This window comes from Topomyia yanbarensis, chromosome 1 (assembly GCF_030247195.1).
Source record: "Topomyia yanbarensis strain Yona2022 chromosome 1, ASM3024719v1, whole genome shotgun sequence".
Lineage (NCBI taxonomy): Eukaryota > Metazoa > Arthropoda > Insecta > Diptera > Culicidae > Topomyia > Topomyia yanbarensis.
In genome coordinates this window covers 128,783,197-128,855,285 of record NC_080670.1, presented here as the reverse complement: position 1 = coordinate 128,855,285, position 72,089 = coordinate 128,783,197, and the positions used below count along the sequence as shown (strand labels likewise).

The 72,089-nt window shown below is 38.4% G+C and overlaps 3 protein-coding genes and 1 long non-coding RNA gene across 4 annotated transcripts; all 4 read left to right on the top strand.

Moving 5' to 3' along the window:
- The first annotated feature begins 6,754 nt into the window (after positions 1-6,754).
- LOC131686754 (uncharacterized) lies at positions 6,755-11,258 on the top strand. Its single transcript, XM_058970754.1, has 6 exons — positions 6,755-6,835; positions 7,030-7,497; positions 7,563-7,770; positions 7,832-8,180; positions 8,242-9,397; positions 9,457-11,258. Exons 5-6 carry the CDS (start codon positions 8,714-8,716, stop codon positions 10,531-10,533), a joined length of 1,761 nt encoding a protein of 586 aa, XP_058826737.1. The 5' UTR covers positions 6,755-6,835; positions 7,030-7,497; positions 7,563-7,770; positions 7,832-8,180; positions 8,242-8,713; the 3' UTR covers positions 10,534-11,258.
- Positions 11,259-30,432: 19,174 nt separating this feature from the next.
- On the top strand, positions 30,433-31,974 carry LOC131675919 (uncharacterized). The gene has a single exon (XM_058955048.1). The coding sequence runs from the start codon at positions 30,433-30,435 to the stop codon at positions 31,972-31,974; it is 1,542 nt and encodes a 513-aa protein (XP_058811031.1).
- A 121-nt stretch (positions 31,975-32,095) lies between these two features.
- Positions 32,096-34,066, top strand: LOC131675918 (uncharacterized). The gene has a single exon (XM_058955047.1). It carries the CDS (start codon positions 32,096-32,098, stop codon positions 34,064-34,066), a length of 1,971 nt encoding a protein of 656 aa, XP_058811030.1.
- A 25,714-nt stretch (positions 34,067-59,780) lies between these two features.
- On the top strand, positions 59,781-69,035 carry LOC131686707 (uncharacterized). The gene is made up of 3 exons (XR_009305174.1): positions 59,781-59,841; positions 60,197-60,611; positions 68,647-69,035. It is a non-coding gene; the product is annotated as an uncharacterized LOC131686707 (long non-coding RNA).
- The last annotated feature ends 3,054 nt before the right edge of the window (positions 69,036-72,089 follow it).

Here is a 72,089-nt window from a genome sequence, read left to right as displayed (position 1 = left end):
ATGATAATTTCGATCGCATCGCATCTGTCCGCTCAGTATGCCTCCCATTGCAGTCAGCCGCTGGACGCAACAGTTATGACGCAGTCATTCCCTCCGTATCGCAGCTTGTTCCCCTTCCTGACAACAGTACATCCTGCTCTCCCCGCGCTATTTGCAGTGATAGTGATCATCGAGCCCGCAGTCCTGAAACTTGGAATGCAGCATGACACCTCTCACATGACACTGATGGTTTGCGGATTTACTATCAGAACGCGAGAGGGCTTAAGACGAAAATTGATGACGTGTATTTAGCTGCTGTGGACGGTGACTACGATGTTTGCGTCTTCACCGAAACATGGCTCGATGCGCGTATAACATCAGTGCAGCTTTTCGGCGATGCTTACACCGTATACCGTGCGGACTGAAATAGTTGCAACAGTATTCGCGGACGTGGAGGAGGAGTTTTGATTGCTGTTTCCACCGCATTTGCTTCATGTGAGATTGATGTAGGTAGTTTAACCAGTGTTGAGGCTGTTTGGGTTAGAATTACAACTCCATCGAGGAACTTTTATATTTTCTATATTCCTCCTGAAAAGCGACTCGACTGCAATATCATGCAACTTCACATGCATGCTGTGAATAACGCTTCTTCACAAGCTGGCGCAGATGGCGTGATGATTGTCCTTGGTGATTTCAATCAGCCAGGGCTCATTTGCGTGCCGTCACAACACGGATACGCTTACCCAGACTCGATTGCTTCGACAACCATCATCGCCAGTCGTTTGCTACTGGACGGATTTGCTTTCAACGGGCTAAGTCAAGTAAGCATGATTCCTAACCACCAGTCACGCTTTCTGGATCTCGTCTTTGTTAGTGAAACTATTATACCTGTATGTTCCGTCAATGAAGCATCCAGCGTGATTGTTCCAGTTGACAACTTTCATCCCGCGCTTGAAATCTCAATTGGCACTATTCGATCAGTTCAGTATGTAGAAACTCTTTCTGTCGACCGTCTCAACTTTCGCAAAACTGATTTTGTAAAGCTGCGCAGTTCTCTATCGCAAATTGATTGGAGTGTACTACATGCCCAAGTGAGTGTTAATGCTGCAGTTGCCATCTACAAGCGACTACTACTGAACTGTGTTGAGACCTCAGTGCCTAAATGTCAGCCTCCTAGCAAGCCGCCCTGGTCAAACAGCACTCTTCGAAAGCTAAAAGTACTCCAGCAAAACCCTACGTGCGTACACAAATCGACAGTGTCCTCTTTCTAAGCGCATGTTCACTTTAGCCAGTAATGAGTATCGTTGTTACAACAAGCTTCTGTACAAACGCTATATATACCGCATCCAGAATAATCTACGCCGAAACCCGAAGGGCTTTTGGTCATTTGTCAACACGAAGCGAAAAAAACTGGAATTCCATCAAGGATGCTTTACGACGGCGAAGAAGCTACGACAACTGTGGCGAAATGTACGCTGTTTGCCAGATTCTTCTCGAGTGTTTTTTCAACTGACTCGCCAACCGCAAACGAACTCGAAAATGCCTCTCGCGACGTTCCAGCTTGTGCTGTTGATTTGGATGTGTTTACTGTCTCTGAACAAACGGTTATATCTGCAATTCGGAAAACCAAGTCATCTTATGCACCCGGCCTCAGTGCTATACCTTCAACTGTATTGAAAAAATGTTCGGACTTACTTGTAACACCACTTGCATATATTTTTAACCTATCGTTTCAGCAGCAAACGTTTCCTGAGGATTGGAAACGCTCAGTTATGTTCCCGGTATTCAAGAAAGGTGACAAACGCAACATAGCGAACTATCGCGGAATCACTTCGCTAGGAGTCGAATCTAAAGTGTTTGAATCAATTATCAACGAGGCGTTATTTTCTGCTTGTCGAAACTACATTAGTACATCTCAGCACGGATTTTTCCCAGGACGCTCAGTCGAGATGAATCTCGTCTGCTTTACGTCATTTTGCACGGAATAAATGTCTAAGAAATTGAAGGTGGATACTATTTACACTGATCTAAAGGCAGCTTTTGATAGAGTTAATCATGAGATACTGATAACAAAGCTTGATAAGCTAGGGTGTTCTACTAGATTCTGACATTGGCTTCGATCCTACCTTGTGCACCGTGAAATCGTTGTTCAAATTGGCGATATTGTTTCAGAATCCTTTTTCAACACTTCCGGAGTTCCTCAAGGTAGTACGCAAGGTCCACTACTTTTTTCACTGTTCGTGAACGATGCGGTTTTCGTTCTAAGCCGTGGAGGAAAGCTGTTTTTTGCCGACGACTTCAATTTTTTTCTTGTTATACGGAATGAAGCCGATTGCCGTGAGCTACAGCATCTTATTGACACCTTTTATAGCTGGTGTGTAAGAAACATGATGGTCCTTAACGTTGCAAAATGTTTTGTCATCAGCTATTATCGAACGAGAAATATGGTTACCTTCAATAACATATAACATCGCAGGAACTCTACTACAACGCGTTGACCACGTGAAGGATCTAGGAGTCATTCTTGATGATAAGCTAACGTATACTCATTACGTCTCAGCGACCATCGACAGAGCCAATCGTTTACTGGGATTTATTTTCAAAATATCCAACGAATTTCGGGATCCTCTATGCTTCAAGGCTCTTTATTGCTTGTTGGTGCGCCCGCAGTTGGAATTTGCAAACGTCGTTTGGTGCCCGTATCAAGCTACGTGGAGCCTTAGGATCGAAGCAGTCCAGCGTAAATTCATACGATATGCGTTACGTGAATTGCCGTGGAACGATTCATTAAACCTGCCACCGTACGAGGACCGTTGTCGTCTTTTAGGACTTAATACTTTAACACGCAGGAGACATGCAGCGCAAGCTACCTTCGTGTCAAAGATTCTGCTGGCTGAATATGATTCGGAGCTACTAGCGCAAATCAACCTCTACGCGCCTACCCGTTCTCTTCGCCCTCGAGCCCTGCTGCATTCTGAAATGCGCAGCACTAACTACGCTACCAATAGTCCAATTTTAGCAATGAGTCGTCGCTTTAACGAGTTTGCTGAAATTTTTGACTTCGTCATGAACTCTTCGCAGTTTCGTCGTCGTGTATTGTCACTATTTTAATTATGTTTAGTTTACCTTAATTCAGTATAGTTCATTAAGACAAATTGTCAGTTGGACTTTTTTTTATACAAATATAAAATACAAATACAAAATTAAAAAGGAAATGACCTGGGTCACGGAGCTGGTGCCATTATTCACCAATATATATATATATATATATATATATATATATATATATATATATATATATATATATATATATATATATATATATATATATATATATATATATATATATATATATATATATATATATATATATATATATATATATATATATATATATATATATATATATATATATATATATATATATATATATATGTATATATATATATATATATATATATATATATATATATATATATATATATATATATATATATATATATAGCGCTTTTTCCAACAAGCGCCTGCCACCACAACAAGTCGCTGCCGCCGCTAATTTAACTCCTTCTCTAGGACGAACCGTCAACCGAATTTGTGTCGATAATGCTGCCATTCTTTCAGCAAATGCCAAACTGAAAGCATCTTGTTCCCCGGGTCCAGATGGTGTTCCCTCGATTTTTGTCAAAAAGTGCATCAGCGGCCTTCTTGAACCACTTCGGCGAGTCTTCGAGCTATCACTCACTACTGGAACATTCCCTTCCTGCTGGAAAGCAGCGCACATGTTTCCAGTTCATAAAAAGGAAACAAATCGAACATTGACAATTATCGGGGAATCTCGTGTTTAAGTGCTGTATCAAAACTGTTCGAGCTGGTTGTGTTAGATCCTATTTTCTTTCACTGCAAACACTACATTGCAGATGACCAACATGGTTTCATGCCTAAACGACCGACAACGACAAACCTGCTCTCGTTCACAACATATGTAATGGATGGATTCGCTGACGGATTGCAAACCGATGCTATTTATATGGATCTATCTGCGGCCTTCGACAAAATCAACCATGATATCGCAATAGCGAAGCTGGACAAACTCGGCATTCATGAACAACTTCTGCGCTGGTTTCGTTCCTACCTCGATGGAAGGCAACTCCAAATCAGCATTAAGGACTGTCTATCTGCACCATTCTCCGCTACATCCGGCATCCCACAAGGAAGCCATCTCGGTCCAGTAATATTCCTCCTCTACTTTAATGACGTCAATTTCACATTACAAGGACCCCGCCTTTCTTTCGCCGACGACATGAAAATTTTTCAACAAATACGGGATAAAACCGATGCCGAGCTTCTTCAGAGGGAACTGAACAGCTTTAGCACGTGGTGTGATCTAAACAGAATGGTTTTAAACCCGAGCAAATGCTCAATCGTTAAGTTCACGCGGAAACGCCAACCGACTCAGTTTAACTACCATTTCTTCGGCTCGAGCATTCCAAGACAGTCTCACATCAAAGATCTCGGAGTCATCATGGATTCGGCATTAACATTCAAACCACATACGTCATACATCGTGGATAAGGCATCACGACAGCTTGGGTTCATCTTCCGAATAGCGAAAAACTTCAGGGACGTATATTGTCTTAAATCGCTTTACTGCGCGTTGGTCCGCTCAACGTTAGAATATTGTTCAGCTATTTGGAATCCGTACTACCAGAACGGGATTGACAGAATCGAGGCTGTCCTACGCAGGTTCATACGCTTCGCCCTTCGTCATCTCCCATGGCGAAACAGATTTCAGCTGCCGAGCTATGAAAACCGTTGCCAGCTAATACACCTCGATACACTCAGCATCCGGAGGGACTGCTCTCGAGCCCTGTTCGTCTCGGACTTACTCTCTGCCAGAGTGGATTGCCCTACAATCCTCGGACGTCTGGATCTTCAAGCCCGCGTTCGAGCTCTACACAATAACTCTCTTCTGCGAGTTCCGTTCAGGAGAACCAACTATGGTTGCCAGAGCGCTGTTACCGGACTCCAACGAATTTTTAATAGTGTGGCGACGGCCTTTGACTTCAACAGGACGCGGAATGCGATAAAAGTGAAAATGTTGTCAATTTTAAAATGTAATTAGTTTAAGCAACCACCATTGGGGCCAAGGGGCCTGTTGGTGAAGGTAATAAACATAAACATAAACCTCGTTTATATATATATATATATATATATATATATATATATATATATATATATATATATATATATATATATATATATATATATATATATATATATATATATATATATATATATATATATATATATATATATATATATATATATATATATATATATATATATATATATATATATATATATAAGGTAAATCTGAATAGGGAAGTGGTTTTCCATTTAATTTAAAACAAGTTAGTATTAATAATTAACTATTATTTATTTATTTATTTATTAGTACTGGTCTTCGAAGTATTCGTACAGACAGCTCCTTAATTATTACTAATTCTAAGTTTAAAAGTAGTCTTGATTATGTTAAAATCATACAAGTTAGCTACATCATTAAAATTACGACAGCACACATTGAACGGATTGTTCTGAGCAAAAAGTGTACGATACATAGAAGTCCGAAAGAAATCAGTTCGTCTGGTAGGTCTAGGTGGTACGTTGATGCAAACCTGGCTCAGCAACTCTAAGCTATCAACATTGTTTCCGAGAAGATCAAACACAAAGAGCCGTTGCAGCATTATCTTCCGACTTGCAAGCGTCGGTAAACGTAAAAGGTTGCATCGTTGTTCATACGGCGGTAGTCGAACAGGATCATTCCATGGCAGTAATCGCAGAGCGTATCGAACAAAGTGACGCTGAATTCGTTCGACGCGATTGATTTGCACAGCATGATAAGGCGCCCACACAAGCACGCCGTACTCCAGGATGCTACGCACGAGTGCACAAAAGAGCGTTTTTAGGCAATAAATATCGCTGAATTGCTGCGTGTTTCGTTTAATGAACACCAGCACGACATAGGCCTTAGCTGTAGTCATTGCAATGTGCTGCGCGAAATTTAGTTTGTTATCGAGGAGAATGCCTAGGTCCTTTATCGTATTAACTCGGTTGATACTGCTTTCTGCCATTCTATAATCGAATGTCATGACGTGCCTGTTTCGACAGAACACGCAGAAAAATATGACCTTCTTGATTCAAAAAAAAATTATATTGTTTTAAATGCACCACTTTTTGTTGACTCCAACCTGGCGTTGAGTTCAAATAACTAAAAATTTAGCTCTGAAACAACTCAAACCATTTTGCTGATCATCCCTGTCAAAGAACAACAAAATTGTGTTTTATTTTTACCCAATGAATCGTTAAAACTAATCTAACGTGTTTTTGACTGTACTCATTTTTTTATTGTTTACATGTGCCGATAGAACAAACACGGGCGACTTTTTAGGCGATCCGAAAATAATATCAACCAAATTGGATCGATAAGCAATAATTCACCACGGCCGTTCTTACATCACTGCTGTCCTTATTCATAGTAGGCGGGTAGTGCCAAGGATCACATAGCACATCCGATTCCTGCGAAATTGAACAACTCGGAGCAGAACAAACAGCTTTCTACGGAAAGGGTAAGTAAAAACTTGTTTTGTTTGGTACTGGTAATGTTGGTGTAAAATTTCAGCCTTGATTGGATCTTTTTTGACAAATATTTTGTGTTGGATAGGAAATAGATTCACAATGAGTCAGGAAGAAGTCATTGAAGAAATGAAGGTCGAAAACCTAACTGATGCTCAAATCGAACTGTACAGTTTGCTAAGTTCGTTTGGTATGTCCGAAGACAGTGTGAATCAGTTTCTAGGTAAGTATTTGAAGTAGAAAAATCAAAACTAGGCGATATTAAAAAAGTAAACATACTTTTTTCTGTCTTCTGCCTCTATGATAAATTTTCTCAAACGTCCTGTGAACATAACCTCATTACTTGTTTGTGCTAAAATCAAAGCTCTTGCTAATGCAAATTCGGTAGAATAATATTTTATTATTTAATGATTACAGATAACGGATACGATTCACATTCCTTGGAGATTATTGAACGTCCAGAGTTGGAAACTTTGCTGCCGCCTCCTTATTTAGCAGACCGGTCCAAATGTATCACTGGTCTCAACGGCTGGCGAAAGCATAAAGGAAGTTTATGAATGATTGACGAACTGATTTATAATACTAATGTTTATTTTTCAGGGACTTCCTCCAATAACGAAGCCACTGAGTATCATCGACCAGAACATCCCTTCAACAAGCAGAACAAGAGGAGACTATACAGCAAAGTACCTGCTTCTACAATCCGACAAGGGGCGCGCAATCATTCAAACATACAACAAAACAAGACTCCTTTCAAGAGATGCTAAAAAAACAGTAACTCAAATAGTGGTTGACGAATTTCAGGATAAGTTCGGCACATTATCATCATTAGAGTTGTCTCAGCGTTCTCAAGAACTTTTTGAAATCTTTCCTACAGAATCCCAGGTATTATTAACAACCGAATACCTAAACACTTTTGTTTCAATTGTAATCTGTCGTTGCTTAAACAGTTTTCTTGGTATCGACCAACGTTTACCACTGACGCACAAGGGAAACGATTACGCCAGGGAAAATACCCAACCGGTTCACTGTATTACCGAAACAACAACTACAAGGCTAAATACACAAAACCCGGACAAAGTTATCTCGAATCTACTACAGTAAAAGGATTTTCTACAAAGTTGTCAGCGGAGGAGGTTGCATTCACTCCAGCAGCAGGTTTGCTTAAATCTAAATTTCATTTAAAATCACATACTTACGTTAACATTATTACTTTCAGAACAAGAATTTAAAGAGTTGAAGTCATGGTTACGATTGGGATCAGCTGAAGCAAAAGTGGGAGGCTTCAAGTGTTTATCGCTTGAACGAAGCATATCGACGAAATTTTTCAATTGAGGACCTTATAAGAGAATATCCACCACTTCGTAATCCAAAAGGTTATGTGCTTGTTCAAGCGGATTTTTAGTTCAAATATCCAGACGCAACAGATATTTTATTCGCAAAATGGGATGCTTTTCGGCGCGATATCTGTGATATTTTTGAAGCGGACATTGCGGATACTGCAGGACGAGTTCTTTTGAATCATATTCTCAATGACAAGTTGTCTGACAGCACAAAATTGACCGATGGTAATTTTCTACTACATAACTTCTTGCGACAAACAGACCAATTATCATTTGATTTTTTCAGACTGTCGTGATTGCTTAACGATCGTATATTAACAGTTTTTTTTGCTCCCTACAATATCAGTGATTGTACAGACGGATCCAAAAAGATGGAGGCCTTCGTTTGCAGAGTCGAGAGAAGCTTTTATTGTGCACGTAACAGGTCTGGCTGAAATCGACACGAAAGTTGAACGATACATCAACAGATATAAGGACAAGGTGCTTCCTCAGCAACCACTGATAATCGTCGTTGGGCCTGATATTACTCAGCTCACGGAATATCTAGTATACTTCGGAGATACATATTATCGTTTTAACACGTTTCTCAAAGCTCTGGACATCTGCTTTAAAATTTTCAAGGTGTACAATCTATCATTTCCACCAGAAGCATCAGGGCCATGGAATTTGATTGCCCATTCGTTATATTCCTTTAATGTAGATGAAAGTAACATCCATTACACAAAAATTTCTCGTATTCAAACCTACCTTAATTCCAAATGATTTCGTGTATAGTTGAAAAATGTACGTGGAACGGCCAGTCGCCGGACCTGTTATATGGACATCTCAGAAGAATGCCTACGCAATTAGATTGTTTCAAATGTAATGAGGCAGCATGTGATAGAACGTATTCTCTTCTTGCGACATTCCGTTTGCATCACCGAAAGCATTTCATCCAACACCCAGCATCTGATGCAAATAGAAGAAAACAGAATGTACAAGATCCTCAGCAGAATATTCAACTGAACCTAACTGAAACTCAAGAGCAAAAAATAAATGTTAATGATTCTACTACCGATGATATGGTTAAAAGTTACCCAGAAGAAAAATCTACAACGTTTGATGTAGATAACCTTTCAAAGAAAATGAAATTATTAAACCTGGGATTCACACTAAAGTGGCTCAGTAAAGATAATCTGCCACGTAAAATTGCATTTGCGATACATAAAGATGTTGAAACGTATTACATTGAACCCTTTAGAACAGCACTAAAAGCAGCATCAGCAGTTGAACAAATTGGTAACTTAACAGAGCAAATTTTGAACAAGAAATTAACAATTGGTGACGAGTCAGAATATATGTTCATTCAGCGATTAAAACAAGAGGATTTATTCTGTGATCCTACAGTTTTCACCATTAACGATGAGCTGAGAGCTGAAGTTTTTCAAAACACACAACTAATGGTAAATAAGATGAGTAATGAAACGGATGTAAATTTATTTGTAACATTATGTTTGTTTAGGTTCAAGATAAAATCCAAGGAGTTCTAATGCCTCTCAAGTTCCTGCTGAGAAAGTACTTAGAATCACCAGGGTTGTTCGACAGTGTAGTACAGAATCTAGCTCCATCGAAGGACGGTATATATCGATCATTGGTAGACGGTCAAGTTTGGCAACGACGGAAGGAATTATTTGGAGATAAATTACTGATACCACTTAACATATACTTTGAAGATTTTAACACAAGCGATACATCATCGATCCATGCAGCATCGACATCAATCTGTGGAATATATTTCAACATACCATGTATTCCTATCTATTTATTGACTAAACTGAATAATGTTTTAATTGCTGGATTTATAAAGACGGTCGATAGAAAATGCAATGACAATGATAAAACATTTCATAAGCTGATTGATATCCTAATTGAGTTAGAGACCCATGGTTTAGATATTGTTATAGGAAATGTAGAGAAAAAAGTATGTTTTGCTTTAGGTTTTGTTCTCGGTGATAATTTAGGAATTAACGGTATTACAGGATTCGTAGAATCCTTTCGAGCAACATATTTTTGTAGAGTATGTAAACGAACGCGAGAGCAAACAGAAAACGACAGTGTGGAACAGGTCAGCAGCCTTCGAAAAGCTCGGAATTACGAATTCGATCTTTCCCTTAAAAATGTGTCTACAACAGGATTGAAAGAAGAGTGTATATTTAATAGATTATCATATTTTCACGTTTGTGACAATTTTGTGTTCGACGCAATGCATGATATGCTAGAAGGCATGCTTGTGTACAACCTTCAGCATTGTTTGTATTATTTTGTATTCAAAACACTTTTTCTGACCGTTAATGATCTGAATCGCCGTAAAAATATGTTTGTTTATGGAGATTTGAATTCAAGCAATATTCTTAATGATTTTGTAGAGAATAAGATTAAAAAAAGGCATATAAAAATGACTGCTAGTGAAATGAAAACGTTTTGGACATTCCTACCGTTGATAATTGGCTCGATAATACCAAATGATGATCCAGTGTGGAATTTTATAAAAACGACACTTAAACTTATGCATATAATTTTTTTTGATAGATGTATCTGATGAGTTGATTGATGAATTGAAAATGCTAGTTCAATGCCACCATAATCAATATTTATCATTGTTTGAAGATTCCCTCAAACCAAAATTTCACTTTCTTACACACTACGCTACAGCAATAAAGAAATCAGGATCTATTCGCCGTAATTGGGCCATGAGATTTGAAGCTAAGCACCGCGAACCAAAAGGATATAGTAAAGTGAATAACAATAAAAAAAATTTCTGCTATACATTGGCAATTAAAGCTAGTTTAAAATTTGCCTATAATGTTTTGAATAATGATTTTTTCTGCGATAAATTAGAGACAGGTGATTTAATAACTAAAAAGCTTCCCGATGAATATACTTTCTGCTTAAAAAAAAATCCACTATGTGATTGATCCTGAATCAGTGATCTTTGCAAAAAAAATTTCCAAGGAAGGATCCGTTTATTCAAAAGACTGTATTTTCTATATACAACAGAAACATACTATCAATATCTATAAATGCCGAGATATAGTGATTGGTCTTCAAAATATGATGATAATTTTTGGACAAAAATATGAATCAATCAATTATAATGACCAATTACAATCTTATGAATTAAAGTTAAACGATAATTTGACCGTTCTTAATAATTTGTTAGAAGTCCACACCGAACCAGTGAATTTACATTGTTTGGAGAACAAAATGTTTCTGCGGATGCCCAACTATTATGATTGTAATACCGATATTGAAAAATCAATTGTTATTAGGAATATATAGATAATATCAAGGATAATTATTGTAGAAGTACATGAAATTATAGATCAAATTTCTTAGTTTTATTTTCAAAATGAAACGGAATTAAAAATTCAAGCCGAAGAAACGAAACCAAAAGCTTCTTGATTCAGCTTTTATTTGTCGTTGATTCAAATGTATTTTGAGATTTGAATTAACAAAATATTAGCCTTGATTCAACGAGAAACAGATTAGAATGTAATAGCTGTCAAATGTGCTTCAAGAAAAGCTGTGTTTAATTTAACAAAACATTAAGTTGAGTTCACAAATATGCTCGCTAAGATTCGACAAAACAAATGTTTGATTGAAAACTATATTTTTGTTGGTTTCAGATCAAGAAAAAAAATTGTTGTTTCTAGCCTCAACCAGGCTGATATTACAAAATATTTTTCTGCGTGAACGATATCACATTGCACTTCTGCACATTTACTTCCATGCCGTTATGAGTACACCAATTTAGCAGCACATCAATATCGGCTTGAATGGCACAGCAATCGACTGCCGACGCAATTACACGGAAAAATTTCAGATCATCAGCAAACATATACCAAATATTGCGCACTTCCCACCAACCTGGACTCCGCACTTTCAAAGTGCGAGTGATCAAACTGCTACTGAAAACTGCGAGCTGTCAAAACACATGTATTTCAAGTGATAGAGATGGTACTTTGATAGACAGACCAGTCGAGCTACACAGTCTATGAGAAGAATTTAATAGAAAAATAGCAAGTGCGCAGTGCGGTTAGAATCCAGTTTATAGTGCCACAAACAATACAAATATGTTAATATGGAATGCTCTGATGATTTTTCGAGGACACATTTTATAACCCAGGTACACCAATAAAGGTACACTGTCAGAGTGACAGTGTACTTTGATCACATTTTGCTAAAACTGGCAGCGCTGAACATTAAAAACTCTTCACGCTCATTCAGAACTACTCAAAATTTGAGTTCCGAGTACTCAAATTCAAAAATCTAGGCAAACTGTCAAAAAATGAGTTTTGAGTTGAGTGAAATTATCTCATCTCTTGAGTAACCGTTAAGTTTTAAAGTTTTGGGTGAAAAAATTACTTTGAACAATTGACTAAAGTTGGGTGTCGACCGGAACTTAAAAAAAAGACCTTGCTGTGAAGAGGAAGGCGCGGGAACATTCAGGAAAATCAATCGTAAGTTTCGCCAAGTTTTATTTTTACTTTAACCTAATTCCTTTTGATTTTTTTCAGATCCAGCCGTTACTAAGAGATTATGATCTGCATGCTATCTAGGAAGAGGGAACATTCAGGAAAAAAAAAGCTCCCGGAATATATGGACCGAGATCCAGACATCGTGTTAACGCCGGGAGGTACAGGTAAATAACATTTTAAATTACGTTGAATTTTCATATATTTTTATTCTAAATATGGAGTGGTTATTTCTCATATTTTGTTTTTGAGTAAAAAGTACTCAAATATTGACATGTTCAACTCGAACTCAAAACTGAGTAAGCGAGAAAAACTCTCCTTTTGACTATGTGCACTTTTTATGAAATTGAGTGGCTGGCCACTCACTTTTGAGTTATGTTGGATGTTCGTTGCTATAGACATTGTTTATTATTCAGAAAACTGGAAAAGAACCAAAAGCAATATTCGAATTTCTTTAAAAATAGTGAGAGAAACTTAATTATGGTGATTAATGCTGTGATTGCAGCCGCCCAAACATTCATACAACAGCGCAAGTCACAAAAAGCGTGCATGAAACGATCGCCTCGTAGAACCGGGATGTCAGTGCGCAGATTTCCTATTTTCCGCAACTGCAGGTACAAATCTAAAACTACGAAACAATCGCATACCTCAACAGTATACCACCGACCTGCTGAAAACTTGCCTTGTAGATGCCATCGAACTCAACATTCTTTTCGGAACTGCGTATACCATAAGTATTAGCTGACGCAAAAGATATATAGTTGTATACAATGGATAGTTTTTAAGCAGCCCTGAACTGCCTAAAATCGCAAGTCAGATGAAGACAAGTCAGGAAATCTTCCTGTCCGTTGATCGGCTTGTCAGTCGAATGAAACTGCCTCCGCTGGTAGAAAGTTGCGAGGTGATGTGGCCTACCAAACAAGAAATAGATTTGATAATCCCATCGTACGAGGAAGATTTGCTTTCACTAGGCGCGTTGCTGGGAAAGCATTTAGTACTACTAGTCGAAGAAGTCCCGGAGAATAGGATGAAAGTAAGTTCATTATTCGATTTATTATTCAATTGGAATCATTTCTGAACACGTTTTCATCAAGAGCTGCAAACGTCTTTTATTGCCTGCTGTTATGAAACGACGGCCTTTATTCTATCCGAAGAGATCGGCGAGATTCAGCAAGCTATACGAGATGAATATATCTGGAAACAATTGATGGTTCGATCAGATAGCAAATTGACGGTATCTGGTTTGATTACGTATTACAGAAAAAGTCTACTGAAAGAAGATTGGTTCTTCCAATTTGGAGACTTCTCAAGCTTCTGGGGCTTCGTATGGGAGTTAATGGCAGTCGATTTGGTGCAAAACTTCATTGATCGAGTAATTGTAGATTTGATCAAGCAGGTATGCTTCAAATTTATGCGATCTAAATCGATTCAGTTGCTCGTTAAAGGCATGATGATCCTAGAGGAATGTATCTATAAGACACGAAGCTGCTCACTGGTATACTACGAAAGAGTCTACGAAGAACTGCTGGGTAACACGTGGCGTATGTTTGAAACAGACAAAAGAAATCAACAAATATCCATTATTCTAGTGGCCGCTCGGTTCGAATGTGTCAAAGTTATTGAAGTGGATCGAAATCACTTGCTAACGCTTGTTCAGGATTTTAAACAGTGGAGCAAAACTGACGTTTAGATGGATCTACTACTGCGGGCTTTGGAACGTTCGAAAAGCACCAATTACGAGTAGGTTGGGTTTCTTTTGCCATCTCAGAATAGATATATAGAATAGTTTCGGCTGCCAACGTCGGATTGTAATCTAACGGGACGAGATTATATTGTGCGAGAAGAGATTATTCAAAGAAAGGCCACTAAGAATTGAAACTTTTCATTGTTAGTATCGTACTGGTGAACTTTGCTGTCCAAGCATTCCTGATGATCTTCCAGGTATTGCATGTGCATATCCGCCCCCGGAACAAACAGTCGGGGTGAAACGGATAGTTGAATTCTTTGCATACCACTAACCGTATTGTGAGGGATCAAACTTTCCTTCTGCTTCATAGTCTCCACCAGTTCGTAGTGCATCTGGTGTAGGCTAAATCGAAACATAAACAAATGTCATTAAAAAAAATTAAAGGGTTGTGTACAGGACACGACCACGGTGACATTAAAAATGTAGCTTTTTTCAAGAGCGTGCAAATGTATTTTATCTATCACACATGTCGACTCAAGTTCTTGCTCACTCGACTGTTTTTTATGTTACAATTTGCTATATACCCTGCCCATTAAAACATAATTTATTGAAGGTCTTTTAACGGTAATCTATTAATTAATCAAGTATCTCACTAGGTGATTGGCATTATTTGGCTAATCCATCTAGTAAAAATAGGCTGGTCTGTCCAGAAAATATATTTAAAAGAAAAGTTCCATATTTAGAACCGTGACGAGGAAGCCCACGCCCAGCAACGGAAATATACAGATTCTTCATGAAATATGAAATTTCATTTTCCATTTAAATTTTCAATAATGTATTAATGAACTTAAGTAAACAATCTTAAGGGTAAGTATTTCTTGATCGATTAGTGGTGAAAAAAATGAAATTATTTGATAAATTACATTGTTATGCAACGTTCGCACTACCAGTTAAAACGGGTTTTATGCTATCTTGGTGACATTTTCTCTTGTTGCTAATTATTAAAACGTGTTATAACTCTGTAGTGTAAACATTGTATTATTAAACCAATTCTGCAGCGTTTTATGTTATATAGGTGTTTTATGTGGTAATAGGACTGACATAATTATATCTTCAGTACAGCGGTTTGTTGCATAATTTCAAACAGATATATTTTAAAATTTAAATTAGTATACCCAACCGTTCTATTTGTTGTATACTTTAAAACGCAATTAGAACTGTGTTTTAAATACATAGGGCAGGACAGATACTCTGACTGGATAAACTGGGAAAACAATTTTAAGTCCAGTAACGATTAAGACATGGCTTGAATTTGAATCGAAAAAGAACACCCGCCTAAACTGCTGCTGGGACGGTAAGTTCTGTTTTAAAATTTTCCGTTGTGTACAGTACGAAACAAAAGTGTTTGAAATTAGAAAACAAAAAGTTCTGCTAGGAATGTGATTGTTTCCGATGCAATTACACTCAGGTTTTTTTACGCAGGGGATACAGGCCGTGCAAATGAAAACCGCCTAAATTTCAAAAAAACGCGTAAATGAAAACCGCGGAAATTTCAAAATTCGCGTAAAAAATACCGCGTAATAAAACCTGAGTGTACTCCCCTATATAAAATACTACGCTTCTGAACAGTGCAATAACTACAGAAGCACGTTGTCAGATGCCTTACTGATAAAAAACATATAACCAAAATATGAAAACATATGAAAACCAATAGGCTCTTTACCCTAGGCAGCTACAATGCGCCGTAAACATGGATTAACAAGTTACAACGCACACGCGTGCATAAAAATAAATATATTTTATTCAAACGCAACACTCTTAAGCAGCACACACCGTATTGAATCAAATCCAAACCACCCCACCCACCCACTTTGCAAATCATTCTGTGACACCGTGCTGGTACCCGAAAAATCCGCACACGGCCACCGCTGCCGAAAATGCATAGCGTCTACCGCTTATTGTACTGCCCACACGCTGCAGCCATGATCTTACCCGTTCGACATAAGAACAAAAATTGATTCAAACGGGTACGCGTCACCTCTATTTATAAACTAACCGTATATGGTTTAGTCACATAGGTGCGAGTGTGTGCAAATGCCAACGTTGCCGAAAATCGATAGCGCTTATTGCATCGCCCGGAGACGATGTTGTTCGTATGAGACAAGAGCAACAACTGATTTAAACGGGCATGCGTCGCTTCTATTTATGACTTTTCGTCTTTCATTGAGTCACTAAGCTGCCCTCTTTTGACGGCTGTGTCTGAGAAATCTGCCTCACGAATGGTAATTTTCCCGTTTTTCGTGAACTTTTTAATTTTACCAATTTCCAAAAGTCTACTTTTATTGGGGAGATATTAAATTATTACCAATATTTAAGTTAGGTGTTTCTGAATCGGTTGGTGTATGAATGATTAAAATCCATCTAGTAATATCGGAGTTATAAGCGTGCAAACCTTACATAGTTTCGTTACATGGGAGATAGTTTAGATTTTAGAATGACACCTAGCCCCAGATAGTGGAGTAAGACATTTTTAATGTCAAAATAAACTTAAGAACGGCATGCTCTGATCGGATTTATCAAAATGTGTTGCCATTTATTATTACTTTTCAGTGTTTGTTAGTTGTCAAGCAAAGTCTATGCATAGGGTTCATTAAATCTAGTTTTCGGAGAGCCAAAAAATGATTACCCTTTTGCATGGGACCTTGGTGTATTTAATTTGCATTTGCATATACTTAGGAGACTGTATAGCGGAACATAAATCGTTTACGAATAAAATAAACAGTAGCGGGCCCAAATGACTTCCCTGAGGCACACCCGACTCTATCACAAACGGAGATGATCTCGTTTCATCTATGCGCACAAATGCACTACGCTCGGTGAGGTATGACAATATCCACCGTGTCAACCACTCAGGAAGTCCCATTCGCTCAAATTTGACGACGATTAACAAATGAGGCACCCTATCGAACGCTTTTGCAAAATCAACATAAACGGCATCAACCTGCTGACGCTTTCCAAGCGCGCTATTAAGTGACGAAACGTACGCCATAAGATTAGTACTCGTCGAACGTTTTTTTCACAAATCCATGCTGCCACTCGGAAATGATATGGTGAACCTTTGGGTACAGCAAATCGTGAACGAGGCTTTCAAAAATTTTCGGTAAGCAGCTCGAAATTGAAATGGCTCGATAATTTTCAACATCGTGTATGCTACCTGCCTTGTGGATCGGTGTAATAGATACTGTCTTCCAGACACTCGGGAAAATTCCTTCGGACAATGACCTGTTAAAATTTATACTCGCAGGAACAGCCAGCGTTTCAGCACAGCTCTTGAAGAAGATAGGCGGTAAGCCATCCGGACCAGCACACTTAGAACCATCTATAGACTGCAACTTCAGCTCCACATCACGCGGCGAGAAATTGAATAGCGACATATTCAAATCGAACAACGGCAGACCATTCAAATATGCTTCAGACAAAGGTGGTCGGTTATTACTTTGCACACTTTGAAAAAAGGATGAGAATAGATTTGCAGATTCAAGCGGTGACTCGGCTGTAGATGTGTTGTAACTAACACGTTGTGGGATTCCGGACGACTGCTTACGGCTTCTTACAAATGACCAAAATGAATTGGGGTCCTGCTTCAGGTTCTCCTCCGTGCGATGAATATAGCAACGAAAGCAATGCGCAAGCAAAGAGTTATATTCGCTCTCAATGGCATGCAGCTCAGCTTTGTGCTGATCATCTCTCCAGCGAAAGTATCGTTTCCTAACCTTGCGAAGACGGTTCCGTAGATTCTGTAGCTCAGTATTCCACCAATACATATTAGTACAGTTATCTATACATATTAGTACAGATGCACAAAGCTAAAATTTAATGGTCTTGCAACACAAAAATCTATACGCCAAAAATCTCGACTAATAGATTTTTATTTCCAGATATATATTCTGACTATGATCGGAACCCGATTCGATCTAGATTGGGCACTACTGTACTTGGCGAAATGGACAAAATTCTCTTGGTTTCGAGAAAAAGTCTAGCTGCCGTAGATTGCGATTTGACTGTACACAAGCATATACCCAAATCCGAATGTAAGCGTACTAAATCAAATAAGTTCATCATCTGAACGCAAAGTATATAAAAAAAATTCTTAATTATGAACGAGGGCAAAGCTGGCCTAATATATTATTATCCATAAAAGCGCAGAGATTCATACAACAAATAAAATATAATTGTTGACACAGATGGAGGATAAGAACAGCGGCGACACGAGAACAACAAGCGCCCACAGAACGAGCTCAAAAGTGTTAAGCAGAACAGGAAAGGGGGTAGTTTATATTGCAGAAGATCCAGGAACTAACAGTATATGAAGGCGAAGCGTCGCAATGAGTATGGCTCGATGTGCACTGTTCACTAGTCGATATTGTGCATCATTGAATTCAACGGCTACAGCTCGTTCTGACAATAGACCTTTCTCGTCAAAAAATTTTATATGCTTCCTTTTTTATCCCCAATTCGTTACTGCCTATTGCCGCGATGATTTGGTACCTCTAACAATTGAAAAAATCAAAAATAGTGCAAGCTCCTCATTTAACCCCATATTCTGAATACCTATCTTGCCTTGTTTCCCCATATTTTTACACCATTTGGATGAATTTTCTGTGGGGAATACTAAAAGGATGCCAGATCTGCATATATATTAGTAAATCTGCAGATTTTGCATTTTCACTGCAGATCTTTTGCAGATTACAAATATTTAGCAGAACAAAGCCTATGCCAGCCAATTTATACACCAGCCTTCAACATTTTTGATCATTTAAATTATATACATACTACATTTCTACGTCGCATTTATTGAAGATTTTTGTAGCAATCTGCAGACTTTTATATTTTTACTGCAGGCTATTGTTTAAATAGACCTGGCATCACTGATGCTGAAATGATTCATTCATATACCTGTCAAAAATATAGAGCATTTGTATGAAAATGTATAACCTCACTTTTCTGACAGTTTCGGTGTGCTTGTTTACCTAAGACTTGTTTACACGGACTATTAAAATTTACATTACTTGAATACTTTCGATGCTCTTTGAAAGAATATCAGCTCAAGAGGGATGAGGATTGGAACAATGGTAACCTGGTTCATACATTGACCAATCGGCGCTGGATGTAAAACCCGGTGGCATATGCTGAATCGCAAGATCAAGCATTGGGCTATAAAACGATTGCTTTCTGGATGATGGATCCTTATCACATTTGTACACATTTTTTTGTTTGCTCGTGGGTTAATTCCTAACAAGATGATCAGATTGATTATTCATTTTTAGGTGGTGAAGTTTACCTGAACTTTATAGGTAACGAATTCGGTCGATGATAAGCTGTTGAAATGATTTTGATCGTTCAATGCCCATATCGAAGAACGTTTCCATTGGTCAGAATGCCTACCAGCGTATAGACTTTTCTACGGCTCATGTACGTACACGGCACATGACACAAACACTACATCACTAGCTGGTGGAAAATAATAAACAAAGACGGCAAAATCAAATGGGATTGTTTTCAACCAGGAAGCTGCAGAAGTGTTCGTGAGACCGGGCGACAAGAACTCAATGATAGCAGCAAACATGAGGACGACAAGGTTATCGCTTTCGAGTGGAATAATCATTTATTTAGGGTTACCAAATGGACTGAGAGCAAATTAAGGACATCCCTGTCAAATCTATTCGGAATTGGAGCCTGAATCAGTTGTCACTTGAGCCAGAATTCTGAAAAAGTCGGGATTCTGGCTTATGTTCCAGCAGTTGAACTGGGACGTTGAATCTTGATCGAGACAAATTGGAATGGTGTAGTGCCAATATTGAACGAAGGTAACATCTTTGGCTATATCGAGTTATCCAACAAATTTTGGTTACTTCTGAGTAAAAGAACTTTTGGTTGTGATGAGTCGCCGAGAGTATGCATTAACAAAAACAATCGCTGGAAGTATTTGAAATTGACAATTGAAATTGATTCTCTTGGAATAAAGCTGATCTGAATAATTTAATACAGGGTGATTCATCATGACGTTTTTTTGATCTCGCAAAAATTTTAAAAATGGAGTAAATCGCGAAATGTTTATTTGTCAGTCGAAAGAACATTTTTTGCCATTTATTATTTGAAAACAATTTCTTTTAAACGTTGACCATGTTGGCGCTTGAGGTAATCCTTTCGATTGGTCCAATTTTTGTTGATGGATTCGAGTATTTCAAGTGGTATCTGGCTAATTAGTCGAGTAAAGTTGGTTTCCAATGGGAATGTCAATGTTTTCTTCAATGCGTGCTGGATGTGGTCGATTTGTTCGCTAACCATCCAATAACGAGAACTGCAACTTTCACTCTTTTATTGTATGGTGAATAGTGGAATCAGTTGGCCGATTATATCGACCATATTATGGACGGAGTGCACGAAACCCATTTCTCACAGATCGCTGGTTTTCGAAATATAGTTGAATAATTTGAAAATCGTGAGCATACTGTGGTGGCAAACAATACTAAACTACAATAAAATGACATGCCTTGGTAAAACCATCATGTTGAACCACTCTGTATATGCCAAGGTTTGAGACTAAAAATAAGGACATTTGAAGTAAAATAAGGACGCTTTCCAAAAACCTCGAAAATAAGGACATGTCCTTTAAAATAAGGACGGTTGGTAACCCTAATTTATTATTCGTGTTCAAGTTCCATTACAGCTAAAGTTTCGTCGATTATCGCATTGTCGTTGATTTAGCCGGCAAATGCAAAATAGCGCTCGGCACTGACGATAAGGAGTAAGAAGGATTTGATTGGAGTGATAATAATGCAGAGCATTATACATTCTGATAGAATATCAGGAAGAAGAAATTATATGTAAATTTATATTATATCCCGAGTTGCCATCATTTTGGCACCGCAATAAAGCTATCTGCTGTCTTGTTCAAATTGGCACGAAATAACTAGGCAGCGAATGATAAATTTCATAGTCAATTTATTTACTTTTTCGGAAGGATAAGTAATTAGTATGTTGTGAATATATGTGTCACCGGTGCCGTGTGTTATGGTGGTACCGGACGGAACCGTTGGTCAGCAGACCGTCCTTGTCGTACTGGTCATAGATGCGACGTTTTTTCTCATCTGATAGCACTTGACATGCTTCGGAGATCTGTCTTAACGCTCTCTACTTAGAGCAGGATACGCGAAACCCCTGCTAGCTTTCGAAAGAAAATTCCTAGCTGCTGCTACCCTATCAGTCTCTTTCTCGGCTGAGGACTACAATTTCGATCGATTAAATTATGCTATGAAAATTGTACTTCCTGGAATTTCATCTAACAAGGTCAATTCATTGTGAGGAATTTCGCTGCGTTCCAACATTGCCTCTGTAGGTGATGATGTGTGTGGATTCACTTCGGCAGCCAGCTCTTATGTTTTGGATAATTTTGCTATCTTATTCTGCTGAATAAATCATCTGCCTAAAGCACGTATACTACGGTCACTTTAAAAACGCTCTGCCATTTAATCTTGTAGCTCTCGGCAAGTCAGTCCTGGCACTCTGCTGGACTATTCCTGGCACTATACCGCTGACGTCGCACTTATGACGGTGATCAAACTTGGCGAGAGTGGCAGTGGTTTCGTCGGAATTGTTCACTCGACAAGCAGTAAGTGCAAGGACTCTGCTACATATGCCTGAGCCCCTCATTGAAACCTTCGTCCTGCCGGAGTGTTAGCTTCGTCCGTTACCGGAGCGTATTGCTGAACCGAAGCAGTCTGCAACTGGCGCAGCTTCCTTCGAATCGGAATCGCTGAATATTCCCGTTAGCCGAATGTCCAACGTGGCCGAAGACAAACCGATTGCAGCAACACCACCAGCCGTAGCTGACCTTTTAGCCTTTAATCCATGTCCCTGCCATTGGCATAGCGACAGACGAGTGCGGCGCAGGCTGGACCATCAGTTGACTCGGTGCCGGACGGGGCGAAACAGCTGCAACAGGAGCGGACCTAGTATGGGGTGTAAAGGTCATCAATTGCCATAGATCACCAAAATACTCTGCGACTAACATTGTGAACAAAACAAACCAAATGAAATTGATCGCAGCAACGATAAAATAATCTAAATTATACCCAAACATTTGAAACATTTGAAAAGGGTCTAACCAGCCCCCTGTCAAGGACGACGTCTCTGTACAGCCAGCATCACTGCCATGAAAGGCAAAACATTGATTTTGAACCGAATGATTAGAAGCTGTATTTAGATACAAAATGTCGATTTTCTGAATAATATGATATTAAATCATAGTGCCGAACATAATTCTTTGTTTGGGGCTTTATAGCTATAACGCCCCATATATGTCGGTCGCTGTCAAACTCCATATGATGGTATAGGGTTGCCAGGGGGCTGGGTCTAACTGCCAAACGTAAACCTTGAGAAAAAGGCAAAAGAAGTTTTGGTCGAATTCATTATAATTCTATTTAAAAATTTAATACTGTTTTATTTAGTTTGATTGCGCATATTGTTTACATCAGACACTCCCCTTAATTCATTGAGTACGTATTTCACTGCCTTTATAATCCTTTTGGAATCAGTTACAATAATCCTTTATAATCATTTTAAAATAAGCGTATTGCTAGTTAGGACTTCTATATCAGCCGGGCCCTTTTATAATTTGTTATAAAATCATTATCAAAATTCTTCATAATCCATTGTTGCGTTATGTTTATTAACATGGCCAGATAGATAGTTTTTAACTGGGACGTGACGTGTGGATACAAAAAAACCGAATGTCAATTGTAGCCAGGGGGAGCTGTCAAATGCAGCCAAAGGGAACCGTCAAATGCAGTCAGAGGGGTCTGTCAAATGTAGCCAGTCCATTTAAAATATGCGAGTAAGAAAGAGTGGCTATGTAAGACAAGAGATAAAATGAACAGAAAAAAGAAAAAGAAAACATCTATCCACAGGTTCTGTCCCAGGATTTTAAAAGAGAACATGAAAATTCGATTTGTTTGCATTTGGCAGTGGGCCTTTTTCAAATGTTTGGCTAGAAATTCCTTACTTCTACGATAAATCATGTACAAGAAAAGTAAAAATGTTAAATTTAACGGAACAATGTATGATGCCGACATCAAATAAAAAATAACAGCTGAGCGACCTTGTTTAGAAAGTGTTAACATTTGGCAGCGAACCAAACCAAGTTTCTCATACTATGATCGAATCAACAAAAATTCCAAGACCATGTAAACAATCTCTCTGAACTGCCAAAAAAGTGCGGTTAAACATTATCATGCAATGTTCTCTACCGAGAGGTTCACTTTAGTTTGTTTACATAACCAATGAACTTTGTACCGCGACTCACCACTTCATTTGCCGCGTTGCCTGGAACTCAAGCAAAAATATTCAAAACAGTGTTGCCCAAACACACATTTTCAGTCCCACCATTCTTGCAAAGGTGAAAAAAATACTCAACATTCTTGCATTTTTCAAATTTAAAAAAATCATTAAAAAATCACGATAGCTCCAAATCGTCTCATTTCAACGGCAATATTCTTAAAAATGTGTAGTCTTTTGAATAAAAAATGTAGCTTTTTTCAAGAGCGTGCAAATGAATTTTATCTATCACACATATCGACTCACGTTCTTGTTCACTCGCCTGTTTTCATATGTTACAATTTGCTATATACCCTCCCCATCAAAACATAATTTATTGAAGGTCTTTTAACGGTAATCTATTAATTAATCAAGTACCTCACTAGGTGATTGGCATTATTTGGCTGATCCATCTAATAAAAATAGACTGGTCTGTCCAGAAAATATATTCAAAAAAAAGTTCCATATTGAGAGCTGTGATGAGGAAGCCCACGCCCGCCAACGGAAATATACAGATTCTCCATTAAATATGAAATTTCATTTTCCCATTAAATTTTCAATAATGTACTAATGAACTTAAGTAAACAATCTTAAGTTTAAGTATTTCTTGATCGATTAGTGGTAGAAAAAATGAAATTATTTGATAAATTACATTGTTATGCAACGTTCGCACTACCAGTTAAAACGGGTTTTTATGCTATCTTGGTGACATTTTTCTTGTTGCTAATTATTAAAACGTGTTATAACTCTGTAGTGTAAACATTGTATTATTAAACCAATTCTGCATCATGCATCTTCAGTACAGCGGTTTGTTTCATAATTTAAAACAGATTTATTTTAAAATTTAAATTAGTATACTCAACCGTTCTATTTGTTGTATACTTTAAAACGCAATTAGAACTGTGTGTTAAATACATAGGGTAGGACAGATATTCTGACTGGATAAACTGGGAAAACAATTTTAAGTCCAGTAACGCTTAAGACATGCCTTGAATTTGAATCGAAATAGAACACCCGCTTCAACTGCTGCTGGGACGGTAAGTTCTGTTTTAAAATTTTCCGTTGTGTGCAGTACGAAACAAAAGTGTTTGAAATTAGAAAACAAAAAGTTCTGCTGGGAATGTGATTGTTTTCGATGCAATTACACTTAGTTTTTTCACGCAGGGGATACAGGCCGTGTAAATGAAAACCGCGTAAATTTAAAAAAAAACGCGTTAATGAAAACCGCGTAAATTTCAAAATCCGCGTAAAAAAACCTGAGTGTAGTCTCCTATATAAAATACTACGCTGCTGAACAGTGCAATAACTACAGAAGCACGTTGTTAGATGCTTTACTGATAAAAAACATATAATAGAAATATGAAACATGAAAACCAATAGGCTCTTTACCCTATGCAGCTATAAAGCGCCGTAAACATGGATTAACAAGTTACAACGCACACGCATGCATAAAAATATATTTTTTTCAAACGCAACACTCTTAAGCAGCACACACCGTATTGAATTAAATCCAAACCACCCCGCCCACCCACTTGGCAAATCATTCTGTGATACCGTGCTGGTACCCGAAAAATTCGCACACGGCCACCGCTGCCGAAAATGCATAGCGTCTACCGCTTATTGTAGTGCCCAGACACTGCAGCCATGATCTTACCCGTTCGACATAAGAACAAAAACTGATTCAAACGGGTACGCGTCACCTCTATTTATAAACTAACCGTATATGGTTTAGTCACTTAGGTGCGAGTGTGTGCAAATGCCAACGTTACCGAAAATCGATAACGCTTATTGCATCGCCCGGAGACGATGTTGCTCGTTTGGGATAAGAGCAACAACTGATTTAAACGGACATGCGTTGCTTCTATTTATGACTTTTCGTGTTTCATCGAGCAACTAAGCTGCCCTCTCTTGACGGCTGTGTTTGAGAAATCTGCCTCACGAATGGTAATTTTCCCGTTTTCGTGAACTTTTTAATTTTACCAATTTCCAAAAGTCTACTTTTATTGGGGAGATATTAAATTATTACCAATATTTAAGTTAGGTGTTTCTGAATCGGTTGGTGTATGAATGATTAAAATCCATCTAGTAATATCGGAGTTATAAGCGTGCAAACCTTACATAGTTTCGTTACATGAGAGGTAGTTTAGATTTTAGAATGACACCTAGCCCCAGATAGTGGAGTAAGACAATTTTAATGTCAAAATAAGAAAAAAGGGGGTTAGGTCGGACGAGAAAGGTCTATTGGAATGTGCAGTGGTGCATATACCGAAAAGTTTGATGTCGTTTTCGCTTGAAGCAGACATTAACTCAGTTTCGGACCTAACTGCTGTCAAACCGTTTGTTTGAAGCCAGTTTCGAACCTAGGTTATGCGCCATTGAACTGAAAATCGGGTAGGGTTCCAACCTGAAATATATTTCGGGTTCGCTCACACCACCGTTGTTTGGCGAGAACCCAACTCAGTTTCATTAAAAACGTTCGATTGAAGCAACTAACCTGGGTTAGTTTCCAGGTTCTCAATAAAAACGACATAATAAGATTCGCTCCAGACCAGTGTAGCCAAAAGGACAAATCCAGTTTTGTAATGTCAAAGTCAGTTAACTGATTTTTATTCAAGCAAGGCCGCTCTAAAAAACGATAAACTTCATAGATAAAAGCGTCTATTTTTACACCAGTTTTATCCAATTGCTGAGCGAAGTTTTAGCCTTAGCGGATTGAGGTTTTTCGAACCAGGATTTCTCTTTAGGGTATTGAGGATTGTAGATCCGCCTCATTCTGAATTTAGTTGAAACTTTCAGGTGAACCTAGCCGACTAAATGTTCACTTACCAAGTGGACTTTAACGAAGATATTATTAAGTTAGGTATTGACGATTAATGTACTTTTTTATTTCAACGGGTTGATTCTATTTTATTACTGCGAAAGTTAGAAAAAATAAGGTAAATCTGGCCTTATTGAGCATTGTAAAATCAGTTTGGTCCTGTATTTAAAGTATGGCAAATTTGGGCTTAAAACAGTTATAGTTTCGAATAATTCATCGAGTATCTGTTGTGCTGCTTTTATAAACCTTTTATAATTAGTTATAATAAATCCTTTTATAATGAGTGTATAGCTAGTTAGGCTCCTTCATAATTAGATAAATATAAATAAATATAAACTTCTTTCGAAATTTGTTACACGAAATCCCTAAATCATCAATTGAACTGATAGCTCGTTTGAGCACCATAAAATTACAAGTTCTTTTTCGAACAAATTTCTTTCAAATTTTTGATGACTTGCATGCTAAGAAATAATGGAAGTTGCTCGATTTTTCTATTTAATATGTACATTAAATGTATGAATATCAGATCAAATTCAACATTTTAGTTATTGAAAAACTAATATTCGCTTTTCAATCCTAAACAATTTTCTGTTCTGAAATTCAAATGTTTTGCTTCTAAATTCAGTATACCTTTCACTTGATTATTGCATACATGCACTAAAAGTAGATTTTACACAAATCAAATATCAATCATCTAAAACACAACTGCCAAATGTTAAAGGGCTAGGTCATAACGAATATCATTCGAATTAACTCTTCGGTTTTGGTACAGTGTACAGAATCTGTACCAAAAATGCTTCAAAAATCTGTACCTTTCTAGATAAATATATACTGGTGGTCTCACTGCTGGCATCCCATGTAAATGTTCAAGCTCTAGCTTACTAATATCATTGTCGTCATGAGTAAGAACTTTACATGCACGAATAGAAACACCAATTCGAAGATCTGATGATATGATTTCATACTTGTGCGCATCTCTTCTTGTTACAGAAAAAATGGTTCTTTTTGTTTCTCTACACTCGATAACACAAGATAAGAGTAAAATAGAAATGATCATAACTAGGGGCAGATCACTTGTAATGCATTTTTAAAAATCAGCGAAATTAAATGCGTTTCTTTCCATCAAAATGGAAATTCCTAATGCATTTTGCGTTGCGTGCAATGAATTTTACGTTGCGTGTAAGACGTCAAAACCGAGGGGCTGTTCACTCCCCATTTAAAGTGAAGGCCTATTTACACCCTCGGTGAAAATGGTGAAAATGGACGTGAACATATCGACATAGATCTTTCATTAGGGCTTAAATCGCAAATGTAAACAAACAGCGTTTTCGCTATTATGACATTATGCGACAAAAATACTACATGATTGAGGTGAAAATTAGTTAAAATGGTTTTTAATTCGATTTATAATTAAAGAAAACAAAACGGCGAAACATGCATTTTCTACGAGATTTCGACTTAGGCCCTTCTTCTCATATGGAATATAAAGGCTAAACTTACATTTTTAGACAGAACCGGGGCGTATGGTTATTATTCACAAAATTATTCTTTAAACGGCAGTTCTATTATATAAATGATAAGCAATATATACTATGATCATGTCTACTCTATAGTTATTGTACATAAACGTTCGAATATTTCGATATTTTCATGAAATTCGGAGAAAAGATGCAGGCGCCCTTTCATTTGCATTGGGTTTATATGCGCCCATTTGCTGAGCCCTATTAAAAAGTATACTGTCAAGCTCGCCCATTTACCCAGCCCTACCCAGCAAGACAAAGTCAGTTTAGCCCATTTACCGCGCCCTTCTGAAAATTGTGTTCACGGTTTAGCCCTTTCGCAAATGGTGGTTGCTGAAGGGCGAAATCACGACTGAAATGCAAATTGGGCGTAAGCATTTTTTTAGTTTCTACCAATTAAAAGCACATAGGAATTAAATTCTTTGTTATATTGTCATAAGGTTTAACCAAAGATGCTTCAGGGAAAACATGATCATAAAGTAATTTATACCTACAATAAAAACTACATTTAGAAAAGCATCGCCGAATATTGAAACTGATTTTTCTCCATTTGAGTACATTGCGACTTAGGCCCTCATGAAAAATCTGTGTCGAATATGTTGAGTACCTTGTTATGTTCACGGTGAACAATATTGTGAGAAACTGGCGTGGTGAATAGTCATTTCACGTTCACCCTTCAGTTTACACCTCTCAAGGATGTTGGAAACGGTTAAATTGTCAAATTATAGATTGTTCGGAAAACAGAAAACAAAAGGGACTGGTCTGACGAGCGTCAACGACTGTAACGTTTTTTTTTTACTCCGGTCGGATTTTAAAGTTTTTTGCGAGTTTCGGGTGGATCTAAATTGGTCCTTGGCAAAGGAAGTGTGAAGTTCGGATCGGGCTAGAGATTTCGGATGATTGGGCCAGACGGGCCCTTCTGCAGGACATGTTTTGTGTGATTTTCGTTGGGAATACGCGTTGAACAAGATGGCGGCCGTTGCCGCTCTGAAAATTTATTAAATTGGGTTGTGAGCAATTTCGGAACGGAAAGTGTCTGCGCGAGTGTGCGTGAAGGACTAGCGTCGCGAAGTAAAAGATTGGGACGGAGTAAAGTGCAGTGCGGAAAAATCTCGCGCGTTCGGGATAGCGATCTAGACAGAGAAGAACGAAAAATAAAACACATCCAAGATGAAGAAAGGACCGTTCAAAGCAAACAGAATTACACGATCACAAATTCCAATATCAACAGCTACGGGATCCCAACAGAAAAACTCACAGGCGGATCGGAAGGGAACGACAGTGGGAAGCACACAGGAGAAAAACAGCACTACCAAACAAGCGACGGTGCTGTCAGAAGTGGCTTACATCGAGCCGTATGACTATAACCAGGAATCACCAAAACATCCGGTGGAGCTAGGAAAGCTGCTTCTTGCGGCGGGATTCACACGGTACAAAGAAATTACGAAAATAGGAAAATTTCGCTTCAAGCTGGAGCTGGAAACAGGAAGTGACTTCGAAATATTGCAAAGCATAAACTTAAAAGACGGCAACTTACGAGTTTTCTTGCCAACATCGCACAAGGAAACCATATGCTTCGTTCCAAACGTGCCACTGAACTTCGGAGAAGAAGAGCTAAAGAAAAACACCAGAGCTGATGCCACAGTGGTTAAGGTGGAACGGATTAAGAAAAAGGATAAAGAGGATAAACTCATAGAAACGACGAATTTGAAAGTTACGGTTTTGGGAAAAGAAGTACCGAGAGCAATAAAAATTTTCGGATGCAGCTTCAGACCACAGCTTTACATCTTCCCGGTGAAGCAATGCGCAGCCTGCTGGAAATTCGGCCATAAGAAAAACGTGTGTAGATCAAAACCAAAATGTCAGAACTGTGGGGAGGAACACAACACCTCCAGTAGATGCGATAAGAAAGCCCATTGCGCAAATTGCGGAAAACCACATGATGCAGCAAGCAGAAACTGCCCTGAGAGGGAAAAAAGGACGAAAATAGTGAAGATGATGGTGACAAATAGAATCACTTTTGCAGAAGCAGAAAATCTCTTCGACACTTCTAACCGTTTCGAGTTGCTGGATGAAGCAGAAGACTATCCGGACTTACAAGGGGCAGCCGGCAGCCTGAAAAGTGGACGACCCACCACCAGAGCAAATCACCGCCGATGGAAAAAACCGGACCCACGAAAAGAAGCCGAAATGGCATTTGTCGAGGAAACTGAGGAACACAGACGTATAACGAGGCCAAAAGAGGAAAACCGGCCAATACAGACGAATAAACACAAAGCTACTGAGTTCGAGATCTTCATTGCGCAGCTCAGAAAAGACTTTTTAAAGTACTTTCGAGCGCAATCTTGGCTGACCCAAATTGTTGATCTGCGCGACAGGCTACACTCCAAACTACAAGAACCAAGATCAGAGATAGACACGGACCACATACTGATTGAAGTTTCTTCCGAATTAAACAGAATTATAAATGCAGAGCTGGGACGATCCAACGAAATCAAAATAGACAGTACAGAAAACAATGGAGAATAAAACGCTCAGATTACTACAATATAACATTCAAAGGATGCGTCCAGTGGAGAAACGAGAAGAACTATATACAAACTTGGTGACCAACGATATAAGCGTGGCCTTGCTTCAGGAAATCTGGCTTAAGGAACAGGAACAGGTAGTAATAAAAAAGTACAATTTTGTGAGCAAAAGAAGGGAAGGAGGATATGGCGGTGTAGGAATCCTGCTGCGAAAAGGAATACAATATAAGAACTTGAAGCTACCGAACTTTGGGCCATTAGAAGCAGTGGGAGTTGAAATCAACCAATCTGTCGGACACCAAGTTAAAACAATTAACCTACTTTCTGTATATCTACCGCCCGGAAACAACCTAACAGAAACAAAGAAAGCACTTCAAGATATCTTTACATATCTGGAGAGCCTCGTAGGCGAAACCATCGTCGGAGGCGATCTGAATGGGCACCACAGTTCATGGAGTCCTGAATATCCGGAATGCGCACGAGGTAGGTACATAAACACACTTATAGAAGGCTCCAAGTTGATGTTGTTGAACGATGGAACGGCAACGATGATCGGAGCTCCAGGCGGAAGAGAATCAGCAATAGATCTAACGTTGGCAACAACAGGAGTAGCGAGGAAAGCTGCATGGATGGTTCAAGATGAAGAGCTCGGTGGCGCACACCTTTGTATCTGGATTGAACTAGAAACGGATATTCCCATTGTCAATAGACGAATTACGAGGATCAACAAGAGTAAGGTGGTAGAAGAACTAAACAGTATGAGGCCACAGTTCATATACTCGCCGGAAGAGATGGTAGAAATTTTCGATGAAGCGGTTAAAAAGGCGTCCTTTGTGGTGAAAAATAAAAAGGCAAACTATCTAAAAACCTGGTGGACAGACAAAATTGGAAAGTTGTACAGCGAGAAAAGAGTAGCACTACGAGCGTATAACGTGAACAAAAACCAGCAAAATTACATCGTTTTGCAACGATCCAGGGCACAATTCAAAAAGGAAGTACGAAAGGAAAAAAGGAAATATATAGGGGAACTATCGGAGAAAATAGACGAGGCAACCCCGTCTAGACATCTTTGGAATATCGTAAAGGGAATCGATACGTCACTGTCCGGAGAATACAAGACACGAACAGAGATCACACTGGAAAAAGGAACAGAGTTCATGGAGTACTACTTTAAGGACAAGGTTAAGCCAATCCAAAAACCAACAGCTTGCACGGAGTATGAAATCGAGGGATACGAGATGGCGTTAAAGGACGAGGAACTGTTGGGGGTCCTAAAGAGCAGGAAAAATAGCTCGGTGCCGGGAGAAAATAAAATTTCATATGATATGCTCAAGCAGCTAACTCCAGAAATGCAAATGAAAATCTGCGAGATGCTGAGTCGTGTGTTTGTCACTGAGAAGATCGCGGAAAGATGGCGTCGCACGGAGATTCGACCGATCGAGAAAAAAAAATACAGACCCACAATTGCCAAGTGCCAAAAGGCCCATAGCGTTGATGAATGTAGAATTGAAACTTATAAATGCCGTGGTCAAAAACCGCCTCTCGGAAATAGCAGAAATCAAAAATCTCATCCCTAAGCTGTCTTTCGGTTTTCGGAAAAATATGTCGGCGACAACGTGCATCAACTACGTAGTAAATACTGTGCAAGAAGAAAAACAAAACGGAGTAGAATGCTTAACTGCCTTTTTGGACGTTAAAATGGCGTATGATTCTGTAGATACGAACCTGCTCTTACAAATATTAGCTAGGGATGGTATACCGGATAAACTCCTTTCCTGGCTATATCAATATCTGAGGAGTCGGCAAGTTTTCCTAGCCACAGAAGAAGGTACAGTACAAATGGAACTGAGCGAGGGTTTACCACAAGGATGCCCTCTGTCACCAATCCTATTCAACCTGTACACAGCGAACCTGCATGACCTGTCGAACGATGAATGCGAGCTAGTGCAATTTGCGGACGATTTTGCTGTCATCGCAAAGGGAAAAACAATGGAGGAGGCTACAAAAAGACTGAACGAATTCTTGCCGAAGCTAACGCGACGCTTAGAGATGCTCAATCTCAAACTAAGTGTAGCTAAATCTGCTGTCATACCATTCACTAACAAAAACATTGACCACCTCCGTGTCAACGTTCGAGGGGAGCGACTGGAAATTGTGAATACGCACAGATATCTTGGATACACACTGGATAGAAGTTTGAGACACCGAAAACATATCGAAGCGATCCGAAATGCAGCAGGAAAAAAGTTGACCCTACTCAAGCTACTGGGACGGAAAACAGGGAGAGCAAACCCGGAAACGTTGATCAAGGTGGGAAATGCTATAATCAGGAGCAGAATGGAGTATGGGGCATCGGTCTTTGGAAATGCAGCACCAGCGAATATAGGCATATTGCAAACTCTACAGAACTCGTACGTAAGATACGCGATGGGTTACTTACGTACCACCCCGGTGAATGTTCTGTTGGCCGATTCAGGTCAGCTACCGATGCGCCAACGGATTGAGGCATTAACAAAAAAGGAACTCATCAGGAGCATCTTCTTCAAAACCCCGAACCAGAAGTTCATCTGCAGCACCCTATCACGAGAGATATCCAATGGATCATATTTCACACAGGTCGCAGAAAAACACGTTGATCTACTATATCAAGTCCATCCAGCGGAAAAAAATAATCAGTGGCGAAGACGAATGCAGTATTTCGGAATGATCGACATCGGAAAAATAGTACATCGAAGCTTGGGAGAAGGGCAATATAAAAAGGGAAACGTGTCCAGTGACGTGTGGAACAAACTGTTTAAAGAAACAATGGAGAATGACTACAAAGGATATAACAGGATATTCACGGACGCATCCAAGAACTCTTTTGGTGTAGCTATCGCAGTGTATGATGAAAAGGATGGAGAAGTACTGACGGAGAAAATAAACGGCAACTTCACGATCACAAATGCTGAAATATTGGCGATCCAACATGCGGTGGAAATGTGCAAAAACAAGGGATACAGTAAGACGGTAATCCTGACAGACTCCAGAAGTGCCTGCGAAACCCTCACTAAGGATAAAGCCGTAGCCGAAAACTACATAATATGGGAAATCTTCAAAGAGCTGCAGAGCATGCCTAGGTCGTACGTAAGGATTCAGTGGATCCCTAGTCATCAGGAGATCCAAGGGAATGAAATTGCAGATCGAGCAGCGGTGGCACGAACACATGATAAACAATCTTTCTTCAATGGGATAACAATGAGCGACGCTATAATACTGAGCCGAAAGGAAATTTGGGACGAATGGGAGAGAAGGTACAAAGCGGAATCTATGAAGAAAGGGAAATGGCATTTTACGATATGCGAAACGCCATGCAAAACGATCTGGGCAAAACACCTAACACTGAATACCGAGCAAGTAAAAATAATGAACAGAATTAGAAGCGGACACACATTGACAAAAGAAAGGAGAGCACAATGGGGATTAGAGATGGACGATTTATGCAACCTTTGCGAAGAAGTTGAGGACCTAAAACACTTGCTTTACCACTGCTCAAAATACAACAATATAAGAATAAATTACAACATATTGGAATATATGGAGCCCTTGGAGCCAATTCTACGAGAAAAATGTGAAGAAAGCATGAAACAAATAGCAAAGTTCATCAAGGAAACAAAAATAATAGTATAAGAAACAAAGGAAACATAACGTTGAAACCGATGAAAGGAAAAAACTGAAGTATGTTGGCGAGATGGATCAACCATGGTCTTAGCCTGTCGAAAGACAATCCAAAAAAAAAAAGAAAACAAAAAGTTGCTAGTTAACAAAGAGAATAGTGAAAGAGACGCAGAGTGAAAATCAGTCAAAACGGCAACACTCCCTTTACGATGATTTCAACACTAGAATTTGGCAACCGTTTCCAAAGGCAGCACTTTAAATGACTCCTATTATATTTTGAAAACAAACCTTTTGTCGATCGTTGAATTTGTTTATCAAACGATGTGCATTTCGAAACAAAGAGATGAAATAATTCTAAAACTTGTTTTTACTCATACCACAGAGAACAGACGTCCATCTTCAGCATTCAACGTGTGTAAAATCTCTAACGGTTTCGAAGGTAGTTTGGATATCTAAACCAGGTGCGCTACTGTCGTCATGTTTTTTGTGGCTGAGTGCGACAGAATTGACAGCAGTTATTCCTCAACCCAGTCAAACTAGTCCGGAACCGATTCGGACTTCCAGCATGAATTCCAGCTCAAATACGTCAACCGATAGAGTCGGAATCGGTTGTTTTCTTTGAGCTAGATTCCACGCTGAATCCATCCAGGATTTCGAACCGGTTCCGGAATGGATTTGACGGATAGTTGGGATAGGTTGGTGTGGCGGCGCTAGTGTTTTTCGTATATTAATTCAAATGTTTACACACGTTTTTTAAATATTTTTGTTCGATCATGGATGTCTGTTCTCTGTGCTCATACATAGACTCTAGAATGCACCTTACAATCACGATTGCACTAAATTCTGACGAAAATTCAATTTTTTTTTGATAGATTTACAATACTTATCTCCTCCAACTCAGGCATGAGTAATGTTTATTTACATTGCACGATTGGTCTGCTCAATAAGGTATTTTTGGCTTCACACTATTCGTCTCTTTTCCTATTCTCTTTGCTAGTTAATAGCTAAGAGAAGAGAAGACAATCGCGTAGCCAATTTGATCCAGTCCTAACCTCAATATTGAACCAGCTTCTGATTGGTTGTTTTGCCAGTCAAGAGCGTTCATAATATTTTCAAACGGGATGAAAAACAGTGCTGCTGAATTTATTTTCGCTACTTTTCATACACATGAACATTTCCTGCAAATTGAATAAATACCCTGAATGACGATATAACTACGTGTATTGTTAAGAGAGATACAAATAAACTTAAAATTCAACTTTTAAATACAGCTAGTATTGTGAATTTTTGACAGAAGGTCGATATTTGAGCTACAATTATTTTCTGCAATTGTGAAAAAAACATGCAAATGGAATCTGGCAACGATGGATGCTTGTTGTCTTTGGAATTACGACAGGGCCTGGTAGATAAAATTAAGAAGAACAAGAAGCCTGTTGTCGTCTCTTCTCTTAGGTTAATAGTAGGTTTGTTCCAGTACACGGAAGTCACTCCCTGTTGCTCCGGAGCAAAAAATTCTTGCTCCTTTTCACTCCGATTTGCTACCAGAAGAAGAAAAAGAAAAGAAGATAATACAGGAACGATTTTCTCCCTGTTTGCTCCGGAGTACTTCCAGTTTCTCCTGGTACTGGAACAAACCTAGTATGTGCCAATAATATGGACGATTTATACGATATTTGCATAATTGGAACAGCGTTCATAATGCTGTTGCTATTGGCTGAAATAGGAAGACCAAAAGCTCGGTCTATTTGGGTGCATCCTTATTTACAGATGCGGAACAAAAAAGGAAGATATGGAACGTCCTTCAACGATTTGCTTCAAAGTCCTGATTTTTTTGCAGAAAACTTTCACATGAGCTCGTCCTCCTTCGATACTATTTTTGGGCGTGTTGGTAGGAATTTGCAATGTAAGGTAAATATAAGCTTTGTTCCAGTACACGGAAGTTGCTCCGGAGCAAACAGGAGCAAAAATACTTGCTCCGCTTTATACCAGTTTGCTACCAGAAGAAAAAAGAGAAGAGAATACAGAGACGGTTTTCAACCTGTTTGCTCCGCTGCACTTCCAGTTTCTCCTAGTACTGGAACAAACCTATGGTTTCTTCCGATAATTCCGTTGATGTCGATTTGCAAACATTTTCGTGCTAAATTTTGTATAACATGTATTTTAAGATCAAAGTAATCATCTGTCTATTCCTCGGTCGAACAACAAATTTGTAACATAAGTGGCTTTCATTGAAATGCTTTTTGTCGAACTGAGAATTTGACAATTATACTTTTGACTTTACAGGTGAATACGCGACCAATGGATAATATTCCACCGAAAATGAGACTGGTCATTGTGCTAGAGTTTTTGGCTTAAGGAACAATAGGTCGTCATATGGCATCGATATACCGTTTAAGCAAGCCATCGTTCGGAAGAATATTAGAACAAGTTTGCGACGCAATTATCTACGAATTTAGGAATGAATTCATGTCTTTCACAGAAGAAAATTGGCTCAAAATAGCGAATGAGTTCAACTATCGTTGGAATTTTCCGAACTGCTTGGGTGCAATTGACGGCCGTCACATTCCAATTGTTTGCCCACCGAATTCTGGTAGCCTTTTCTTCAATTATAAAAAGTTTTTTTCAATCGTGTTAATGGCTATTGGTGATGCAAACTACAAGTTCACATATGTCAATATAGGTGTTTACGGTAGTGAGGGGGATAGTGGTGTTTTCTCAACAGATAATATCGGTCGTCAGATTTATGCCGATACACTTCCATTAGCCGAATCAACCACCATTCACGAAATGAAAATCCCGTTCTTTTTCGTAGCAGATGATGCCTTTCCGCTTACTACTCGTATTATGAAACCATACGTTCCATCGAAGGGAAAAATGCTTACAACGGAAGAAAAGATTTTCAACTATCGTCTCAGTCGCGCCCGAAGGTGTATAGAAAACGCGTTTGGAATATCTGCTCGTAAATGGCTTTGCTTGAGTCAACCGCTTCGACAACATCCATCACGTGCATCCAAGATTGTATCAACATGTTGTATTCTTCACAACCTATTAATTGAAGATAAAACATACTGCCCAACTGGATTTGCTGATCACTATAACTCATCTGGTGTTTTAATTGAGGGCGACTGGCGACACACTGGCAGCCGTATGTTTGGATTACAAAAATTAAGCGGACGTATACCTGATAAAGCCAAAGAAATACGAAATAGTTTAAAAATATTTGTCAATTCAACAGCGGGTAGTGTACCATGGCAATTTACTGCTATTCGATAGACATTATGCATAGAGCACCATGCTCTTTTACCTAATTAAGTATGATTTGAAGTAGGTTACAGTCAGTACAAAACTCGTTACGAGGTTCTCGGTAGTCAAGTTTCGATTGTTAAAGCATGTACGACGTCATAGTACATATTTTTACTTTGTTCGTTTCATTATATACTTTGCTATATCATTTCAGCCTAGCTGTTATGAGTACAATACTACATCATAGTAATGCTGGGTTCACCGGTTCGTAAGAAGTAAACAAGAAAATATAAAGAAGTCATTTCGTAGATTAATCTGTTAAACTTACATTTTGAACCAATTGCCATATTGCTTCGTACACATCCATCACACCAACATATTTTATGAAAACATATAGCAAAAGTGGGTAGCATAATCTACACCGTTACAGGTGATTACAGTATATAATAACAGGGATTATAAGGTGTTAATTTTTTTTCATCGCATTTATGCGTTTGCTTCATTCGTCATGTTTTGTTATACCGCCAAGTATTCAGCGCAGAATTCTTTTTGATAGTTTTCTCTCTTCGACGTTAATTCTTTATTGCCATACAGGGTAATAGTATCGGTGATTTGCAGAGCGCTAGTTTTGTGACCGTAGGTAGGTTACGGTTCTGTAGTTTCAAGTTAGTACACAAAAACATTTCAATTCTACGGTAAAGCACTACTGTAATTTAACATACCAATAATTATGATTTGAATTATGAAAACTTCAAGAAGTATGATAGCTTTCCAATTGAATTGTACTACCTCACGCCGCAAAAAATTTTTTTTCGTTTCCTTCATATTCCCAACTTTAAACTGAATGATCTTTCAGTTATATGATCATGTTTTCAACAAGCAAACAATGTTTCTGTAGATAAGTGAGAATGTTGTGAACAAATTTTAGAGGGGGTGGAGATAAAATCGTGTATTGTGTATTTTACGACGATTCTCTTTAACCCCGTCAAACGATGGGATCCCGGTGCACAGAGGTTTAAAAGGCAGGGGTCCCTCCAGATGATTTCGTAGTACGGCTCAGATGTGGATCGGCAACACACCACGTTGCGCGTGTGATGTTATGCTGCAGGTCTCGTGTTTGTTGGGTCATTCGACAGAGATTTTTTGTGACGTCTTGGAGTCGCATCAGACCATCGTTGGGGTACGGTAGGAAATTAAGGGCACTTCTGGGAATGATAAGAGAAATGTTAGGGACAGTTAAATTTGGATATTTATGGTTTTTAGGAACGTGTATATGAGGGGCATGTAGATGAGATCGCAGCTGACCAGTACATCTCGAACCGGGACATTGGGTGATCTTCGTCGGGCCCGAAGGGAATCGTATGGTTGAGATCTGGCAGAACAGTACTCGGCGCATGCCCAGACAATATGGTTGATCTCGTAATAACCTTTGCCACAAGCGCAGATGCCGCTATCAGCGAGTGCAATACGCCGGAGATGAGCGTCCAGTGTGTAGTGATTGGACATGAGCCTAGACATCACGCGAATGAGATCACGACCAACATCCATCCCTTTGAACCAAGGCTTCGTCGATACCTTAGGAATTATCGAATGTAGCCACCTTCCTAGTTCACCATTGCTCCATGAAGTTTACCAACTTTCGGAGGTTCTTTGGTGGGTAATACCGAAAAATTTGCTGATGCTAATTGGTCTTTCATATGTGCCACCTTGTAAAGCGACCGCCTTAGCTAAAGAGTCCGCTTCTTCATTACGTGGAATAGAGCAATGCGAGAGAACTAAGGTAATCTTGTACGATCTTACAGACAAAGCACGAAGGCACTTCCAGATTTTTCCCCAGAAAATATGGAATATGCTTTCTAGGTTTCATTGAACGGAGAGCCTGGATTGAGCTGAGGCTATCCGAGACAATAAAGTAATGATCGGTGGGCAAATTATCAATGATCCCAAGGGTATACTGAATAGCAGCAAGTTCTGCGACGTAAACTGAAGCAGGATCATTGAGTTTGTATGAGGCGGTGAGGTTTTGATTGAATACACCGAAGCCAGTGGAGCCGTCGAGGCTGGACCCGTCGGTGTAAAACATCTTCTTGCAGTCGACTTCTCGAAATTTACTATGAAAGATGCTTGGAACCACTTGCGGACGTATGTGATGCGGGATTCCTAGAATTTCGTCCTTCATGGATGTGTCGAAGAATAGAGTTGAATCAGAAGCATGGGGGAGATTGACACGGTTGAGATAATATGAAGAAGGGTTGATATTTTGTGCCATGTAATCGAAGTACAAGTACATAAATCGAGTTTGAGAATTGAGCTCGACAAGCCTTTCGAAATTTGCAATTACTAATGGGCTCAAGATATCGCATCGGATGACCAATTGATATGAGAGGTCCCAAAATCGATTTTTCATCGGAAAGACGCCCGACAGCACTTCTAGACTCATCGTATATGTCAAGTGTATGCAACGTAAGGCAATACGCAAACAATTCGTTGGATTGGCTCTATTTTGACGAAATGAATGTTCGCAGCAAAGCGGAAACAGAAACTCCCGTACTCTATCACTATCACCGACAATATCGTTGTTTGGTACAGCCTGATTATGTCTCCTAGGTGGGCACCCCACCATGTTCCGGTTATTGTACGGAGAAAGTTGATCCTTTGTTGGCACTTCTGTTTCAGATACCTAATGTGACATCCCTCGGTTCCTTTACAGTCGATCCAGACCCCGAGATATTTGAAAGTTGAAACCTGAGCAATAGTTTGACTTATTAATTGAAGCTGTAGTTGCGCTGGTTCACGCTTCCTTGAAAACACCTATAGTTCAGTTTTCTCCGTAGAGAACTCGATACCCAGCTGGAGGGCCCAAGCAAACAAATTGTCCAAGGTATCTTGCAATGGTCCTTGCAGATCGACCGCTTTGGGTCCTGTAATAGAGACCACACCGTCGTCTGCAAGCTGCCTTAGCGTGCAGGAATTGACAAGACATTCGTCAATGTCATTGACGTAAAAGTTATAGAGAGGGGTGCTTAGATATAAGCCCTGGGGAAGACGCATGTAGCTAATTCGTGATGTCGAATCACCATGCGAAAAATGCATGTTTTTCAGACAGCAAGTTTAGCAAAAAGTTGTTTAGAGTCGGTGAAAGATCATGCTGGTGCAGCTTCTCAGAAAGCATTTTGATAGAAACTGAATGAAAAGCCCCCTGTATATCTAGGAAAACTGATGCCATCTGCTTTTTGCTAGCATAAGCCATTTGAATTTCTGTTGAGAGCAACGCAAGACAATCGTTCGTCCCTTTGCATTTGCGGAAACCAAATTGTGTATCTGACAGTAAGCCATTTGCTTCAACCTAATTGTCGAGGCGAAACAAGATCAATTTCTCGAACAATTTTCGGATACAGGACAGTATCGCAATCGGTAGATAGGAGTTGTGGTCGGAGGCTGGTTTTTGGATGGCGACGACCTGCACTTGTCTCCAGTCATGAGGGACAATATTACCCTCAAGAAACTTATTAAATAAATTCAAAAAGCGTCTCTTGGCAGAGTCTGGCAAATTCTTTAACAAGTTAAATTTGATTCTGTCTAACCCTGGGGTTTTATTGTTACATGACAAGAGAGCAAGTGAGAACTCCACCACAGAGAACAGACGTCCATCTTCAGCATTCAACTTGTGTAAAATCTCTAACGGTTTCGAAGGTAGTTGGGATATCCAAACCAGGTGCGCTACTGTCGTCATGTTTTTTGTGGCGAAGTTCGACTGAATTGACAGCGGTTAAACCTCTACCCAGTCAGACTAGTCCGGAACCGGTTCGGACTTCCAGCTCAAATATATCAACCGATAGAGTCGGAATCGGTTGTTTTCTTTGAGCAAGATTCCATACTGAATCCATTCAGGATTTCGAACCGATTCCGAAATGGATTTGACGGATAGTTGGGATAGGTGAGTGTGGGTGCGCTAGTGTTTTTAGTATATTAATTCGAACAGCGGGACAGGTCTAAGGCGCTCGGACACGCTAGAGGAGCAGGAATCCGTGTCATTTCACCCGTGTTCAAAATGGTCACATTGAAGTTGTCGCAAAGCTCATGAATTGAGGTAGATCGATTATCGTCATGAAAACAACCCCATGTCGCACCATGGGAGTTGAAGACGAAAAGTAGTAGTTTTCGGGTCCATTTTAGAGTTGAAGCAAATGATGTATTTTTGCCTTTCTCAATAGAAAGGTATAGCAATTGCTCTGAAAACCGACTTTTTAACGGAGGGCCGAGTGACATATACCATTCGATTCAGTTCGTCGAGTTCGGCAAATGTCTGTGTGTGTATGTATGTGTGTGTGTATGTGCGTCTGTGTGTGTGTACGCGAGCACAATCTCACTCACTTTTCTCCGAGATGGCTGAACCGATTTTTACAAACTTAGTCCCAAATGAAAGGTGCAACGTTCCCATAGGCTGCTATTGAATTTCTAATGAATCCGACTTCCGGTTCCGGAATTACAGAGTGATGAGTACGATCACGCAGAAAATGTCGATTTTAAGAAATTCTGCAATGAATGTATAATGGTGAAAATTTTTCCAAAATGTGACCACAACTGCTTCGATTTGTAGTACTAGGTCATTAACAGCCATTCAAAGTCTCTTTGGTCACATTGGCCACCATCATCGGTTCCGGAAGCCCCGGCGGAAGTATCCAAATTCAGACTAACAGTCACATCGGTTTCTCGGAGATGGCTACACCGAATCAACCAAACTTAGTCTCAAATGAAAGATGTTGCGTCCCCGTAAATGGCTATTAAATTTTATTCCCAACCGACTTCCGGTTCCGGAGTTACGGGTTGTGGCGTGCGATCACATAGCAAATTGTGATTCAAACCGATACTCCGATGGAAGCAAAAAAGGTAAAAATTTCGCTAAAATGTCTCTCAAATAATCTAACTTTGCAGTTATAGGTCCTCGACGGCCAAACAAACTTTCGTTGACTACATTGACCACCATAGACGGTTCCGGAAGTACCCGGGAAAAGCGGCCATCTTTCATAACTAGCAAACTCATATCAGTTTCTCGGAAATGGTTGGGCCGATTTTCACGAACTTAGTCCCAAATGATAGCTATTTTACCCCCGCAGATGTCTGTAAAATTTCGCACGGATCGCTTGTATGGTTCCGGAAATATAGACTGAACGGTCCGGTCACACATGAAATTCCCATATAAGCCGGAACTCAATTTTTTTTCAAAGGGGGGACCCCATGAAATTTCAGAAATCGAATTCGTATTTTTGATGCCAAACATCTTTAAAATGCATGAAACGTCGAGATTTTATGTTAAATCGAAAAAAAATTTTTTTTATAAAAATCGACTTTTTGGGACTGCCGATTTCGCATCTTTTTGCCTTACTCAATGTATTGCAATTGCTCTGAAAACCAACTTTTTAACGGAGGCCCGGAGGGCCGAGTGACATATACCATTCGATTCAGTTCGTCGAGTTCGGCAAATGTCTGTGTGTGTGTGTGTGTATGTATGTGTGTGTATGTATGTGTGTGTGTATGTGCGTCTGTGTGTGTACGCGAGCACAATCTCACTCACTTTTCTCCGAGATGGCTGAACCGATTTTTACAAACTTAGTGAAAAGTGCAACGTTCCCATAGGCTGCTATTGAATTTCTAATGGATCCGACTTCCGGTTCCGGAATTACAGGGTGATGAGTACGATCACGCAGAAAATGTCGATTTTAAGAAATTCTGCAATGAATGTATAATGGTGAAAATTTTTCCAAAATGTGACCACAACTGCTTCGATTTGTAGTACTAGGTCATTAACAGCCATTCAAAGTCTCTTTGGTCACATTGGCCACCATCATCGGTTCCGGAAGCCCGGCGGAAGTATCCAAATTCAGACTAACAGTCACATCGGTTTCTCGGAGATGGCTAGACCGAATCAACCAAACTTAGTCTCAAATGAAAGATGTTGCGTCCCCGTAAATGGCTATTAAATTTTATTCCCAACCGACTTCCGGTTCCGTAGTTACGGGTTGTGGCGTGCGATCACATAGCAAATTGTGATTCAAACCGATACTCCGATGGAAGCAAAAAAGGTAAAAATTTCGCTAAAATGTCTCTCAAATAATCTAACTTTGCAGTTATAGGTCCCCGACGGCCAAACAAACTTTCGTTGACTACATTGACCACCATAGACGGTTCCGGAAGTACCCGGGAAAAGCGGCCATCTTTCATAACTAGCAAACTCATATCAGTTTCTCGGAAATGGTTGGGCCGATTTTCACGAACTTAGTCCCAAATGATAGCTATTTTACCCCCGCAGATGTCTGTAAAATTTCGCACGGATCGCTTGTATGGTTCCGGAAATATAGACTGAACGGTCCGGTCACACATGAAATTCCCATATATGAAACGTCGAGATTTTATGTTATCTCGAAAAAATATTTTTTTATAAAAATCGACTTTTTGGGACTTTGCCGATTTCGCACCTTTTTGCCTTTCTCAATAGAAAGGTATTGCAATTGCTCTGAAAACCGACTTTTTAACGGAGGCCCGGATGGCCGAGTGACATATACCATTCGATTCAGTTCGTCGAGTTCGGCAAATGTCTGTGTGTGTATGTATGTGTGTATGTATGTATGTGTGTGTATATGTGTGTGTATGTGACCAAAAATGTCACTCATTTTTCTCAGAGATGGCTGAACCGATTTTGACAAACTTAGTCTCAAATGAAACGTGCAACGTTCCCATAGGCTGCTATTGAATTTCTAATGGATCCGACTTCCGGTTCTGGAATTACAGGGTGATAAGTACGAACACGCAGAAAATGTCGATTTTAAGAAATTCTGCAATGAATGTATAAAGGTGAAAAATTTTCCAAAATATGACCACAATTGCTTCGATTTGTAATGTTAGGTCACTAACATCCATTCAAAGTCTATTTGGCCACATTGGCCACCATCCTCGGTTCCGGAAGCCCCGGCGGAAGTATCTAAATTCAGACTAACAGTCACATCGGTTTCTCGGAGATGGCTAGACCGATTCGACTAAACTTGGCCTCAAATGAAAGGTATTGCGTCCCCATAAATGGCTATTTAATTTCATCCCGATCCGACTTCCGGTTCTGGAGTTACAGGTTGTGGCGTGCGATCACATAGCAAATTGTGATTCAAACCGATACTCCGATGAAAGCAAAAAAGGTAAAAATTTCGCTAAAATGTCTCTCAAACAACTTAAATTTGCTGTTCTAGGTCACCGACGGCCAACCAAACTTTCGTTGACTACATTGACCACCATAGACGGTTCCGGAAGTGCCCGGGAAAAGCGGCCATCTTTCAAAACTTACGAACTCACATCAGTTTCCCGGAAATGGTTGGGCCGATTTTCACAAACTTAGTCCCAAATGATAGCTATATTATCCCCACAGATGTCTGTAAAATTTCGCACGGACCGCTTGTATGGTTCCGGAAATATAGACTGAACGGTCCGGTCACACATGAAATTCCCATATAAGCCGGAACTCAAAATTTTTTTCAAAGGGGGGACCTCATGAAATTTCAGAAATCGAATTCGTATTTTTGATGCCAAACATCTTTAAAATGCATGAAACGTCGAGATTTTATGTTATCTCGAAAAAAAATTTTTTTTATAAAAATTGACTCTTTGGGACTTTGTCGATTTTGCACCTTTTTTCAGTTCAATATTACCGAGGCTGTTTTTTTCTTTTTCAAAATTTTAGAACTCGAATAATGATTTATTTTCCTGTATATAGTTGTCATGTGATGTATAATAATAAAATGTAATATATGCATTTAAAAGCTTTTAATGAATATAAACAACGCACACATTCTCGTGATTCATGATTGAGAAAGGCACAATTGCACCGCTAGGTGGATTAAAATAGGTTTTTAACATAGTTTTTGCCGTTGTCATAAAGAGAGCTATACAATCACTTCCAATGATCACTTAGGTATTATACAAAACGTTAAAAGTGACATTGGTAATATCAGTTCCTCGATTGCACTCAGCCAGAGTGTGGGACTTGCACAAAGTCGTCTTTTCCAGGTTGTAGCAGTTCCGTATTTAGCCTCTGTCACATTCACATTCATCCTGCGGTCTACTGAATATCAGACTTCAACTAGCTGGATGGTTCTCCGCGTTTAAAGGTTAGATTTTCGTTTCTATACGTGAGACAATTTCCTAAAATGATGAATCAATCGAATTAATCAGGACTGTCCGTCTTGCCCCACTAGTACACATATTTTTATACGATTGTACTCATTCACACATAAATCAACTCACCTGTTTTTTACAATGAAGTTGGCACTTAATAGTTACATTATCGAAATAAAAAAATCCGGGAAAAAATTGGTTCTTTGTGTAATAAACCTTAAAACCAAAGACTTAAAAATAACATCAGCACCTAAGATGCACTACTGATTATCAATGTTTGCTTAAATTGTACACGTGTAATAGTAGGCAAGGCATACTGAGTGTTTCATAATTTAAAGTTATTCATAATAATAGGGTATACATACAAATAATTTGAATTTTAAAAGTTATATGCCTAAAACAGCAATATGTCCGTCTTACCCCACCTGTCCGTCTTACCCACAGTTCCCCTACTTTCTTGAGTAGTTATTTTAGGGGCCCATGAAGAGGCACCTTCTGGCCTTTACGACGAAGCTTGGGAGAGGAAATGTTCCTCATTTTTCTATTGCTTCTAGGCATAGCAGAAGATGTTCCCTCCTGGGGTTCATCACAGTCGTCTTCGTCAGTAGACTAGTTGGTATACATGTTCGTAGAGAGAGGTGGCGTAGCTATCATAAGCATTTCTGCAAAAGATCCTCTTAGAGCGTCCCTGAAGGGAACGCTTAAGATTCTCCTCGCGCTGTTTGTACGCGGGACATAAAGGGAGATCATGTGGGTTTCCCCCACAGTAGAGAAACTTTTCGCTATCCATTCCACAGGAATCATCTGCATGATTCCCACCGCATTTCCCACAACGGGCCTTATTGCTACAATGGGATGCTGTGTGTCCCAATTGTTTGCAATTAGTACAGTTCATGACCCGCGGCACAAAGAGGCGAACAGGTAGACGAACCTTGTCAAAAAGGAGATAGTTGGGTAGAGCAGAACCGAAGGTGAATGCAGAAGGTGAAGGTCACCCGATACAAGTCTGAGTTGACGTATATTTTCTTCCCGTCAGCTGCGACTGATGCTGAATGCAAACGTTTGCACTCCAGTATCTTCACTGGCTTAAGCATGAATCTTTGAAACAGCCAGCCCTAATAAACATTTTATGAAGCAAGAGCCTATCGACCTGTTCAGGGTATCATCCAAACAATATGTGGAATCGTAGGACTATATGTGTTAAAGTTCGTGTATAATATATTATCAGGTCCTCGAAACTCAGACTCGAATCGGAAACGACCCCACTGACTTCAGCCCTGTAAGCTGGAATGTACACCCTGCACCCCTTCGTAAAGGGACCGTAGCCAGCAATCTCATTTGCTTGATTTAAACTGTTAACAACCACCCGAAGCTTATTAGGGCGAATTTTCGATATTTCTGTCACGGCCGAATACCGATCCATCAGAACTCGAGAAATCTGCAACAGATTCAAACACTTTTTTATCTTTGGTACGAAAGAAGATCACGAATGGCCCGGTGGCCGAGCTTGGATATACTTTGAGCCGGGGAGCCGATTTTGTTTCGACGTCCATCTCACATTGAGATGAACCGCCGTCAGGGAAAGTCATTTTTGCATGGGTCTATTACCCAGTGCACGTTAGTAAGACAACCAAGAAGGGGAATCGTAAACTAATACTTAACTTGTGTATGTAACGGTATCCAAACGGCTTACTAGAAGAACACTGCTTGACTGGTCACTGACCGGCAAACGGTACTCGGAAAAATACTGAAACGAGTGAGTGCGCAAGATAACCTTGAACGCGGATTAGCACTATTCTTTGTCACTATAGACTGCACGGCAATAAAATACTTCTGTTTCGACTGAGCGCTCGAAAACTCATGCCTTTTACTATCTTTTATCGCTCAGTAAATGCTTTTTGATACATTGCATGATGAAGGTTTGCGATTTCGTAAAATTGACCCTCTGGGACCACATTACGGATTCACCAGAACTGACCATATCGGCCAAATGGCCCGCAAATTGGTTTTTAATGAATTCATATATCTTGTGAAGCTCAGTAGATGTTTTTTATATGTCGCATGATGAAGATTTGCGATTTCGTAGAATTGATCCTCTGGGAACTGGACTTCAAACTTGTTTTGAATGCATTCGTCCATCTCGTGAATTCATTCTGTAAAGCAATGTTATTTTCGAGTTTATGTCAATGTATCCATTGACAGTTTTCTTTCAAGAACAGTAATTTTGGAGCAGACTCGTGTGCATGTATTGCATTAAAAAACATAGGCAAGCAAATATTATTGACGTTAACGTAATTTTACTTCCTCTAGTGGTCCAAAATTGGTTGTTTACCCTATCTACCAAGTTCTCTAATTCCGGATCCTGTCTCATACTCCTGAGAAGAGCCGCGCTTCGATGCTGGCTGGCTGATCGTAGCGCCGGCCAGTGGCAAGTTACTATAAGCTGTTATCTTCCCATGATCGCAAATCAGTCCCATAAAGATAGGAAATCCCATAGAAGAATTGTGGCAGTGTTGTCATTTCAAAGCGAGAGTTTTATATCTTACACAAATTGAAAACTTTGCCTGTATGTCAGTTCTCAGTAGTTAAGCCATAAACATTTTAGCCTATACCGTTCAATTGTCAACGATTACCCAATCAACACTGACAATACAATACTTCCAAGCCAACAGCATCACCAACAAAGTTAAAATATTCACAATCTTATCTCAAAAGGCGAAAAGGTAAATCAAAATACCAAGGGACACACGTCGACTATCTACTAAATGGATTTCGGAGAAATATTTTAGAATGTAATCTTTTTTCTAAAAAACATTATTCAGACTAAAAACAATTAATTGTTCTCATTGTTGCGCTTCTCGATTATTGCCGAATAAGCCATGGATACAAATTGGAAATTTAAATCAGTGATGGTATCCTCATCTAACTGCTCGAACAATTTTTCGTTGCATCCAAATATGATTGTGCTTTGGCGTATCCTCTTTGTCCCCTCGTTTTTCTATGAGTTCACTTATCGAGCGGCTCACTGTTTGGATTGCCTCCATGGTCTGATTAGTTCGGCCTTGTTTTGTTTTTCGATCGCTGTAGCTATAGCTACAACCGGCGCTACTCAATTCGTCATTTACACTTCCACTGCTAGCTACACTTCCACCACCAGGTACACTTCCACCGCCAATGGAAATAGTTTCACGCAGGCTCGATGTTGAGCTGTCGTCCATAAATGATAGCTCATCTCGAAGATCTTGCGATTCAGGTAATTCAGCTATTTCCCCATCTGAGTCCTCCGGTGCAGCATCCCCGCTTTTTGTTTTCATTTTTTTTGCTTTTTGGAGGATATAACGGTGGGTATCTCTCGCCTTTTTCCATAAAGATTTGGCATCCGGCACTAAAAAATTAAAGAAAACCACCATAGGTATAATTGCATAAATAACAAAATGAATTTATTAACATTTAAGTAGAAAAAGACATCATGACAAACACGAGTTTGGAAAACGTCTGTTTGTGTTTGAGATAGCTGAACCGACTTTCACAGATGAAAGGAACAATGTCCACATCGGTTGCCATTGAGTTTTTGGCGTAACTACGACTTACCTTCAATTCCCAACGATTTCGATATATTATCCCATGCCGCATTTCGCTTCACGATGTTCCGATAAAACTTGTTGCTTTTATCCCAAAGGCAGGGAAAATTCCGAACAGCCGATGCGACTGCCTTTTTCTGGTTTTCGATGCCGGCTGATTTTCGTTTTTGGGAGCCGTCATTTTCTTTCTCCTGCTCACCTTCTAGTGTAATTAACTCCTCTGCTTCATCACCAACAACACACTCCTCCACAATAATTTCATTAAAAAACGAATCCATTTTCGAAAAACAAACAAAATTAAAAAAATACCGCGCGAGCAGAAACCAAAACATTCAATACCGTGAAAAGTTTTCAGAATAGACTCGAGTATTCGGAAACAGCCGTTCACCGTGAAATGCAATGACAATTATATTCACCATTTTTCATCGATTCCGTTCATCGCGTTTACACTCCCGGTGAACAAGGGAAATATCCACTGCGAACATATTTCACGGTGAAATATTTAAAATGATCGGGGAATGTGAATAGTAGTCCATAATTGTGCATGGATTCGCTAAGTATATTAATGAACTATCGTTTAGTTCCAGTTTCATCAATTTCTATGCACTAATAAGTGAGATATTGGAAAAAACAATTTGGTGCGCATCGAGTTCACGTTCATTTTCACCGAGGGTGTAAATAGGCCTTGAATTGAAAATACCCAATTGAAAAAATACACGAGAAATGCTTCAATATACCTTAATACATTTAATGCGCCGAAAATACACTAAGAGCATGTTCAGGAGAGTTTCAGTTTTAGATTTATAATTTTGACAGTTCTATAATATAAAACTGAAAATTTTAAAACTAGAACTTTCTGTCCCCAGCAGCAGTTTTAGCGGATGTTCTATTCAGTTTAAAATTCATGTCTCGCCATGCCTTCACCGTTACTGCATTCAAATTTATTTTTCCCCAGTCTATCGGTTCTAAGTGTCTCTGCTGAAAACTTTGCATGTATTTAAAACACAGTTCTAAACGCGATTTGTGCGAGAATTCTGGCAACGAATTCGCTCAAATGCAACAACCGTTTCTGACAGAAGTGGTTAAACCAACCGATGCTGCTCACTTTTATCCAGAATCCAGTCAGAAATGTACGGCCAAAATCTCTGCACGCTTCCTGCCACATCTTTGTCAGATGTTTTACTCGATTCGAGCTAAAATTCTACCAGGTAGGAATTGCCATGATATTTGCACAGTTTATGTCCGAGTTATGCCAGGGTTTTGCTCGGTTCCTGTCAAAATTTGCCAGAAAACGCGAGCGATACCGAGTTCGCCCTAGCTCAACTAACCCGACAGAATACGCGCAGAAATCTGACAGGCTGTCTGCCAAACCAAGACTTACAGAAATCTAGCAAAGCGGTCTCTGCCAGAAAATTTGCTCACTGGGCATAATATTTGAAGAAAACAAACATCCCGCAAATTTGAAAATACTCACAGGGGACGTGAACATAGGTAAATCCGAAACTTCCTACACACAGAAAAAAAAATATTGGTAAAAGTAAGAGTGTTCCGCTCTTAGAAAAAAATAACCAACGCCAACTATTAGGTTGAAAGTAAAACTTTAAAATTAATCAAGAATAATAATCAAAGTAAAAGTTTTCCTTTTAAGCAAATGAAGAATAGTACTCAAAACCAAAGTTTTATTTTTAAACTAAGAGTATGCGTTGGTTGTTTTTTACTAAGATTGAAAAACTCTTATTTTACCAACATTTTTTTCTGTGTACCAGCACCAGTAGGAAATTTTTTTATCAACAATTTGCTCGTTTTAGCGACATAAGCAATGGTTTAATGTTTGCCCTAAATAGTGAAGCTCTGAAATCTTGCATGTTCGAAGTTTATGCGACGGATCAATAGGTTAACCTGCATTATAAATCAACACTCGTTGGGGGAATAGAATCGAAACCAATGCTCGATGCATTGAGAATGCAAAACACAAGATTGTACGCAGCTCACCTGGGTTCAATTCCCAACCCCGCACATAGGGTTAGATTTTTCCAAACACAAGAATCCGAATTACAAGTTGCTTCAGATCAACTTGCAGGAATAAGTTCAGCCATAACTCTACGTCCAGTTGGAATTCCACCTGGATTTTGTCATAATTCAGGCTCCGGTGACACAACCGAGTCTAGTATAACCAGCAGGAATTTCATATGATTGTACTGAGAAGCATCTCAATTTTTTCACCAAACTAAAGACAAATGTTGCTTCAATTACATGTTCATCAGCCTTGGTACAGCAATAGAAGCATATCTGGTGAATCTCTCCGCTTCCTGCTTCTCATGTCATGACCAAATTGATGATTTCTTTAACGTGCGTCTACTGGAAATCACCAGTAGAAGCAAACTAAAGAAGTCACTAATTCTCTAAAAAATAAATTTGGCATAGTGCTTAATTGTTCGTCAATCATGAAAAATCACTGTTAATTCCATTTGTACTAATTTTATTATTTGCATTTATGAAATTATTCTATTTGCATTCTACAATAATATTTAAACGTTAAAATTCTGTAACATACGGCTTCAATTGATTATTCAACAAAAATACAATAGTTGCATACAAGTGTACGTTTTAGTACACTAATATATAAGAATTATGAAATAATTCAGCAATGCGCCTAATACATTGCATTTCGTGAACAATACACAAATACGTCTTTAATGCACTAATACGTAAGAATTGTGAAAGAAATAGTCAATTCTCATCAATACACAAAATACGTGTCATGTCGTGAAAAATACACAAATACGTCTCTCAATACGTTAGCCTGAATCGACAATACTAAAGTGAGTCGCCCCTCGGTCAAAACCCTACAAAAAACAGCCCTACATTCAACAAAACATTGGGCAAAGTGGATCAGCGTAGGACGATTGTTAAGTAATCTTTTCTGCGAGGGAGTGCAAAATTGATGCAAAAATGGAAATTAAATGTAAGTTTTCTAAGTTGATGCAAATTTGTTATACATTCCTAGAGTGATCTGCCCCTAGGACCATAATCACAATACCTTTTCCATATTCATCCAAAGAGAACAGGTTATGTGACGTCATGCTCGATTGGCTCCGGCATTTGACATGTTCAATTGGCACCGCTCAGTGTCTCCGCCTAACTATGAATATAGTAACTATATATTTTAGGCATTTTTGGTACTTCCCAGACTTTAAAAATTATTATTGCAAACTAAAGACGCTGAATTACTTAATAAAGACTCGCCATCTTATCCCAACTAAATAAAATGGTTTGGCAACATTATTTTCTGCAAACTAGCACCACTGTCACGCATTAACTTCAGTTGACTCGTATACTACAGTTACCGCACAGTTTAAAAGCCGATAATTTTTTCATCATGAAGTGCTGTGTGAAGTTTTGTACCAATAAAACTACCGCTTGTTTTAAAAATATTGGTTTTTTCGCTGCCCGGTAAACTACGTCCTTCGTGCGGAATGGGTCCGGTTCTTTGGTTTACCAGAAAATTACAACATTACGGAACGTGGCGGTGTTAAAGTCTCTGCAGCTTATCATTAATCAGTTGTGCTTTGATGTCGTTATTCTCCGTTGTAGAGATATTTTGGTAATCCATCGCTTGAAAGTCAGGTTGAAGATTGAGCACATCTGCATTTTTGATATTTCTAACAGTGATGCGTTGATTTCGTGGTTCGAAACGCCGTTCGGAGATATTCTGACTGTTAGAATGGTGTGTGGGGAGTTAGGGATCTCGGCAAAAGATGCGAAAAAAGGCATTACTGAATTACTGAATAAAGACGCCATCTTATCCCAACAAAATAAAGTTGTTTGGGAACATTATTTTCCGCAAACTAGCACGACTGTCAAGCGTTAACCTCAGTTGACTCGTATACTACAGTTACCGCACAGTTGCAACGTCGATAATTTTTTCATCATGAAGTGCTGTGTGACGTTTAGTACCAATAAAACTACCGTCGGTTTTAGACGGTGGGCAGCTATTTTCGTCCTCGTCCCTTACCACCAATTTTTATAAAGTGATTCATCAGCAGTGCTATGTTTGAAAATGAACCACCTTGGTTATGCAACTAATTTTGACATTAAAAATGTCTTACTCCACTATCTGGGGCTAGGTGTCATTCTAAAATCTGAACTATCTCCCATGTAACGAAACTATGTAAGGTTTGCACGCTTATAACTCCGATATTACTAGATGGATTTTAATCATTCATACACCAACCGATTCAGAAACACCTAACTTAAATATTGGTAATAATTTAATATCTCCCCAATAAAAGTAGACTTTTGGAAATTGGTAAAATTAAAAAGTTCACGAAAGACGGGAAAATTACCATTCGTGAGGCTGATTTCTCAGACACAGCCGTCAAGAGAGGGCAGCTTAGTTGCTCAATCAAACACGAAAAGTCATAAATAGAAGCAACGCATGTCCGTTTAAATCAGTTGTTGCTATTATCCCATACGAGCAACATCGTCTCCGGGCGATGCAATAAGCGCTATCGATTTTCGGTAACGTTGGCATTTGCACACTCGCACCTAAGTGACTAAACCATGTACTGTTAGTTTATAAATAGAGGTAACGCGTACCCGTTTGAATCAGTTTTTGTTCTTATGTCGAACGGGTAAGATCATGGCTGCAGCGTCTGGGCACTACAATAAGCGGTAGACGCTATGCATTTTCGGCAGCGGTGGCCGTGTGCGGATTTTTCGGGTACCAGCACGATGTCACAGAATGATTTGCAAAGTGGGTGGGTGGGGTGGTTTGGATTTAATTCAATACGGTGTGTGCTGCTTAAGAGTGTTGCGTTTGAAAAACATATATTCATTTTTATGCATGCGTGTGCGTTGTAACTTGTTAATCCATGTTTACGGCGCTTTGTAGCTGCGTAGGGTAAAGAGCCTATTGGTTTTCATGTTTCATATTTCGGTTATATGTTTTTTATCAGTAAGGCATCTGACAACGTGCTTCTGTAGTTATTGCACTGTTCAGCAGCGTAGTATTTTATATAGGAGAGTACACTCAGGTTTTTTTACGCGGATTTTGAAATTTACGCGGTTTTCATCACCGCGTTTTTTTTAAACTCACGCGGTTTTCATTTACACGGCCTGTATCCCCTGCGTGAAAAATCTGAGTGTAATTGCATCGGAAACAATCACATTCCCAGCAGAACTTTTTGTTTTCTAATTTCAAACACTTTTGTTTCGTACTGCACACAACGGAAAATTTTAAAACAGAACTTACCGTCCCAGCAGCAGATTAAGCGGGTGTTCTTTTTCGATTCAAATTCAAGCCTTGTTTTAAGCGTTACTGGACTTAAAATTGTTTTCCCAGTTTATCCATTCAGAATATCTGTCCTACCCTATGTATTTAAAACACAGTTCAAATTGCAATATACAACAAATAGAACGGTTGGGTATACTAATTTAAATTTTAAAATAAATCTGTTTTAAATTATGAAACAAACCGCTGTACTGAAGATATAATTATGTCAGTCCTATTACCACATAAAACACCTATACAACATAAAATGCTGCAGAATTGGTTTAATAATATAATGTTTACACTACAGAGTTATAACACGTTATAATAATTAGCAGCAAGAAAAATGTCACCAAGATCGCATAAAAATCCGTTTTAACTCGTAGTGCGAACGTTGTATAACAATGTAATTTATCAAATAATTTCATTTGTTCAACCACTAATCGATCAAGAAATACTTAACCTTAAGATTGTTTACTTAAGTTCATTAGTACATTATTGAAAATTTAAATGGAAAATGAAATTCCCAATTTCATGGAGCATCTGTATATTTCCGTTGGCGGACGTGGGCTTCCTCATCACAGTTCTCAATATGGAACTTTTCTTTTGAATATTTTTTCTGGACAGACCAGCCTATTTTTACTAGATGGCTCAGCCAAATAATGCCAATCACCTAGTGAGATACTTGATTAATTGTAATACAGTAAGATACCGTTTTTGGCACGTTCCGTTTTTGACATGCTCCATTTTTGGCAACAAAAATGTTCCGTTTTTGGCAACAAATGGGTTTCGTTTTTAGCAACATCATTTTTGTTCATAGTAATTCTTTTGAAAAATGCTCAATAATCATTTTATGGTAATAATGGATATCGCTTTTGACTTTATTGCCAAACATAGGGGTCATATTTACTATATTTTATGGGGGCGGGCATAGCGAATAAAGTTAAATTTGTTGATTTTTTTTTCTATTATTTAATTCCATTTCACATATTCTTATATAATTAATGTTCTTGTAACACTTTTGATGTCGCAAATTGAAAATAAAAGCTTTTAAGGTAAGGTTCCATTTTTGGCACGGTTCCATTTTTGGCAACTGAAAAAAAATATATTGTTGCCAAAAACGGAATCCTACTGTAATAGATTACCGTTAAATGACCTTCAATAAATTATGTTTTAATGGGGAGGGTATATAGCAAATCGTAACATATGAAAACAGGCGAGTGAACAAGAACGTGAGTCGATATGTGTGATAGATAAAATTCATTTGCACGCTCTTGAAAAAAGCTACACTTTTAATGTCACCGTGGTCGTGTCCTGTACACAACCCTTTAATTTTTTTCGATCTTTTTTTAAATGCAAATAATTTAGCAATCTTCATTTCGTTATATTCTGAATTGCACATATTTTGTCGTATGTAATTTTAAATGTACTTTTATTCGATGGCATTGTAAAAGAACACGTATCCTCCGCCGGTTGATGCCAATCGAGTTGACATTTCTTTAGACTGAGCAAACTAATTTATTTGTTTGATTAGTGTTTATTTGACCAACTAGGAAAAGAATCCACTGGGTAATGCGGGTGGGAAATACGCATGGTCTTGTCTGAGTGAATGACTTTTGAATTATGTATGAGGGTGGAGAATTGACAATTCGCAAGATTAATTCAAATCCAATTACCAATTTGCGGTAATCATTTCAGCACGAGGAACAAATCTTTTATTGTCATATTTAATGGTTTAATTTTAGTTTATTAACTCATCAGTTAATTATACTGAACTAAGAATAAGAACGTACTATTTGGAAACGGGGGGTGTTTGATTCGTGCATCATTATTATCGTTTAGGAACGCAGCATCTACATTTTCTCTGTTTCGCGTCTTCATTGTAATATCGCAATGTTTACTCGAACGAGGTGGAAAATTTCAAGTTACTGGATCTCAATATGAGATATGATTAATTGTGACATAAATGGAAGGGGAGCACGTTATGTGCTTTGACGCAATCGGCCGTTTTACGCACGACAACGTCATGTATATAGGAAATTCCATAGAACATGAACACTTTTGCGAGTAGCGGCATTAAAGTGCTTCTACAAAATGAAGGAAAAACTGAAATCGTTTGATTCGTATTAGGCCAAGGGGAAAAATGACGGGGTAATATGAAAAAGAGTTAGTATTGGGCAATCTTTGCGTGACATAATTTATGAATGTTCTACAATACCACTTTAAACTCATTGTTTACGGTCCATTTTGCATTGTCGACAACACTCCCGATAGCCGGCTGTCCGGAGTTCAAGTCGTTTTCGATGAAACAATCTCGATAAACGATTACCCAGAGTTTAAACGCCTAGAACATTTACGTATCCTACAGTCAATAAACTATTCAAACATCTTATGCACGAAAATATATTCTCAGTCGCATCGCTTGCTTGAAGCGAATCCTGACTAACAACCCACCCTCTACCCAATCCGTTTTACTTATGGGAGTGTCACTGAGTCGGGGTCTTCCGTTAAGTAAGTACCACATCAACACTTCCTTTCTCATCCCAAGTTACGGTAAAGATGGTCGTGGCCCGCAATGGTGGCTCTCAGGCCAAATTCTCGCTTGGATTGGATCTGGAAATGAGAGTCATCAGTCTGCAATCTAAGAAGTATACCGTGCTTACGCAACGCAATAAAGCTACCGCCGATTTTAAAAATATTAGTTTTTTCGCTGCCCGGTAAACTACGACCTTCGTGCGGAATGGGTCCGATTCTGTGGTTTACTAGGAAATAACATTACGGATAGTTGAAATGGTTGAAGCTACTTTTAGTAAGCACCCGTAATGATAAAAGTTGTATGTTTTACCTTGCCTTAGAGATTCGATTCAGAAATTTATTCAAAATATTTTAACTCACTATCACAATAATTTCCAAAATTCATTCATCAGATTGCAACATTTGACAAGTCTTCTGCTCGATTGGAATGACAATGACAGGTCTCGTGCTCGATTGGAATGACACTGACAGATAAATGGTAAACAAACGATTGACGTGTCGAGTCTTTATCCAGAGGGGTTCAGCATACAGCACTCTAGTTAGAGTGTAGCTAAGAGGCCATGACGTTCAGCGTCGTTATTATGCATACATTTGAAAAAGGTCCATACCAAAGAGAATAGGGAAAGAGACGAATAGTGTGAAGCCAAAAATACCTTATTGAGCAGACCAATCGTGCAATGTAAATAAACATTACTCATGCCTGAGTTGGAGGAGATAAGTATTGTACTTCTATCAAAAAAGAAATTTGAATTTTCATCAAAATTTAGTTCAATCGTGATTGTAAGGTGCATTCTAGAGTATATGTATGAGTAAAAATAAGCTTTAGAATTATTTCATCTCTTTGTTTCGAAATGCACATCGTTTGATAAACAAATCCATCGATCGACATACGGTTTGTTTTCAAAATATAATAGGAGTCATTTAAAGTGCTGCCTATAGAAGCGGTTGCCAAAATTCTAGTGTTGAAATCATCATAAAGGGCGTGTTGCCGTTTTGACTGATTTTCACTCTTCGTCTCTTTCCCTATTCTCTTTGGTCCATACTTCTGTGAACTTACCAACCAAAATATCCAGCAACCAAAAAGCTCACCAACCGAAAAGCTCCTATAATTATGGGCACCATTGTAGCGTATTAGCCACCTGGTGTCGGATAGCTGAACAAGCTCAAGCCAAAAACGGAATCCTACTGTAATAGATTACCGTTAAATGACCTTCAATAAATTATGTTTTAATGGGGAGGGTCAGCGATGCCAACCTTCCAGTTTAAACTGGATTCTTCCAGTTTTTTTTTACAACATCCAGTCAAACAGACAATCGGAAAAATCTTCCAGTTTTTTGAAATTTTAGCCAGTTTTATCCAGTTTTTTTTAATATTCATTTATTTAATTTTCTTTCTCACAAATTGTAACTCGATTCACAGAATTTTCAAGCAAGCGATGGGATGATGCAGAGTGCCGCAGAATAAGATTTAAATCCACCGTGACCTGAACTCTTTTTATACTACTTGTGAGTAAAACGGTACAAGAATGTACATTTTGATACGATTTCAAATGAATTTTACTCAAACATAAAGGTGACAGTACATTGTGTCAAATATTTACATAAACATTTGTTGTATTCGCAGCTAGTTGCTATAGTATCGTAAGAAAGGATTAAGCGCATTCTCAAGTTTAGTAAAGGGTCTTAAATTTACGATTTTGTGGATTTTGTGTAGATTGAAAATCTTCAAAACAGTAAAATTCGACTGTAACTATTAGAATTACAGTCAAAGTCAGATGTTCTAATATTTTTTAAAATTTGGACAACAATATCAAAAACTGACTCAAATTTTCAATAAAAGGTTTGGAACATACGTGTTTACTTAAAATTACGTTCATTGAATCGTTGACTTAAACATAACAAGAGTATAGTAGGTTTTTTCGAGCATCCAGTTTTTTTCCAGTTTTTTTTCTAGAAAGATTCCAGTTTTTTTGAAAAAAATGTTGGCAACGCTGGGGAGGGTATATAGCAAATTGTAACATATGAAAACAGGCGAGTGAACAAGAACGTGAGTCGATATGTGTGATAGATAAAATTCATTTGCACGCTCTTGAAAAAAGCTACATTTTTAATGTCACCGTGGTCGTGTCCTGTACACAACCCTTTAATTTTTTTCGATCTTTTTTTAAATGCAAATAATTTAGCAATCTTCATTTCGTTATATTCTGAATTGCACATATTTTGTCGTATGTAATTTTAAATGTACTTTTATTCGATGGCATTGTAAAAGAACACGTATCCTCCGCCGGTTGATGCCAATCGAGTTGACATTTCTTTAGACTGAGCAAACTAATTTATTTGTTTAATTAGTGTTTATTTGACCAACTAGGAAAAGAATCCACTGGGTAATGCGGGTGGGAAATACGCATGGTCTTGTCTGAGTGAATGACTTTTGAATTATGTATGAGGGTGGAGAATTGACAATTCGCAAGATTAATTCAAATCCAATTACCAATTTGCGGTAATCATTTCAGCACGAGGAACAAATCTTTTATTGTCATATTTAATGGTTTAATTTTAGTTTATTAACTCATCAGTTAATTATACTGAACTAAGAATAAGAACGTACTATTTGGAAACGGGGGGTGTTTGATTCGTGCATCGTTATTATCGTTTAGGAACGCAGCATCTACATTTTCTCTGTTTCGCGTCTTCATTGTAATATCGCAATGTTTACTCGAACGAGGTGGAAAATTTCAAGTTACTGGATCTCAATATGCTTAAGGACCATTTAGAAATTCTGCCACGCTACTAGGAGGAAGAGATATGATTAATTGTGACATAAATGGAAGGGGAGCACGTTATGTGCTTTGACGCAATCGGCCGTTTTACGCACGACAACGTCATGTATATAGGAAATTCCATAGAACATGAACACTTTTGCGAGTACACAGCAAAAAGAATTGTAATGATGGTCGATGCGATGTTCACCGATGCGCATGGAATTTAGACGTAATGGTAAATCAAATACAATATTGTGCTGTTTTAGATACAATTATACACCAATCACCTAGTATCACATAGAAACTATGTGACTAGGTTTTTACGTCATTTCCACTGAATATTGCTTTCGGATCGATATTGTATTGCAATGAAAATGATGTACGAAATTGTTGCATTGAAAATTGTGTAATATTAATCTCCTGGAAGAATATCCCTGTTCAGAGTGTGATATTGTTCATTAACATATTTGTATTATCACACGATTTGGTGTAATATTATATTCATAAATACGCACATCACTGTTTACATCAACTTTACTGTGATATCACACGCACTAACGCTATATTAAACAGTACAAAATTATTTTCAGTGTATGAATGACAACTCTTCGCCGCCTGCCACATCTCGTTCATCAAAGACTTTTCCTGCGTGTGATGTGTGATAATTTTGGTATACAGATTCTCTACTCGTGCTAGTCCGTCTTTAGCAGGAAAAGTTTGCTCATCCCCTCCAAGTCTTCAAGATTAGGAAGTGCGCAATTCCATAAGGTGTTCCCGAGGCCAGATCATCGAAAAATTTTGTCGGCATAGCTGCATGTATTACAAAAAGACAGTTTGTTTACTGGACTACTTATAGCTCGGCTGTGGTATGGAGGTTAATGAACGATCGATCATCAAATCAACCGAAGTAGGAAGGATCAGCTGGATTATCGGAATGACCATGAAGAGGCCGGGAAATTAGTACAGCTTTAATTTGATAAGAAGAACAGACCAAACTTTATCATGGTAAGTGAAATCATTTGCATAATTTTAAACATTTGACACCCTTTACATCTACCGTCCGCATATTTTCCATAATTGTCAGAGAATTTGTCCCCTGGTATTCTTCATCGTGATAACAAACTGTGTAATGCTGCGACAAATGAATCGTTCGATAGATTTTAGACCTTTATACTATTTGTCACCATACACACGAAGACACTATCTTTTGACAGCAGCTGTTTTCGTCCAACTTGCTGTAAGAGAATATGTCCAACATAATCAAGACCAACCTTTTGAAATACTGGCACTGGCACATAGATTCGCCATTAACTCACGTACTTTTGTAGGTTTGATCTTGAAGGTCGTTTTCTCGAATAACTTCCGGATTCAGGAGAACATTGCAATCGATCGATACTAATCGTGATCGGAGCCTGGTTTTCCTGGCTTTTGAATGGCGATGTCATTTAGTTGTCTCTAATCGTGAGGGACAATGTTACCCCCAAGAAACCTAGTAAATGAATTCAACGAGTATCTTTTAACAGATTCTGGCAGATTCTTCACCAAATTGAATTTATTCCTGTCGGGCCCTGAAATTTTATTGTTACATGATACGAGAGCAAGTGAAAACCACCATCGAAAATAGTGTTTCGCTCGCATTATCGTGAGGGTACGTGGCGCGGTCAGTTTTCTGTGCCGGGTGGAAAATGGACAAACCTTTTTGGCGAATTCGAATATCCAACAGTTTCAATATTACACACTAATTAGTATTGCTTCAGTTTCGCATCGGGCTTTGCTCCAAAGAATGCTCATCGATGTTTCTATCGTTGATCCGCCAACGAACCAGCGTAGGTAATTGTTTCCTGGTCTTCATCAAAATAGATTATAACTATTAGAGGGAGGAAAGCGCCACTGTCTCCATGTATTCACGGACTGAAACATGGGGTCTCGCTCTAGCATATCGAATACCATTACTTTGACTTTAACAGTGGCATGCGACCTCTAGTTGTTATAATCTTTTCTTTCATCAAATTCTTTATTTGCGTTTCTAACGTTGCGTACTATTGGTAGCTAGCGAGTAAACCGTCGTCCTGCAAGGTCTTACACGAGGTGACCTTCTTTACGTATAGGTCTGAGCACTCTTTGTTCCATCACTTACAATCCAATTTTTCAATTTCTCCGAAAACATTTCTCGCACTCTTAGCGCAAAATAATCAACACGTTCTTTTGCAAATTAATTAATTCTTATTAAAATGGAGGAAACATTTCGCGGATCTAGAACACTAATGACAGATCAAAATCGCTTTGACAACCCCTGGTAACTCGATAAGTTCCTAAGCTAATATAACACCTATTTCACAGTGAATTCTTGACCGATTCCTACAAACTTGATATTATATGATAGATTCAATACTCCCATTATCTGCTATTCAATTTCTTTGAGTTCTGACTTTTGGTTATGAAGTTACATGTTGGTTATTGCGGTCACTTAGGCATTTCTCATATAAACCGGTACAATCATTATACCTCAGAGGCTTAAAATCGATTGAAATAGACATCAAATTACTTAGATTCACAGGTCTAGATTACTGATAACCAATCTAAGATTCCACCGAAAGTCCCGGGTTCCAGGCATATACCAGAACCAAAGTCACATTGGTTCTTCATTGATGACCGAATCAATTTTTACTAACCTAGTCATAAATGGAAAGTTTAATATACGGTTGGGCATTTTACCCCCCATTGAGCACCCTCCCTTCCCTTCCTTTGTTAACACAAAGATTCAAGAACTTATACTAATTAAGTTAAATGAATATTATTTGTTGCAAGTGTGTCAGCGACGACATGCCTATCACGTTAGTAGCAGTCGTGGTAGACATTAGTAATGTCATCACTAAGCTGAATCTGAACTACAGAATCACGTTTCCTGGGAAACATTCACCTTGTTGTTGCCTCGCGAAGAGCAGTCTTCAGCAGGTGCCTATCTTAATGAACTACTAAACAAATTAAGTCCGCCCGATGTAAACCGCTTCGGTTTTCTCACCAAGCGTACTGGTCTTGAAGCTCCCATTCATTGCTTCACTTTCCATGTACTGTATGACTGTTGCAGTACTGTATATAAATTTACTACGGGTTTATTTCGTAGTAATGGCGAATAGATATTTTATATCATTAAAATATTTTAAAATCATGTGGTATCAGAATGGCAAAATTAAATATTAAACTAATTAAATGGGTATGGGTTACATCATTGTAGAATTTAAAAAAAATCGATTTTTTATTTGCCTACTCGAGTGTCTTCAAATTTATATACTAAAAACCGATTTAATCCACCTATCAGTGAGATGAGACATTTCTTACACATTTCACTATTGGATTAGTTTGCAGAACTCACGAGAAGTAGGCACCCAACAAGAGGTGGGATGAAAACAGTTTCAAGTCTTGCACGAATAAAATCTCGAATAAGCTGAATAAATTATAGAAATCAACAAAACGACCGAAATAAATAAGTAAAGCAAAAAATGAAATAATAGGTTTTTAAATTCATAAAATGAGTAGAAAAATTAATGTAAATCAAAATTATCAAATACACGAATCAAATTAGATTAGGTTATTAAATAAAAATTAAGATTATATTTAGAAATAGTTATAAGATTAAGATTAATTGACTCATACTAACAAATTGAATGAAATAAAACGAATGACTGAACATGAAATGCATAAAATTAAAGATATGAATCAAATGAATCAAACGAATCAAATGAATCAAACGAATTAAATGAATCAAATGAATCAAACGAATCAAATGAATGAAATGAATCAAATGAGTCAAATGAATCAAATGAATCAAATGAATCAAATGAATCACATGAATCAAATGAATCACATGAATCACATGAACCAAATGAATCAAATGAATCAAACGAATCAAATGAATCAAATGAATCAAATGAATCAAATGATTCAAATGAATCAAATGAAACAAATGAACTAAATGAAACAAATGAACTAAATGAATCAAATGAATCAGAAATCACACGAATCAAATGAATCAAATGTATCAAATGATTCAAATGAATCAAATGAATCATGTGAATCAAATGAATCAAATGAATCAAATGAATCAAATGAATCACATGAATCAAATGAATCAAATGAGTCAAATGAATCAAATGAATCAAATGAATCAAATGAATCACACGAATCAAATGAATCACATGAATCAAATGAATCACATGAACCAAATGAATCAAATGAATCAAATGAATCAAATGAATCAAACGAATCAAATGAATCAAATGAATCAAATGAATCAAATAAATCAAATGAATCAAATTATTCAAATGAATCAAATGAAACAAATGAACTAAATGAAACAAATGAGCTAAATGAATCAAATGAATCAGGAATCACACGAATCAAATAATTGAAATGATTCAAATGAATCAAATGAATCAAATGAATCAAATGAATCACATGAATCACATGAATCAAATGAATCAAATGAATTAAATGAATCAAATTGATTTAATTCATCCAGTGAATACAATGAAATGGATCAAATGAATAAAAAGAATCGATGAACAAAATGAATTAGGTAAAAAATAAATGAAATGCATAAATAAAACAAACGAATCAAATAAACAAAATGAACTGAAGTGATAAAATGAATAAAAAGAAAAAAAAATGTGCAGAATAAAATTCATTGATTAAAATGAAAAATTAATCAATTGTAAAAGGTTATAAATTAATATAAAGAAATAAATTGAATCAAATAAATTATTGGGATGAAATGATTAAAACTGAAAAAGTAGTCAGATTATTAAAATGAAGAAACTGAACAAAATGAATAAACTAGAAAAAATGAATAAAATGCATACAAAAAACAAAGAATAAAATAAGTTAAATGAATGATATGAGTAAAATGCACAAAAAGAATAAACTGATCAGAGTGATTCCAAAGAATGAAACGAATAAAATAAGCAAAATGAACGCAGATGAACAAAACGAATAAAAAGATGCTGAATGAAATAATTAATTAAAAAGAAATGGTCATATATTTGAAGCTAAAAACATTTTTGAATGAAGAAAATGAATATACCGGATTCTACGAATTGGAGAACCATTGCATCAGAAATTTATGAAATGTTTTTGAAAATCCCATCTTCTGAGAAAAGTCTAATAAATATGCAATGGACTTTCTAGGGCTTCCATTTTTTTTTGGTTTTATTCTTTTTGTTTTCATGCTTCTTTACTTGACGGCGTCGTTTTAAGATTATCTGGTGTTTCTACTTTATTGTTGGACCTTAATTAGTTATCAGGAACCTGGAACGTTCAATTTGCTTTGGAATTCGAAGTTTTTGGTTTTTGGTCGCATATTCCCGAAAAAAAGATTTTTGTACAGAATAGAATTTACTGGTCCAGTATTTTAACGCGCAATTGAATATAGTAAAGTGGGACAAGGTCACATGTGCTTTCAAGCCGCTTGAACAGAGAACGACAGGGAGAATGCGATTCGTGAATGAGACAGGTAGATATTTCAAAGTTTTTATTTGCATTGAAGTAAATAGTGTGAAATGTCTGGCTATGTCGATAGCATAAAAGCCGTGCATTCAGTTGATTGCAATGCAGTCTCTTCCCATTAATCCTTATAGCTTTCATATTGTTTCGTTCGGAATTCTCGTGCAGGCAATATGTCAATAAATAAGTCCTATACAGACCAATACTGTGAAAAAGAAATGGTTCAAACTACTCAGTATATCCAGATATGGACGACGATAAGTTAGAAGACACATCGTAGTTGCATCCCCCATCGAGAGTGGGTACTTTGGAAAACTTCTTTTCCTGGATCTAATTTGTGGATATTTTTGGTCTTTGATCCGTTATTTTCATGAAAGTTCGTACCAATACAACGAATGTGCAGCTGATACAACTCATGGTTCATTCGCCTGCGCCACGTTTCATCTTCCATCTGCACGCCACCATAGATGGTACGCAACACCTTTCGTTCGAAAACTCCAAGGGCGCGTTGATCCTCCACGAGCATAGTCCAGATCTCGTGGCCGTAGAGGACCACCGATCTAATCAGCGTCTTGTAGATAATCAACTTCGTGCGGCGGCGAATTTTGTTCGACCGGAGCGTCCTCCGGAGTCCAAAGTAGGCACGATTTCCCGCCAAGATCCGTCTCTAAATTTCTCTGCTGTTATCATTGTCGTCGGTTACCAGTGAGCCCAAATACATGAATTCGTCGACCATCTCGATTTCGTCACCGTCAATCCGAACTCGGGTGGAAGGTTCACATTGTCGTCTCTAGAACCTCTTCCTCTCATGTATTTTGTCTTCGAAACGTTGATGGCAAGTCCAATCCTGCTGGCTTCTGCTTTCAGTCTTTGAGCATATATTTCATTCAAAATTCAATAGAGATACGAATAGTTTAAATATCGCACGTGGAATGTCTCTTTTGAAAATTTTCATCGTCAAACTTTCATATTATCCAGTTAAGCCAAATATTTTTCTGATATAGCCATGAATTTCCCTAATTATAGTGTAGATACAGGCTTTGAATACAATTGAATTAAAATTGAGTTGATGTAGCAGACAAAAAATAGTTTTGTTTTCTCAAACCTTCGCAATTACAATTAACAAATATTTCAGATTGACAGAAGATCTTATCACGCAACTTAGAAATGGATACAGAAATAGCTAGATAGATGCGATAGAAGAGAAACAGAGAGAGAGAGAGAGAGAGAGATGGGGGGCGTGTGAGGAATGGCAAATGATGGTTAATGCAGTGATATTATTTTTATAGGTATATTATTATGATATATTGATTTCTTACATTCTTATCATAAATAATGTAAGTAGTATTTTTTGCGCCATAACCAGTATAACCTAAATCTTGCAAACCCAGTAAAGTGCAGCCGGAAATGAACTGGAATTCTGGCTGGTTTCAGTTCGCACACGGACTCCAGTGACACAACCGATTCTAACTAGAATCGGTTGTGTCACTGGAGCCGGAATACGAACTGGAGCCAGCCAGAATTCCAGTTCATTTCCGGTTGAGCTTAACTGGGAAAGAGCTAAATTTTCGCTAGATTTTTGGGCTTCAAACATACAGTTGCTTTCGGTGACGCCACGAGTATAATTATATGAGAAATCTTTTATCTCACGACTAGGTGAATTACTTTTTGATCTGTGTATTGATATACCATCCAACATTTACCTCATGATTGAACGCAATGCCTAATCCAAGGGATAAATACTAGAACTCACTGTTTCTTTATCAACAAATAATTTTGTCTTTGAAGTGAACTTATATATTGATTTTTGAGAAATAGTTAACTTGTTATAAAGGTAATTCCACAGAGAACAGACGTCCATCTTCAGCATTCAACTTGTGTAAAATCTCTAATGGTTTCGAAGAAAGTTTGGATATCTAAACCAGGTGCGCTACTGTCGTCATGTTTTTTTGTGGCTGAGTGCGACAGAATTGACAGCGGTTATTCCTCTACCCAGTCAAACTAGTCCGGAGCCGATTCGGAATTCCAGCATGACTTCCAGCTCAAATGCCAGAATTCCAGTTCATTTCCGGTTGAGCTTAACTGGGAAAGAGCTAAATTTTCGCTAGATTTTTGGGCTTCAAACATACAGTTGCTTTCGGTGACGCCACGAGTATAATTATATGAGAAATCTTTTATCTCACGACTAGGTGAATTACTTTTTGATCTGTGTATTGATATACCATCCAACATTTACCTCATGATTGAACGCAATGCCTAATCCAAGGGATAAATACTAGAACTCACTGTTTCTTTATCAACAAATAATTTTGTCTTTGAAGTGAACTTATATATTGATTTTTGAGAAATAGTTAACTTGTTATAAAGGTAATTCCACAGAGAACAGACGTCCATCTTCAGCATTCAACTTGTGTAAAATCTCTAATGGTTTCGAAGAAAGTTTGGATATCTAAACCAGGTGCGCTACGTTTTTTTGTGGCTGAGTGCGACAGAATTGACAGCGGTTATTCCTCTACCCAGTCAAACTAGTCCGGAGCCGATTCGGAATTCCAGCATGACTTCCAGCTCAAATGCGTCAACCGATAGAACCGGAATCGGTTGTTTTCTTTGAGCTAGATTCCATGCTGAATCCATCCAGAATTTCGAACCGGTTCCGGAATCGATTTGACGGATAGTTAGGATAGGTTGGTGTGGCGGCGCTAGTGTTTTTCGTATATTAATTCAAATGTTTACACACGTTTTTTAAATATTTTTGTTCGATCATGGATGTCTGTTCTCTGTTGTAATTCACAAAATGTTCTCAACATAGAATTCCTTGAATCACGTAGATGTGTTTTCATACCCCGATATTTAAAATCGGTTTAGTTTTGCCCCTAAAACACCAGTAAAGCAATACTCTGTATGAAACAATCTCATTTTTAGTTAGTGGAAATTGGTAAGCGAGGAATAAAAATACAAAATGTTTAATATCTTCGCCGCTTGCGCAATCTATAGCTTGTTGGAAAGGTATTTTTACAAGCTTTCTATTTATGTGCAGTTTGTGAGCAATATTACATTGTTCAAAAGTTATTTGCAAAAATCCTGCCGTGTGTTGACAAAATCCATATCTCAGAAAGTAAACAACATATCGAAAATCAGAAATAATAGTGTCAAATGGCAACGTTAGGCCTTTCCTTTGAAACTAGTTTCATTAAGATCGGTTCAGCCATTGCTGAGATAATTACATGACATTTTGTACATACATACATACACACACACATACAGACATTGTCTCATTTTGTCGAGCTAAGTCGATTGGTATATGAAACTCGGCCCTCCGGGCCTCGGAGAAAGTTTTCAAAGTTTGAGCGAATCCTATACATTTCTTTTGTAAGAAATGTAAAAACGAAAAGCAACAAGAATATTTATATACTCAAATTTTCAATTGCGAAGTAAGACGCGATTAAACCTAGTTCACCTCAGAAAATCTGATCGACATCGGACAGACCGACATATCGTTAATAGTAACAACAATAATTTATATCATTTCCTTTATTTTCAGTATGAGACGTCGACTTCAGCGCATGAGCGCAAATCAATCACACAACCGCGCCATTGAATGGACGTATAATCACAGAGAACAGACGTCCAACTCCAGTTTTGAAGTTGTATAAAATCGAAGACATTTTCGAATGTAGTTGATATATCATCACCAGGTGTGCTAGTATCGTCATTTCGTTTGGTAGCCGAGTTCGACTGGATTTACAGGTTTACATGGAACTTTCAAAATGGCCGACATTATTACACCTCCACCCAGCCAAACCATTCCGGAACCGATTGAGTCGGAATCGGTTGTTTCCTTTCCTTTGGAATTTGTGAAATGGCCTCCAAAGTAGTTAAATTTTTCTTTCAAACACAAATGTTTTATTTATTAACAAGTTATAGGTTCGAACATACCAAATTTATTAAAATATAGTTTGCTTTAATGTAAAATTTAGCTGACTACCAAAGCTTTCATATCACATCTCTTTTGTAGCGACTCACTCTATCTTACTCAGGTGCACAGTTACCGCCGGATAAAATATTGGCCCCAGAAACGCTTGATATAATCTGTAGCTTTTTCAAATCTTAATATGATTGGACTAAAAAAGTGGAGTCCTTTATTAGTATGTTGTTATTATGCGTGCCAAATTTAATAGGTTAGATCATGTATGGATAAACCAAAAACGGTTTCAAGGGCGCGTATAATGACAACTCGAATGACAACCTATTGAAGGATTAAGCTGCAAAAATTTTTTCCAAAAATAATAAGATTTCACAAAATTACAGACGATTTAATCAAGTGTTTTGTGAGCAATATTTTACTTTGCGTTTATAGTGCACCTGAGTATATATTGTTCCCTTTTACATCGTTCGTTATTACACCATAGGCCGTTACACCATTTGCAATTACATCATTCTACATTACGTCGTTTGTTATCACACCGTTCGCCATAGCATTGAGTGCAATACATCATTCTTCAACACATCCTTTTCATTGCATCATTTAGTTTACGTCGTTCCACATAGCACTCACTCGTGTAATATCACACTACTCTATCTAAAGAGCGATGTGCAGCGATTTTGATGTGATATCACAAGATTTTTTTTGCTGTGTAGCGGCATTAATGTGCTTCTACAAAATGAAGGAAAAACTGAAATCGTTTGATTCGTATTAGGCCAAGGGGAAAAATGACGGGGTAATATGAAAAAGAGTTAGTATTGGGCAATCTTTGCGTGACATAATTTATGAATGTTCTACAATACCACTTTAAACTCATTGTTTACGGTCCATTTTGCATTGTCGACAACACTCCCGATAGCCGGCTGTCCGGAGTTCAAGTCGTTTTCGATGAAACAATCTCGATAAACAATTACCCAGAGTTTAAACGCCTAGAACATTTACGTATCCTACAGTCAATAAACTATTCAAACATCTTATGCACGAAAATATATTCTCAGTCGCATCGCTTGCCTGAAGCGAATCCTGACTAACAACCCACCCTCTACCCAATCCGTTGTACTTATGGGAGTGTCACTGAGTCGGGGTCTTCCGTTAAGTAAGTACCACATCAACACTTCCTTTCTCATCCCAAGTTACGGTAAAGATGGTCGTGGCCCGCAATGGTGGCTCTCAGGCCAAATTCTCGCTTGGATTGGATCTGGAAATGAGAGTCATCAGTCTGCAATCTAAGAAGTATACCGTGCTTACGCAACGCAACGCAATAAAGCTACCGCCGATTTTAAAAATATTAGTTTTTTCGCTGCCCGGTAAACTACCACCTTCGTGCGGAATGGGTCCGATTCTGTGGTTTACTAGGAAATAACATTACGGATAGTTGAAATGGTTGAAGCTACTTTTAGTAAGCACCCGTAATGATAAAAGTTGTATGTTTTACCTTGCCTTAGAGATTCGATTCAGAAATTTATTCAAAATATTTTAACTCACTATCACAATAATTTCCAAAATTCATTCATCAGATTGCAACATTTGACAAGTCTTCTGCTCGATTGGAATGACAATTACAGGTCTCGTGCTCGATTGGAATGACACTGACAGATAAATGGTAAACAAACTATTGACGTGTCGAGTCTTTATCCAGAGGGGTTCAGCATACAGCACTCTAGTTAGAGTGTAGCTAAGAGGCCATGACGTTCAGCGTCGTTATTATGCATACATTTGAAAAAGGTCCATACTTCTGTGAACTTACCAACCAAAATATCCAGTAACCAAAAAGCTCACCAACCGAAAAGCTCCTATAATTTATTTATTTATTTATTTTATTTACTGGTCTTCGAGTTACTCGTACAGACAGTTTCTTAATTAATATTAATTCTATGTTTAAAGGTAGTCTTAGTAATGCTAAAATCATATTTGTCAGCTACATTATTAAAATTACGACAGCATACATTGAACGGATTGTTTTGAGAAAAAAGAGTACGATACATTGGTAACCGAAAGAAATCAGTTCGTCTGGTGGGTCTAGGCGGTACGTTGAATCGGAGTTGGTTCAGCAACTCCGGGCTATCTATATTGTTTCCCAGAAGATCAAACACGAAGAGCCGTTGCAGCATTATCCTCCGACTTGCAAGAGTCGGCAAACGTAGAAGATTGCATCGATGTTCATAGGGTGGTAGACGAATAGGATCAGTCCAAGGTAGTAACCGCAGAGCGTAACGAACAAAGTGACGCTGAATTCGTTCGACGCGGTTGATTTGTACAGCATGATACGGCATATGCTTTGGCTGTAGACATTGCAATGTGCTGCGCGAAACTCAATTTGCTATCGAGAAGAATGCCTAGATCCTTAACTGTGTTTACACGGTTGATAATGCTTGTTGACATTCTATAATCAAACGTTGTTAAGTGCCTGTTACGACAGAACGAGATCACATTACACTTTTGTACGTTTACTTCCATCCCGTTTTGTGTGCACCAATTTAGCAGCGAATCGATATCGGCTTGGATGGCACAGCAATCGACTGCCGAAGCAATTACACGAAAGAATTTCAGATCATCCGCGAACATGTACTTAGGGGACTGTATAGTGGAGCACAAATCGTTTACGAATAAAATAAACAGTAGCGGGCCTAGATGACTTCCCTGGGGAACACCCGACTCTATCACAAACGGAGATGATCTCATTTCATCGATACGAACGTACGCACAGCGTTCGGTGAGGTACGACAATATCCACCGTGTCAACCATTCAGGAAGTCCCATTCGTTCGAGTTTGGCCACCATTAGCAAATGAGGCACTCTATCGAACGCTTTAGCAAAATCCACATAAACGGCATCAATTTGTTGACGTTCACCAAGCGCGCTATTTAGTGATGAAACGTATGCCATAAGATTTGTACTTGTCGATCGTTTTTTCACAAATCCATGCTGCCACTCGGAAATAATATGGTGCACCTTCGGATACAGCATATCATGAACGAGGCTTTCGAAAACTTTTGGTAAGC

Coding starts and splice junctions, on each gene's coding strand:
- LOC131686754 (XM_058970754.1), top strand. CDS start 8,714: ATGATTTCGTGTATAGTTGAAAAATGTACGTGGAACGGCCAGTCGCCG. Junction 9,398..9,456: donor TTCAAAACACACAACTAATG/GTAAATAAGATG, acceptor ATGTTTGTTTAG/GTTCAAGATAAAATCCAAGG.
- LOC131675919 (XM_058955048.1), top strand. CDS start 30,433: ATGCGTCCAGTGGAGAAACGAGAAGAACTATATACAAACTTGGTGACC.
- LOC131675918 (XM_058955047.1), top strand. CDS start 32,096: ATGGCGTATGATTCTGTAGATACGAACCTGCTCTTACAAATATTAGCT.